The 72,089-nt window shown below is 37.3% G+C and overlaps 2 protein-coding genes, 1 long non-coding RNA gene and 1 pseudogene across 4 annotated transcripts in view; 2 read left to right on the top strand and 2 right to left on the bottom strand.

The window, feature by feature from the left end:
* The window catches only part of LOC145269123 (transmembrane protein 45B-like), a 32,118-nt gene extending 26,094 nt beyond the window's left edge, over positions 1–6,024 (top strand). The window contains exon 3 of one of the 2 annotated variants that reach the window (XM_080124720.1): positions 3,702–6,024. In XM_080124720.1, coding sequence (XP_079980846.1) covers positions 3,708–4,610 — 903 coding nt within the window. In that variant the 5' untranslated portion in view covers positions 3,702–3,707 and the 3' untranslated portion in view covers positions 4,611–6,024. The remainder of the gene's footprint in view (positions 1–3,701) is intronic. The other variant, XM_080124721.1, reaches the window with a different exon arrangement.
* An 18,822-nt stretch (positions 6,025–24,846) lies between these two features.
* LOC145269121 (protein furry-like) lies at positions 24,847–34,133 on the bottom strand. Its single transcript, XM_080124719.1, has one exon. It carries the CDS (start codon positions 34,038–34,040, stop codon positions 24,987–24,989), a length of 9,054 nt encoding a protein of 3,017 aa, XP_079980845.1. The 5' UTR covers positions 34,041–34,133; the 3' UTR covers positions 24,847–24,986.
* Positions 34,134–34,419: 286 nt separating this feature from the next.
* Positions 34,420–63,534, bottom strand: LOC145269122 (uncharacterized). Its single transcript, XR_013864960.1, has 2 exons — positions 62,926–63,534; positions 34,420–34,600 (listed from the first exon to the last, which is right to left on the bottom strand). It is a non-coding gene; the product is annotated as an uncharacterized LOC145269122 (long non-coding RNA).
* LOC145269969 (U2 spliceosomal RNA) lies at positions 37,620–37,792 on the top strand (annotated as a pseudogene).
* Positions 63,535–72,089: the final 8,555 nt, after the last annotated feature.

Below are 72,089 nucleotides of genomic sequence, written 5' to 3'. Positions count from 1 at the left end.
AATCATTCGTAATAAAAGATAAACAAAAAGGTAATTGCAACTTCTCTTCCAATTTTTGAATTTTTTAATGCATTTTATCTCCTTTTAATGGATTGATAGTTGCTATTTCTTCTGATGAGTTAAGGGCAAAATAGATTCACTGATTGATATAATAATAAAGTGATTGATTTTGTGCTACGAAACAGATATTGTCAAAAATTGTAAATGTTAACTGAATTAAAGGAATAAATTATAAGATCGTTAACATCATGAAATTTGGAATATGGACTTTTGTCATTTGTGTGTGTATATATATATATATATATACTCTTGTATAAAAGTCACTTTTTGTCATTTGTTATATGCTCTGTAATTACATTGAGCTTCATAAATTAAAGGCTTTGTATATAAAAAGGTGAAATATAATTGAACAAGTGAAGCATGCATGGTCCCCCGTGAGTGCACAGTGAACGAGACATAAAAAAATGACTAAGTTCAGTATTTGGCCACACCCTATTAAGCACCAAAAGTCCCGAGGGGATGTCAAATCCTGGTGAAAATGAACAAACGGTGCAGTTTTAGACCTTAACATATGTAAATTTGAGTTCTGCGCCATGCAAAAAAAGAAATGACTAAGTCCATCATGTGCTCTCCCCCCCCCCATGTAGCCCAAAAGTCCCCAAGGTCTTAACATATTTGTTTGGCACCATGCAAAACTGCTAAATAGACACACAGAGAAAAATTTGGACAAATATGGTAAAATAGTCCCAAAAATGGAGTGTTTTTATTAGCCCCAAAAGAGCCCCTGGGGCACACCCAAGAGTTATCGCGAAGTATAGACAAACAAAATTATTTAGAAATCAGTCAGTTACAATTTTTCAGAAAGTTTTATAAAAATCAAATTTTTTTTTTTTTTTAATAAACACGAAAGTGTCAAAATCTGTTACTTTTTTACTCATATCATGTTTAATGTTTGTGCAAAATTTCAAAAGATTCGAAGGCGTAGTTATTCAGAAGAATGCGGACGGACGAACGGACAAGGGTGAATTTACAGGTCCACCCTCCTTTTTGTTGGGGGACCAAAAAAACAACTAAATTAAGGTTAGCCTGGAATTAGGGGTTTTGTTTGGTTGAAAAGATTTTTTTATTCCATAATAAATAAAAAGTTAAAGCAGGACTCTACAAATTTATCTTTTGTTGACTTTTGACAACTAAATATTTTCATTTAGAAAAGTTACTCCCCAAACCAACGTGATTTTTGGAATAGGTAATCTTTGGTACATGACAATATTTTTTTTATTGTTAAATAGATGTAATTCTAAACATGTACCAAATTTTATGTTGAGACTTGAAGGTATAAACAATTGAAATATTTTGGAGGTTTATTTTAAACAGCTTTCGTTTAAAAAAAAATATATTGTTCTATTAAACCTTTTATTGTTTAAATATTTTTTACTTTTTCTTGTTTTATTAAAAAATAAAAATAAAAAAGATCGTAAAATATATTTTCATTCAGTAATGAAGATTGTCGGTAGGAATAAAAAAACAAACACAATTACCAAAAGATAGGTGTTATAGCTATCAAAAGAAAAGGGGAAATTATTTTAATAAAGGAAATAGGAGTTATCGCCCTTTTATAGATTCTAGAGAAAAATCTGGTTGGTTGTTTTTGTTTTACGGCATATCAACCCTTTTCAGGTTATTTAATGCCAAATCCAGTGATTTTGAAGAAAAAATTTTTTAATAGAATATATTTGTTGTTTTCAAGTCGGTTTCTATTTAACCCATAGTTTGGGCCCTAACAGGTACTACCACTCCGGGTCAGAGTGGACCTAGGAGCAATGGTAATTAAAGGGTGGCTCACTGGCTCAGGCTCCACACTCCCCAAAGCCTGCAAGCTGAGGCCTCACCATCGGATCTAGTTTAAGGCCATAGCCAGGAAAGCGTATTTTATAGTTTGTCACTGCGCAGAGGGAGACAACTCTCATTTACTAAAAGATTCGTTCATTTTTTCAATCTCATAATTTAGGACGCGATTTTTTTTTTTATTAAATCAAAACATAAAAAACAAACTGTGACGATTATTTATTTTATTTATTTATTTTTTATTTATTTTTTTTAGTTATTTTTTTTAGTTATTTTATTTATTTTTTTTATTTTTTTATTTATTTTTTTATTTTTTATTTTTTTATTTATTTTTATTTTTATTTTTTATTTATTTTTTTAATTTTTTTTTTAATTTATTTTAAAAAAAATTTTTTATTTATTTTTTTTATTTATTTTTTTAATTTATTTTTTTATTTTTTTATTTATTTATTTTTTTTTTTTTTAATGTAACAAAGTTGAAAACACTAAAAATACAAAATGTAATCGTTACGTGACTATTAAGTAGTTATATATATATATATATATATATATATATATAAAAGCTGTTTTTCAGTTTGTCACTGTGCAGAGGAAGACAATTCTTGTTTAAATTGTTTTAGATTCGTTCATTTTTTTTCATAATTTAGGACGCAATATTTTTTATTAAATCAAAGCAAAAAAAAAAAAAAAAAAAAAACTGCGACGATATTTTTTTTTTTTTTAATGTAAAAAAGTTGAAAACACTAAAAATACAAAATGTAATCGTTATGTATTAAGAGAATCGTTCATAATTTACGGCGCTAAAACCAACGAACAAACAATATTTTCATTAGATGAAAACATTTAAAAATAAAGCTGCGGCAATTTTTTTAATTTTTTTTATTTTTTTAAATTAAAAAGTTAATGTTATGGTAAGGTTTTAAAAAAAAAAGTCTTTAACCTTAAAAAATACAAAGGATGAAACTGTTAGTGATGCGGCAACTTTTTCTTTTTTTTTTTTTTTTTTTTTACTGTAACAACGAAAATGCAATCTATCTATATCTATAAAAGTGAACGTGTCTGTGTGTCCGTATACATTTCCCTATGCAATAACTCTGTCAATTTACAGTCTACAGACTCAAAATTTGATATACAGGGTACTGAGATTTGGGAAAATCTATGTGATCGGTTTTCGGCCAGAAATTTGGCTGTTAAGGGCTCAAAGTTCAACGATTTGACCTTTGAGAACTCTACCAAACTTAATCAAAACATTAAAGAAAAAAATCTGCAAGGAATTTATTTTTAATCTAACAAAGTTGATAAATTGTATAAAATGTAGTTTTTACGCGGCTTTTAATCGTTTTCTGTTTCTATATCATAATTTACGATGCTAAAACCAATGAACTAACAATATTTCCATTAGATGAAAACATTTAAAAAAGTCGTAGCAATTTTTTTTTTTTTTTTTTATTAAAAAATAGATGTTATGTTAAGGTTTTAAAAAATTAGTCTTCAACCTTAAAGGTTCTGGATATAACCTTAAACTATATCCAGTGGTGAGGCCCCAGCTTGCGGGCTTTGGGGAGTGTGGAGCCACCCTTTAATTGCCATTGCTCCCAGGTCCACTCTGACCCAGAGTGGTAGTACCTGTTAGAGCCCCAACTATGGGTTAAATAGAAACTGACTTGAAAACAACAAATATATTCTATTAAAAAAATTTTTCTTCCAAATCTTTGGATTCGGCATTAAATAACCTGAAAAGGGTTGATATGGCGTAAAACAAAAACAACCAACCAATCAACCACTCAACCTTAAAAAATACAAAGTACCAAAATATAAACCTTGTATTTATTTTTTCTTATTTTTATCATTTCCAGATTAAAATGCCCCAAAATGACAATCTTACAGCAGAGTACCAATCTTTCAAAACTGGCGAAGTCAACTGCAACTACCTTGACTTTGTCATCCCTGGTGTTATGTTCCTCCTCTATGGCCTATGGTGGGTGCTGCAGCTGACCCGCGTCTACTATCACACGCGCTGGAAACACCTCGACTTTCACTCATCGCTTGTCTACCCTTGCAGCAAACAGGGATGCAGGCAATCCGTCCAGAGTTGGATACAACTCATCCTCATCCTTTCTGCGCTTTCTGTCGTCATGACGAGCAGCCGGCATCCCGACAGCCAGGGCAAGACCAACATGCAGATGCTACGGACGTGCATAATACTGTCTGCGTTCGGGGTCTCCTGCCTTGTAAATATTAGTGCACAGTTTTTTGCAAACAGTGTCCCGCCGGGCCTAGACTACTGCTTCTTCCTGTTTGCGTTTGTCGTTGAGGGAATCCTGTTCGGCCATTACGTGTTTGACGATACAGAGTCGCTGACGTCGGCTGCTGAAAATCTAGTCACTTACTGCGCGATTCTAACGGTTATTGTTACGGTTTTAGAACTGCACTATCAGGGTCACGTCGTTTTTCCGTTCTTGCGGGCGTACATCACCGTAATACAAGGCACGTGGATTTGCCACATGGCGCACATCTTTTGTTCACCAAGCCGATGGGAAACGACTACGGACAACATCGAGGTTGTATCGATCTATTTTGTGGTTCACAGTATGATGGACTTTATTACGGTTTGTATAATTTGGTTGGTTGTTTATCGGTTGGCGCTCGATGACCGCTGCCGGTGCTTGCCTGTTAATCTGGAAAAATCTAACGAAGTCTTTCTTGAGAATAGAGTTAATTTCGATTACCATATTCTTGACAGGCTTGGCTCCGACGCAGACTAACGACGTTGATGCTTCTGTTTCTGTTATGATTTTAGAACTTTCTCATCATTTGTAAAAAAAAAAAAAAAAAAAAAAAAAAAAACAGGATTTCTGAGGATGTGTTCATTCAGTTTACGTCTTTAATAAAAAATATACTCAAGTGTGACAGATGGACAAGAGAAGTAGATTTTGGTCCAGAATCCGCGCCCCCCTCCCCTCGTATTAAAAAAATAAAAATAATTCTATGTAAAAAGAAAAAAAAAATTAAAAAAAAAACAGAACTTAACCATTTAATGACCTGAATTATGATGTAGATGATTAAAAAAAATCATTTGTTAATTTTAGTCCGTTTAACATTGTGATGACATTGGTAAGAGGTTTCTTCGAGCCAAGATCAAAGTGTAGTATCTGTCCGGCAGATACTACAATCAAAGACCATGACCATATGTGGGGCAGCCCCACGTATAAGTTATTGATCAATGTAGGGGCAACCCTTCATACCAATTGTCATTATTCAGCTCCCCTACTCCCCGGGGAGCTGGTCCCCATTTCCCCTTCACTCTCTACATTAAAAAATGGCCTTGTGCCTAATTTGCACAGTGGGGAAGCAAATAAATACACTGTTCTGATGCTACACTTCAATTTTTTATTCTCGGGTAATAGAGGAGAAATCCTTCACGACTAAGACAATTTTTAATTTTTGTTCCTTTCTCCACATAAAAAAAAAAAAACGACCTTTGTGTCTAACTCTGCTCTCGTGGTGAGGCAAAGTAAATAGGAACTTTGGGTTTGTTTTACTGTTCACATAGATTCGAAAACGTTGTCACAAAACAAATATATAACAAATAAATGTTATCAAATGCAAGATAAGTTATTTTTCTAACTAACTGGATATGCTTTTAGTGTTTATATTTAATGTAACATGTTTATTCAGCTCGAAAAACATAGTGTTTACCGATGTATTGGAAAATTCAAAATGGCGGGCAACTCTCTCTCGGAGATGGTAAGTTTGGGAAAAGGAGTTATAAATAAAAAAAAAACAATCAAAATGCTGTTAAAAACCAACCGAATATATGTCAGCCTATGTCACGGTAACATATATTGAGCGAGTTTCTAACAGTATTTTGTCTGTTTTTTTATTTATAACTAATTTTCCCAAACTTACCGCCTCAAAGACAGAGTCGGCTGCCATTTTAAATTTTCCAATATATCGGTAAACACTGTATGTTTTTCGAGCTGAATAAACATGTTACATTAAATATAAACACTAAAACATATCCAGTTAGTTAGAAAAATAACTTATCTTGCCTTTGATAACATTTATTTGTTTTGTGACAACTTTTTCGAATCTATGTGTACAGTAAAACAAACCCGGAATTTTTTATACAAATTTATAAAATAAAAGCATTCAGAAATGCAAAAAAAAAAGAAAAAATTACTAAGCAGACCAACCCTAGAGATTAATAGCATTTGGGAGCCTCTAAGTTTATTTAAATGCCTCCTAGGGTCGTTTTTTAATGTGGAGAAAATGAAAAAAAATAAAAAAAATTGTCTCGGTCGTGAAGGGTTTCTCCATTAAGAGAGAACAAGAAATAAAAGTGCAGCATGAACAGATACTACACTTTGATCTTAGCCTGAAGGCCAAAAAATCTCTTATAGTGCTTAGAGTCCCTATTTGCAATGCCTCTCCACGTGACAGTTAGACACCACATTCGTTTTTTTAACGTGTAAAAAAAAAAAAAAAAAAAAAAACAGATAAAAATAAAAATTGTCTCAGTCATGAAGGATTTCTCATCCACTGAGAGAGAACAAGAATTGTTGAAAAAAAAAAAAAATAAAAAAAAATGGTACACCCTTAAAATTTCGGCGATGAAAGGGAGATAATCCCATGTCGATCTTTAGTAATGGGTTGCCTCCCCTTTGTCAACCAATTTTTAATTTTTTTTTCATAAATACGAAACCATAATCATAAAATAGAAGTTGTGATTAGTTCAATCAGGTCATAAAGGGTTAAGTTTTGTTCATTCATCTTACACGTTTAATGACGAAGATGCTCAAGAGCGACAGATCCACAGAATCCCCATATCAATATGATGTACGTAGCCGTGATATAACGAAAATATCATATTCCAAAAATCAGCTACAAGTTGCCTTCAATAAATTTCCGAACTTCTTTCGTATCGACCCTTTTGTTAATAGTGCACACATGAAACTCTAGTCCCATTTGAAGTAATCTCCTCCGGCTGCAATGCACTTGCACCATTTCAATAACTTCTTGAAGACACCATGGAAATCCTCTTGTGTGAGCGTGTCAATGACCCTCGTCACAGCCTCTTACATTCACCAAATTGTCTCATAACGACAGCCTGTAAGGTTTTCCTTGAGCTTAGGGAATAACCAAAAGTCCCAGGGAGCAAGGTTTGGAGTATAGGGAGGGTGAGGAACTGTCTTGATGCTCATCTTCGTCAAATAATCTGTGATAAGGATGGAGCATCCTTGAGACAAACTTTGTGCAAATCTTCCGCATTTTCAGTTCCTCGGGAATAATTGTGTGTACAATTCCCACACTGACATCAAACTGTGCACTTATTGTCTCTATAGACACACGACGATACTTATCCATGAAATTCTTTATTTGGCCAATCAACTTTGGTGTTCAGACTTCCTTACTCCTCCCACACCACTCATCGTCCGTCATAGACACCCTGCCTTCCTTGAATCTCTTATGCCACTCAAAAACTGACGTTCGATTCATGCAAGATGGTCAAAAAGCAGTCTGAAGCATTCCATACGTTTCTGTGGCATTTTTTTTTTTTTTTTTCAAATTTAAAACAGAATTTTATTGCATATCGTTCTTCTAAAGTGTTTTCACATCCAGACTACATTTTTTGAAATTCACCAGCTGTGACAATCGGGCTTTAGTAGGGTGTATTCCAATTCCAGATGTAACTGTTCATTTGTACCCTGAAATCATAAAAATTGGCCGGTCATCTCATAAGATGTATAGCAATAACAAACTGAATTTTCAAGAGTCTATGACAATTTTAAATGCCTGTGCAAAAACAGTCTGGAAACTTATTGAAGGCACTCTGTAAATTAAATAATTTTATTTTTATCAAGAAAATCATTTTTAAGCAATTAATGGGAATTTGTCGGCATTACAGCATGAATCTTACAAGTGAATTATTTTCAGTTATCTCCTTTTTCGTTTTTTTTTTCAAAATGGCGGGCAAGACTCATAAAATTTTATTTTAAAAATAAAATTACTTGATCAATTCACATGGTTTTTGGAATATGACATTTTTATTTAATCATACATACCTGACACAGATTTTGTTGGAGGGAGGGGGTAATATAGAGAGAATTCTGAACAAGGATCCAAAAATACTATTTCAACTTAAGCATAACAGACCCACAAATAAAAGCCATTATTAATTAAAATGTAAAGAAATTGTTCTTTCCAACTGAAACCTGGGAAAGCGAAAAAAAAAACAAAAAAAAAAAACATTTTTTCCATCTTGAACCTGACTGATTCATAGACAAAATATCTTACGGAAATTATATGGTCGCATCTGAAAAAGAAAACAGAATTATTTAACAATCCAAAACCAAAAATATTTTTTTTTTTTAACAAAGAAAATGTTTTGTCTATTTTAATTGTTTAATTCTTAACTCCCACTTGTGTGCTCCCTAAAAAGTTCCATAACCTTTGACCTTCATTCCCACCCCTATTCAATTGTCCTGTTTGCATTGTTTTTAATTTTCACTCTCTCTCTCTCTCTCTCTTTTATTCTGCCTCCTTTTCTCTCTCTCTGTCGCCTTTTCCCTCTGTCTGTCTGTCGCATTTTCCGTCTCTCTCTCTCTTTCTCTCTCTCTCCTTTTCTCTCTTTGTCCTCTCTCTCCATATATATATGTATATATAGGGTGACTCCAAAAAAACGGTCCCCATTTCTTAGTGTTTTGTTGAATGAAATGAAATTTTGGTCATAACTAGTTTATTATATTTAAAACATCACATCAAAACACTAGGGTCTTTGGCCTTTTTTTCTCCGTTCTTCAGCATATGTTCTAGATGGCCTCCATTTAGCTTTTGTTTTTTTTTGTGTCACCCTGTATATATAAATTTAATATTAGTCATTTATTTGTGTTCATTTTTGTTTGCAATATATTTGAACAAATTTAATTATTTATACCAAAGAGCATTTGTACCTTAATGCAAGTCGGGAATAATTTTCCCTTCACTGATGTGACGCCCTCAGTTGGGGAGCGACATGTATATTTTAAAAATTTAATCATCCACAGACATGTGTTTCACTGTTTCTGAATCTAGCAAGATTAGAAAACGCCACCCTTGAGTCTGAAACCAGAAACTCGTGATAATGCTGGAATGTATCGTGTTTCTGTAGATGGCACTTATTTTTGTTTGCCATACATATATATATATATATATATATATGGCGATTAAGCTACACTGAATATTTGGCGTTTCATCCACTCTAGGACTCTTCAGGCTTATGCGCGAATTCTGTGGTTGTTTATCGTTTTTATATGCTCCTCTTCTATTGAGATTTTAGTTAGCCAATCAGCTTTCTAGTATCTACCGCGCCCTTCCATACTAGTCTAACCAAAAGCATAGTTTATCAGGCAACATTATTTGTGAAAGAAAACACGGATAACAAGAAATATTACGTAGGTATGACTTCCTTAGATTTCAAAACCTGATACTATGACCACAAAAGTACATTCAACAATAAAAAACACCGTATAAAAACAACACTAGCGAATAAATACTGGGAACTCAAAGAAAACGGACATTCGCCGATAGTCGAATGGAAAATAATAAGACAAGCTACCACGTGTAGGGATCTAGACGACCCATGTAGATTATGCCTTTATGAAAAATTTGCTATCCTGTACTTTAAAGAACCCCGACATCTATTAAACTGTAGAAGAGAAATAGCAAATAACTGTTCACAAAATAAAATTTACTCTAGGATAGCGATACAAAATAGTTTTAAAACTAACAAAAACAATAGAAAATAAAAAATAAATAAATTAAATAAACATGAATATACATAAACGATCACACGTATATATATATATATATGTGTGTATGTATGTACACATATATATATATTTATATATAAACTAACAATTAGAAAAAAAAACACTAACCTAGTTTTAAAACAGATCCTTTGTCCGATAAAATGCATACCCATTGACTGATAGGAAGGGTGCGGTGGATACTAGAAAGCTGATTGGCTAACTAAAATCTCAGTAGAAGAGGAGCATATAAAAACGATAAACAACCACAGAATTCGCGCATAAGCCTGAAGAATCCTAGAGTGGATGAAACGCGGAATATTCAGTGTAGCTTAATCGCCATATATATTTTATAAATTACTAACTAGCTCTACCTACGTATTGAGCACTTTTGAAGTAAATACTTAAAGTTTACGCATAAATCTATATTTCCGTATATTAATTTTATGTGAGTAAATTAAGTAGTTATATATATATATATATATATATATATATATACGTTTTATTTTTTATTACTGTATCTTTCTGTTAAGTTACATTATTGTTTCAGCTACCCGGCCGTTTTTTTGGCCGTCCGCAGCTTCCTCAGACTTTTACAGTTTAAGTTTAAAAATCTGAGGAAGCTACAGACGGCCAAGAAAACGGTCGGATAGCTGAAACAATAATGTAACTTAACAGAAAGATACGGTAATAAAAAATAAAACGCATATTTGCTCTACAACAGTATTGAGCACTTTCTTCAGTTTTTATTAATTATTATTTCTACTAAATATATATATATACAGCATCACTCAGTTTCGAGTGGCCACCCAGTACATTTTTATAAATTTTTCCCAAAGATGCTTATTTTTTAAATTTATTTTCTTTTGTTTTCTTTGGATTCCCATTGTATATATTATTAATATTACTTATCAAAATCAGCAAATCAATGTATAAAGGTTATAAAAAATTCCATGAGTTTAATCATGAAAAAAGAGGGGTGGACACTTTTTCATGGGCCCCCTCCCTTTTTTTCATCATTTTTTTAAAAATGTTTCTTTTATTTCTATTGAAATTTACCAAGAAAATTTTTAATACTATATAAAATCCAAGGATGGAGTACTGCTGCCACATCTAGGCAGGAGCTGCTAAAAACAGCCTATCCTGCCTTGACAGAGTACAAAATAGACTTTGTGGCTTAGTGGGGGATGCCCTTTTCTCTTCCCTGCAACGTTGCGAACCTGTCTTTGTTTTCTTTATTTCCATGGCAGGTGCTCGTCTGAGTTCCAATCCCTGGTCCCCCCCCCTCGCCAATCTTTCACGAAAAACACCCGTCTAGCTGAAACCACTGTCATTAATTTTCCCCACTCTTTATCTGTGCCAAAACCAAAATGTAGATTCCATGAACAAAGCTTCTTTCTTAGAAGTGGACGCCGGTGGGACTCTGTTCTGTTTGCCTGTTTCCCACCTGACTACAACTTTGATGTCTTCGAGTCCGACATAAACAAATTCCTGATGAACCGCCCCCCTTAAGTAAGACACTTTATCAAATCTCAAATACTAACATACTGTACATGCAATAACCCTCATCCCCGAATGGCTTCCGGGTCTTGATAAGTGGTGACCACCTTGTGTAAAAAAAAAAAATATATATATATATATATATAATATATATATATATTTATCTTTGATATAACTCTCACAATCCGAAAAAAGTTAAATAAATAAAATAAACCAAGAAAAAAAAAAAAACGTTCGGGGGGGGGGGAATTTATAAAAATGTACAAGGTGGCTACTCGAAACTGAGCGATGCTGTATATATAATAATGCTGTATATATATATATATATATATATATATATATATATATATATATATACAGCATTATTATATATACAGCGATGCTGTATATATAATAATTGTATCGCTGTAGTTTCATCAATGTAAACCGACTGAAACTCTTGCGTTTATCAAAAAGTGCTCAATGACAAGCAGAGTTATTATAGCATGTTCATTCATTTTTTACAAAACATCATTGGCTACATATGCGCATACATGTTTCTGCTGCAGAGTCTTTTAGAAATGATGCATCGTCAAAGGCTGGATTATTACAACGAATCCAGCAAAAATCTGGATTCATTGTAATGATCCAGCCTCTTGTAACATGGGGGGGGGGGTCTGTTTATATTGTGTGTTGATGTTTACTTTTACGACATTATCTCTTTATCTGTGCCTAAATCAAAACGTGGATTCCATGAACAAAGCTGCTTTCTTAGAACTGCACGCCTGTGAAACTCTGTTCCATCTGCCTGCTTCCCACCTGACTACAACTTGGATGTCTTCAAGTCCAACGTTAACAAATTCCTAATGAACCGCCCCCTTAAGTAAACACTTCATCAAATCTCCACACTAACGTAATGTACTTGCAATAACCACCCTTATCCCTGAGTGGCTTCCAGGCCTTGATAAGTGGTGACCACTGTGTAAAAAGAGACATATCAGCCCTTTTTAGGGGTTTATAAAACGAAGTAGAATGTACCTTTTATATGCTCTTTGCATCTCTTTGCTGTGTCCTTGAGTGGTTTGTGTCCCCAATATCGGCTCACCTGGAACAAAAACTTTCTCATGCATAACAACAGACGCAAGTCTTATTTCTCTGGACAAGTGGAACTTCATCGAGTTTCACGGTCAAGTCCAATTTCTACTGTACACTCTTTAACCCTTATCCTCGAATGGCCTCTTGGCCTTGATAAGTGGTGGTGCCTATGTAAAAAAAAAAAAAGAAAGTCACATCTCTGGTCTTTGCGTCATCCTTAGAAGGAGGGTGGGAATTTTGCCATCCACCCCGCCTATCTCTTGCCGATTCCAGCAGAAGTCTTCCATCTTCTCGGAATCGTGCCAGACTGACTGACTGCAATCTCTTGTAGACTGTCAAACTGACTAGAAAACTTATGTGCATCCCTATTTTAAGGTATATGTAGGGGTGGTAACACCCCGTTAACCAGCCTGCACTCAAAATGTACTCACCTGCCTCATGACCCCTTGCTAGCATGCAGGTGCACGCGATGTCAGTGGAAGTCAATGGGTTTGAAGCTGGTTAGCGTTAACCTCTCGACCTCTTTGCATCTAACTTGACATAAGCAATTGGTTCAAGCCAGTTAACTGCATTATTGACTGATGATGATGCATTTCTAAAGAATTTGTAGCTAGAACATGTATCCATAATAAAAAATAATTTTAAGAGTTAATAAATAAACATACTAATAATATTAAAAAATATATATGTTTTCATATTTATTATAAAGATTAATAATTGTAAATTATAAATCTGTTTGAAAAAGATGAACAAACAAAATCAAATTTGTATCGGAATCGAGGAAAAAATATTGGAATCGTCTCATCACATATATATATATATATATATATATATATATATATCTTTTAAATTGTGATATTTGTATTTCATTTTTTTTTTTTTAATGAATAATTCTAGTCTTCGCACTTATGATCCCCCCCCCCAAAAAAAATATGGGATGGTCGTGTTTGCTTTATGATACCCCCCTCCTCAAAAAAAAAAATATGGGATGGTCGTGTTTGCTAAACATTTCAACAAATAATAAAAAAAATATGAGACAGAATGTCTTTCCACTCCCCACCGATCTTCCGAAAGAGAAAAAAAAATGAAAAGCTGAACTATAACTTTTTTTTTTTTTTTTTTTTTCATTTCAATGACGTAAAGTGGAGAGGGGGGGGGCTGTAGTCGACGTGTTGGGAGGCCCTCTCCTCGACTGCCATTTGTTGTTCATCTATTGTAAACAAAAAAATGAGATCCTTTTTACTCTCTACACCAATCGTTCTTAACATTTAATTTTTTTTTGCAATCACTTCCCCATGAATTCGAGTTAGATACAACAGCCACCTTTTTCAAGAAAGTCAGGGAAAATCCTTTGTGAACAATAAAGAAAAAAAAACATTTTTTAAAAGTTGTTTTTGTCATTTTATTGAAGAAAGAATTCAAATTATTTTTTTTTATTTTTATGTTTTTACTATTATTATTTACTAAATATAAATATTAATACTATTATAATGCATTAAAAAAATAGAATTTGATGAAAGTGATTGTAAGACACAGGAGAGTTCAAAATGGAGTTAATTTTCTGTTTCGATTTAAACAAGATGGCCACAATTTTTTTACCTGCTAACACGATTAAACTTGTTTTTTCTTTTTAATAATTCAATAATATTCAGGTAATTTTGACTGCATAATTTGGAAGCTAACATTGCAACTTATTAGAATTGACAAAAAAATCAGTTGAAACCATTTTTTTTTTTATCTGAAAACTCCATTTATCAACTACAAAATCTCGTCCCAATAGTGTAGAAGCGCTATTATTACTAACTACTATTATTTTTACTATTATTACTGTTACTATTATAAGCCAGGCTAAAATGAAAGGCGCGAGTAAGTATGTTTTGACGAAGTCTCTTTTTAAAAATCTACCAAAAATCAAGTAATTATTCAAGCAATACAAAATTTTCACTGATTAAGTGAAAAATGAACTTTATAATAGTGTACTTCTTTTTTTTTTTATAATCGATATTCATATTTATATTTCTACAAAACCCCTTGTTAATTTGTGGTAACAAATATGCTTAAAATAATCAGCCGAAACTGGAAAATGATATTGTATTATGGGGAGGGTGAGGATTGTAGATAAAACAGACGAAAAAAGAAAAACAACTGCGCACGTATCAGATTTTAAGGTTGAAAATCCGAATTTTGAATGTTTTATCTTTTTTGTTTTGAAGTGTGAAATTCATTGAATATGTTAATAATAATCTTTCAGATTAGCAAAAAAAATAATTTTCTTTTAGTGAGCCCAATATATCATTAAATAGGAAATGTTTCGAAGAACCGATACCAAAAAAAAAAAAAATAATTGCGTATCTTGCTAAACATACAATAATTTCTTTCGACAATTTGTTGTTGTTACATGATATTACTTCATATACAGAAGACCATACGGTCTAATTACAAACAGTTATTGGGAAAAAAAGTTTTATATGGTTTATGGGGAGGGTGAGGATTGTAGATAATTTAAAAAAAAAAAAACTGCGCACATATCAGATTTTAAGGTTGAAAATCCGAATTTTCAATGTGTTTTATTTTTCCTCTTGTGTTTTGAAATGTGAAATTCGTTGAATATGTTAATAATTATCTTTTAGATTAGCAAAAAGAAAAAAAAAAATTTTACATAGTGTTTTCTTTTTTTTTGTAAAAAAAAAATAAAAATATTAAATCTTCAAAACAAAAACAAAAAAATTAATTTTCTTTTAATCAACCCAATATTGCTAATATATCATTAAATAGGAAATGCTTTGAAGAGAAAGAAAAGATAAATAATTGCGCATTTTGCTAAAAATACGATAATTTCTTTCGACAATGTTGTTACATGATATTACTTCATATACGGAAGACCATACGACCTAATTACAAACAGTTGTTACCTCCCTCTTTTCCAAAATTATGTTCAAGTCTGCCACAATTTTAATGAAAATATTTTTCACAAATTATGCAATAAAAAAAAAAATTGGGGAAAAAAAGTTTTATATGGGGAGGGTGAGGATTGTAGATAAAGAAAAAAAAACTGCACAGGTATCAGATTGTTTGGAAATCTGAATTTTGAATGTGTTCTATTTTTTATCTTTTGTGTTTGGAAGTGTGAAATTTGTTGAATATGTTATTAATAATTCTTTCAGATCAACAAAAAGAAAAAAAAAAATTTACATTTTTATTTTTTTTTATACAAAAAAGCACTATTAAATCTTAAAAAAAAAAAAAATATATATATATATATATATATATATTTTCTTTAAGTGAACCTAATATACCATTAAATATGAAATAATTTAAAGAATCGATACCAAAGATTAAAATCGATAAATAACTGCACATTTCACTAAAAATGTTTCTTTCAGCAATTTGTGATATCACATCCTGAACAGAAGCATGCATTCTATCCCAACCATCATCAATGGATCTGAGGTCATCTCGTTAGGACCAGACAAGGCCAAAACTATTTGCCAAGAACTTTGCAGCTAATTCTACCCTATGCCAAGAAGGCCATCAACTTCCCATATTTCCTCCTGCAACACACTATGCAATATACAAATATTTGTGCGTGAGGTCGCCAAGCTAATCAAGAACCTTGATTCTAATAAAGCAACTGGCCCTGATGGAATTCCAATTATAGTGCTGAAAAAGCTTCAACCAGAACTTGTCCCAATACTTACAAAACTGTTTAAGCGTTGCCTTAAGAAGCAGTGCTTCCCAACACCCTGGAAAACCTCATCAGTATGCCCTATATTTAAGAATTCAGATGATAAGTCATCACCCTCTCAGTACAGACCAAGAAGTCTCCTGTGTGTCGTAAGTTGCTGGAATCCATATTAAATAGAGAGGTAGTCAACCACCTCAGCAGAAATAACCTTCTTAGTGACATGCAATATGGTTTCCGTTCTGCAAGATCTACAGCAGATGTGCTAACGATTATATCTCATAGGATTAGTGAATTTCGACAAATGCTTCCTTTCTAGGGCAATTGCTCTTGACATATCAAAGGCCTTTGATAAGGTATGGCATAAGGGCCTACTTCACAAGATTTCCAGCTACGGTATAACTGGAAATATTTTCTCAATCATTAAATCATTTCTCTCTGATAGGTTCATAAGAGTAGTGGTTGATGGACAAAAATTAGAGGCCTGCAGTATTAATGCTGGAGTCCCTCAGGGGTCCATCCTTGGCCCAACTCTCTTCCTGATCTACATCAATGATCTCCCTAAACACATACTTAAATCATTCGTTGACATCTATGCTGATGACACGACCATCTATGGCAACACATCAAAGGCCGTAAATGACAAAGTTCTCTCTGATTCTCTCTCCTCTGATCTTATGCGCGTGGTACAGTGGGGGAAGAAGTGGTTGGTTAGTTTTAATGTATCTAAAACCAAGCTCCTATCTTTACATCATCAACACTCTGATCCCCATCTGGCATCAATTGAAATGGATGGCTCTCATCTAGGGGAAGCTCCATGTTTTGATAAGCTTCTGGGCTTGACCTTTACTCCTGACCTGAAGTGGAACACGTACATCAAATATGTTGCTAAGGTCGCTGGAAAAATGGTAGGATCCTTCTACCGCTCCAGAAGATATCTCACTACTGATGCAATTCTCTATCTATATAAAAGCCAAGTACGTTCAAGGATGGAGTACTGCTGCCATATCTGGGCAGGAGCTGCTAAAAACAGCCTATCGTGCCTTGACAGAGTACAAAATAGGCTTTGTGGCTTAGTGGGGGATGCCCTTTTCTCTTCCCTGCAACCTCTCTCCCACAGAAGAGACGTTGCGAGCCTGTCTTTGTTTTATCGTTACTTCCATGGTAAGTGCTCGTCTGAGCTCCAATCTCTGCCCCCCCCCCGCCAATCTTTCACGAGAAACCCCCGTCTAGCTGAAACCACTGTGGAACTCTCTTCCGTTTGCCTGTTTCCCACCTGACTACAACTTGGATGTCTTCAAATCCAACATAACAAAATTCCTGATGAACCGCCCCCTTAAGTAAGACACTCCAAAAGTAAGAAATCTCCAATACTAACGATTACTGTACATGTAATAACCCTTATCAAGGCCCGGAAGCCACTCGGAGATAAGTGGTGACTGACTACCTTGTTAAAAAAAATAAATAAATAAAATAAAAAAAATTTACAAACAGTTGTTACCTCCCCTTTTCCAAAATTATGTCGATGCCACAATTTTAATGAAAGTCTTTTTCACAAATTATGCGATTTAAAAAAAAAAAAAAAATTGAGGGAAAAACAGTTTAGTTTTATATGGTTTATGGAACAAGTCACAGGTTAGAAATGGTTGGTTGTTTTACGGCATATCAACCCTTCTCAGGTTATTTAATGCCGAATCCGGTGATTTTGAAGAACGATTTTTTAATATAGTATATTTGTTTTTTAAGTCGTATTCTATTTAACCCATAGTTGGGACCCTAACAGGTGCTACCACTCCGGGTCAGAGTGGACCTGTGAGCAATGGCAATTAAAGGGTGGCTCCATACTCCCCCGAGCCCTGCAAGCTGTCGCCTCACCATCGGATATAGTTTAAGGTCATATTCAGGACCAGGTTAGAAATGGGAAAATGATTGTAATCATGAAATTAAAAATACATTCAAATTTAAAATTTATGGTTGATTTAAAATAATATCAGGAAAAAAAGCAGTTTTATTTTTATTTACAGGTATTTATTAGGAAAAAATAAAACTTCGTAGAAATTAATGGGAAGAAAAAAATGTAAAGTGAAAATAATATTGAAAATATTTCACCATAAACAGCGTTTGAAATTATAATTTTAATTCAATTATATATATATAAAAAAAAAAAAGAAGAAAAAAAAAAAAAACAAGGATATTTGTTTGGTTACATTAAAAAAATATTTTAAGGTTAGGAGTGACCACAAAAAGGGGGTTATGCCATCCATCATTGTCAATGAAGACCACAAATATCACTGGTTTTGGGACTAAGATCAAAGTGTATTATCTGTTTTGATGCTCCACTTGACCTACCCTTTCCTCATTCGATGAAGAAATCTTTCTAGACTGGGGCAATTTTTATGCTTCGTTCTTATCCAGAGTGCCCCCATTTTTAGGAGCCTGATTCCCCCCCCATTAAAAACTGATCTTGTCTAACTCTGCCCTCCTGGGGAGGCAAGTAAATAGTTGGCAAACCAGCGATGTTCCTATCTGATTATGGCGTGACTTGTGCTTGACTCCGTTTAAAGTGTGGGGACTTGTATCTACCACACTTTGCCGTCCAGAAGCACTTGGTCCTGACGGCAAGACGACCAAGCGTGATACTAGATGCTGGTGTTGTCTCCAACACACATGGTGTCTATCATTCCCAAAATGGTTACCCATCTGGTACTGGCCAGCCTCATTTTTGCTTAACTTTGGGGGTTATATAAGCAACAAATGTATATATATATATATATATATATATATATATATATATATATATATATATATATATATATATATGTATGGATAAAATATTAATACGAAAAATATAGAAATGTTTTTTTCTTTAAACTTCATACTTATTGTCTTGGCACCTGCATAGATTAAATGGTACTTGTACAGTTTAATCAAGACATTAAAAAATAAAAATATCGAAAAAAGCTTAAATTGTATGTATTCGTTATGGAACGAAGTTCTCTGAAAAAACATTTCACTTAATTTCATCAAGTAGTTTTTGTTTTACAGTGAAAAAACAATTTGTTATGATACTGAGCAAAAGGTTTGATTTTTAGGAAGAAAAGCTAGTATTAAAGATGGGGAGGGAGTGTCGGCGCTTTACATGGAGTTATCTTCAGTGTCGTTTCTAAAATTCAAACAAAAATGAAAAAAAAAAAACAAAAAAACAAGATGTCTGCCTTCAACACGCTCTCATAAAAACGTTTTTATGCTGTATAAAAAAAAAAACTACTCGATCAAATTAAGTGAAATTTTTTTTTTCGGAGATCTTCATGTGAAAAGGGATACGTACAATATAACTTTTTTTTTTTTTTTGATATTTTCATTTTTTAATGACTTGATTGAACTGTACAAGTATCAATTAAATTGTTTAGGTCTGTAATTGTATCTGTTGGTATGCATGGGAGGAGTTTGTTCACCTTTTCTATTTCGGTTTTTAGTTTCTTCCACTCTTGATTTCTTAAGGATGGAAGCTTTGATTTTTTTTTTTTTCCTCGTTCATAACTTGATGTTTTCTACTTCAGCAAATTCAGTTTTGTTAGGTTCTGTTGTTTCATAGATCTCGGTCTCCATGTTTCTTGAATACAAGATTTGCAGGTCTTCTGCCTCTGGAGTCCCTATGTTTGGGGCTTCCTTGAGGGGCGTTTCTTTGTCTGTTCTATCATTTACGTTGTTGCATTTCATTCAATTCTGGCTTTGAAAGACAACCTCTCTTTAAGTCTGAAGTTTCGGTCCGTTTGCAATTCTTTGTTCTGATGTATGGTAGTAAGTGGACAGGTCCCATAACTCTTTCATCCGTTTGCGATATCATCGGTCTTTGGGTGGGATGACTTCTGTAATAGCATTCTATTACCAGTCTATTTTTTTATTATTTATTTTTTTTTTTGGTTCATTTCTTCCTTCGGTTTTTGAGTCTGTATTAATTACTTTGTTTCTCCTGTTTTGGTACCTGAAATTAGAGGGGATACTTATGTGTTCTGTGTCGATCTTATTGTTTCTAAAATTAGAAGAGAAGCCAACATTCACAGGATGACGGCCAAGTCCCCTATATTATTATTTTTTTCATAGGAGTCACCACTTATCAAGGCTCAGAGGCCACTCGAGGATAAGGGTTAATAAGTGTACAGTAGTCAATGGGACAACATCGTAGTAATCGTTGGTAGTGGAAATTTGGTAAATTGGATTACTTAAATTCTTCATGAACTGTCTCCTTGTGTTGGGCTCGAAGACATCCAAGTTATAGTCAGGTGGAAAACAGGCGTGCAGTTCTAAGAAAGAAACTTTGTTCATGGAACCTATGTTTTGGTTTAGGCACAGATAAAGAGTGGGGAAAGTTATTGACAGTGGTTTCAGCTAGACGAGTGTTTTTCGTGAAAGTCTGGCGAGGATGGGGACCATAGATTGGGGGTCAAATGAGCACTTGCCATGAAATTAATATAGCAGAGACAGGCTCGCAACGTCTCTTCTGTGGGAAAGAGGTAAGGAAGAGAAAAGGACATCTCCCACTAGGTTACAAAGTTTATTTTGAACTCTGTCAAGGCAGGAAAAGGTCTTTCTAGCAGCTCCTGCCCAGATGTGGCAAGAGTACCCCATCCTTGGACGTCCTTGGCTTGCCTTATTTCTATTACCATGAAAATATGGAAAATTTCTTGAAAATGTTTTTGAAAATTGTATTCTTTATGTCCAGTAAAAAAATTGTGTCAAAATATTAAAATACAATCAAAATAAATACTATTAAATTATTTTTAATAAAAATACCATTAAAATATTTTTTTAATATTGAAAATAAAATTGAAAGTGTTTTGAAATTGCATAGTATTGTGGATACAAGAGTTACATTACATATCTAAATATTAAAAAAATGTATTCTTTGTGTCCAGTAAAATTTGTGTCAAAATATGGAAAATAAAATCGAAATAAATACAAATTATTTTTTAAGTATTAATAAAAAATACTGCTGAAATATTTTTAAAATATTAAAATATTTTTAAAATATTGAAAACTAGCGGGGGTACCCGGCGTTGCCCGAGTGTTTGTTTCCGGGACGGGGGGGGGGGAGTTTTAAAAAATGTTATGGTAGGTAAGTAGGAAGGATCAAACCCGGAGTCATGAGTAAAAGTAGGAAAATAAAGTGTGAAAAAAAAAAAAAAAAAAAAAAAAAAAACCATCTGCAACGTTAACAGTTCGGCCACCAAGAAAAGTCCATTCCAGTTGTTTAGGAAAAAAAAAAAAAAAAAAAAAAAACACTATGGTAGGTCGGCGTGAACGTGAAAATATAATGTGAATTGTCCAGCACCCTAACCACTACGCCACAGAGCACTGCAGCTTAGTTTAGTGATTTTAAATAACTTAACATGATAGGACTACGAAGCCAAACCGGTGTTCTCTTCTCAACTGTTCCTTGTGAACGATCTCCAAACGGTGTTAAGTGGTGGCAGGGGGAGGAGGAATTTTTAAGAGAGAAAATATTTTACCACTTCCATTGATCTTAACCGATTTTGGCCGTGACTTCTCAGCAGAAAAAGTATAGAAATCTAAGATTATCGAGGAATTTGAGAACTAATAAGCCTATAACACACCTCAGATATTGTTCTGCCGTTTGTGCATAATGTATTTGCATGAAATATCTTGATTTTTAATCCTATTAAGGTCAAAATCCTACGGGGAAAAAATGAGTTCATTTTATTTATATAGATAGAAGATAAAATCCAAATACATCGTTTTGAAATTGCATAGTATGTAACCCTACATCCTCTGGGCTGCATCTGTTGCAAGCCTAGTCCACGAGACCATATTTGTGATATACCCCTAGCCATGTTTGTCGATCTCGGCTCACATGACCATAGATGCAATCCAGCAGGGCTAGACTCTTAACTCTGTCTAGTGGTGGACCCTTCAAGGGTGACCAGACTCTCACTGGTCACTGGAAAATACTGCTCTGATGCTCTGGGCACACAAAACGTGCACGACCCTAAGTCTATGTGGCAACACCTATCTTCAGTTGGCTGCTCGTCGTCAGATACTGCGGTTGAGTTTTATCCTTCATAGGTGATATGCTGCTCTTTTCAGTTGCAACTTGGCTGGTTGAGGCGTCGGTTCTGTAATAAACCGTTTCAAGTCAACAATTCAAAAATAACTGGAGATCATTTCTTAAAAACAAAAATTATTTAAAAGATTTTTATGGTAAACTTCATACAAGGAAAGCTCAGTCCTTTGGATTCTCAACGGCTTTCTGACGCAGGTTGTTATAATTAGGGTTCATCTAGGAGCAATGCCTTCTCTTCAACACGAGTCAGCCAAATCCCTTCTTTCTAAAAACGTTTTTTTTTTCTTTTTTTAAATTATTTGGACTATTATTCTCATCTTCTAGTTATTGTTTTCACAACGTTTCGTCCAATTATTCCTCTGGCCTTCGTCAGGTTAACTGTGGCGGGATAGGAATGTCTCAGAGAGCCAGAAGGCCTTATTTTTTCATATATATCTTTTGTAAAATAACCTTTTTTGTAGAGGTATAAAATGCGTTTCTGGATTTTGATTTCATTTTTATAAGTGCTATCGTGAATACGGCAGAACCAACAAAGAAATTTATCAAGATCATTTAAAATAATTGACATTTTCTGGACAGAGTCCGCTTGGTCCAAGATAACCACACCAGTACCTTTGTCAGGTCTACAAATAATAAGATAAATTCCTTTGTATCGGTCCTGCCGATATTCACGATAGCACCTTATAAGGTCTTTTGAAAATTTGAAAAACTTTTCAAAACAAGATTTTTTATTATTGAATTAGATTGGAATTATTTTGGAGATGAGTGAATTGTATATATTTTTTTAATTTAATTATTCGAACTTTTATTCTTGTCTTCTAGTCGTTGATTTTCACGACGTTTCGTATAATTATTCTTCTGGCCTTCGTCAGGTTAACCGCGGCGGGATAGGAATGTCAAATCCTCCAACTACACCCACACCAATTGCTGTCTTCAATAGTTGTTGTCATTTTTTTTTTTTTTTTTTTTTTTTACTTAGGTGTCACCACTTATCAAGGCCGATATCTACTGGATCGATAGAAGTCATCTCACCACGGTTTTGTAAACTAATCCTCTGATCGGCTTTGGGTGGGATCGAAACCGTTACCTCAATGCTCACCTGGAATCGTAGATATTGCATTTCTATCCCCTGCACCACGGTTTCGGTTCCACCCAAAGCCCTGTCAGAGGATTAGTTGACCAAACCATGGTGAGATGACAACAGCTATTGAAGACAGCAATTGCTGTGGATGTAATTGGAGGATTTAACATTCCTATGCCGTCGCGGTTAACCTGATGAAAGTCAGAGGAATAATTGGACGAAAGATAATAGTCCAAATAATAATAAAAAAAAAATTATACAATTTACTCAACTCCAAAATAATTCCAAATTCAAAAATACATAAATAAAAAATAAATCTAAAAAAAAAGCTACAGATCACTTCCCACAAGAATGTTTTTATTTTTACGTCTAGAAAAATATATGCACAATTAACACGTTTTCACAGTATTTGGGCAAAAATAATTTTATAGTTAAATATTTAGAGATTTATACAGAATCGGAATCGGTATTTGTATCGGGATCAGGAAAAATATTTGAATTGTCCCATTACGAGCGTTACATTAATTGTAGAAGTTCCCGGAATGTGCTCCATCAGCCCATAATTCTTGCAACCACATAAACACCCCTGTGCTTCGATGGTATTTACTCAGATAATAAAATCTTCAACATAAGTGATATAAAAATGGCTTCCAATACTCGTACAAACAAATTAAAATACAAAATAAAAGAATGCATAAAAAGGTATGGGTACATATAGTTTATACTTATATATTTATTTGTACATGTGTATTGATTCATATAATATTTAAAATATATATATACTTGTTTTTTTTTTTTTTACCTGGCCTTATATTCTAGACTTAAAAAAAAAACAAAAAACTTTTATTGAATATTTAAGAACAGGGAGAAATAAATAGGAGTTAGAAGAAGCAGAAAATAATTTGGTCAAAATTCTTTCAACAATGGTATATTTGGTACACACACACACACACACGCGTGTATTTTATTTATTTCTTTTTTTCTTTCAGCCAAAAAGTCTATCTGAAACTTAGTACAAAACGGTTTGAATTATTGGAAAAAAATAGTCAGAATATAAGGCAGGGTAAATATATGACCAGTTAAAACCCAAGAATACAAAATAAAATAATACTGTTATGAGGATTTTTTTTTTTAAAGAAAACCTCATAGTATGAAAACCATTATTTAAGCATTTTACTCAATATAAAGAAAATTAAAAACAAAATAAATAAATAAATAAACGAAAATAGGCAAAAAAAAAAAATGAACAAAACGAAAAGAAACAAAAAATTTGGACAAAAAAAAAACAAAAAAAATTGGACAAAAGAAACAAAAAAAAATTGGACAAATAAAAACAAAAAAAAATTGGACAAAAAGAAACAAAAAAAAAATTGGACAAAAAGAAACAAAAAAAATTGGACAAAAAGAAACAAAAAAATTGGACAAAAAGAAACAAAAAAAATTGGACAAAAAGAAACAAAAAAAAATTGGACAAAAAGAAACAAAAAATTTGGACAAAAAGAAACAAAAAATTTGGACAAAAAGAAACAAAAAATTTGGACAAAAAGAAACAAAAAATTTGGACAAAAAGAAACAATTGGGCACTAAAAAAATTTGTGATAAAAATAATTTCCATTTCATACTGTAAACGTCGAAAAAAAATGTATGCAAATGTGAAAAGAAAAAAAAATTGAAATGATGTCGTGAGGTTTTCAGTTTTTACAAGTGTTTATATACACAAATACATCAGCAAGTGTGGAAAGTTATGTAAGGAGAAGAGGTAGGAACTAGACATAAATAAAATTTTTAAAAAGTGTCAATAAAAAAAAAAAAAAAAAAATTGCAGCTTCTAAGAAAAGTGTATTTACATTTAAAATAATAAACATTAAAAAAAAAAAAGAAAATCAAAAAAAAAAAAAAAAAAAACCGAAAAAATTTGAAAACAAAAAAAGGTCTTCAGAAGGTGCTGGAATCCGACGGTTTTATGTTGACTTCGCTCCGGTGAATATGACAGACAAGATGCGGCCATTGTGACGATAAAAGTCTGTTCACATCCATTAGCAAGCTGTAAACTTGTCCGAAATCCAAGTCAGGCCGCACAAGGACAAAGATGCCCGTGGTCTGAGAGACGCAGCTGCAGTAAATATTCATGAGAGCCAACACGTCATCCTCTTCAGATGAGCCAAAAACGTCATCTGGCCACTGGTAGCGAAAGTGACGGAGAAGTTGCAATGTACTGACATGCTGTTTGCCTTGCAAGTATTCCAGAAGGAACGCCATGGCGTCTTGCTTGGAGTCGACCTGCGTGTCAAAGTATAATGGAGATACGTCACCAGTCCGGAGTTCCGACAGGCTGCTGGTCAGTTCTTGCCTCATGACCACCAGCTGGCCGGACATGTCCAGCGCTTGACCTCTGAGATTCAGATTCTGGAAGATATCGACAACTTTTGTGAAACTCTCGAAAAGTAGGACAAGCTGGAAAAGAAGTTTGTACAGTTGCCGACACATTTCCCCTTTCTGATCATCAAGAGCATTATCACCCATCATCGCAGTGGCACCGGAGACTTCGTTCAGCGGTCCGAGAGCAGAAAGAGATTTTGTCATGTCCAAACATTGTTCGGCTTGGTTTAAACGCATGCTCAGCATGTCTAAACATTCTTGTATCTCCAGTACGCAGAACTTGTGACGATCAATAATACCGTTGTCGATGAGAGTGTCCGGCTTGGCAAAGATGTAAGGGCACTCCATCTGTGCGAAGAGCGTGTCCAGAATGTGCAGAAACTTATTGGTCAGTTTATCTAAGTTCTCGCCCTCTCCGATATATGTGCACGCCTCACGAGTTAGATGAGCTACAAATCTGCGTTGTTCGTTGTAGAGCCTCGGAAAGATGAGGCAGGTCACTGTGGTCAAAGAAACGTTGGAATTGGTCAGTACGTGGTGTAGATGTGTCTGCCACGCTTCGTCAGGTGGAATGGTAAAATAAGTAGCACCTAAACGAGCGACGCTAAGCGCCTGAGAAGTACTAGAACTGAGGACCATTAAATCGATCTCGTTGGAACTCGACGGGCCGACAACCAGGACAGGACTCGAGGTGTCTCTTTCTAGACAGATATCATTTGGAACCATTGTGCTCGAACTGCTTGAAGGAAGATCTCTAGGCATCCCGTCATCGTCAGCACCTGGAGTTTGAGATTCCTCATCCGACGTTGAAACCTCAAGAAGACAGCTACTGTCCGTAGAAGTAATTTCTTTCAAGTCTTCAATGCTATCTTGGAGTTTGAGCTCGGAAGAGCTTCCAAAGGCCGCTTTGTTGGAGGAATCCGAAGTGTGTAGATTGAACGCCTGACAGCGATCACCCAAAGAGAAATAATCGTCGTTCTGTTCGTCCTTTTCCAACTCGTTATCCAGAAAGTCAAATCGTTTGAACGTCATTATGAGATCGCTACTATTGGTGTCGCTGAGCAGAGCATCATTGGACGGCGTTTCGGGAATAGAGGTCTCCTCACCACTAGAGGTGACGCTATGCTGCTGGTCACTAGACTGGCTGAAAATGACGGAGGGGCTCTTTGGTAGACCAATGCGTTGACCAAAATAAGTCAACAGACTTATCAGCCTCTCACGGATACGAGTTTGGGACAATTGCGGCTTCTTCCACGACGACTCCCAATCTTGATTGGCCGAGTGTTTCCGCGAAATCGAAATTAGACTAACATTCCGACTCTCCTCTTTGGGATAAAGGTCGATGCCAAGATATTTGTGTCCAATAAGGGCCCGATTGGACAAATCCACTGTGAATTCAAGGGTTAACCCCGGAAGCTCTTTCTTGCGGAAGATTCCGACATCAGCGACAAATGACGAGCGATTTCCGGGCATCCCACCAGCATCAGAACTAGGGAAAGCTGCAGCTAAGGTGGACGAACGGGTTACAGCCAATTTGAGGATTTTTAGGGCCTCCTTCCAGTGGACGCCTTTCGTGTGTCGGGCGACGGGGCAGAAGAGTTGCTGATTTAGTACTTTCTTGCAAGTGGTGTTGAAGTCAACATAATGGACAATGCAGTGGAGAATCTGTAAGATGTCTGGTTGGTAATTGGTCGGTCCCCTCTCAAGGACCTCGACCAAAAATGTAATCATGCTTAGACTCGTGCAGGCGTACACGTCCAGCAGGTATTTTACAACGCATTTCGTCCACTGGGAACTGTCTTTATTGAACGTGCCTCGGCTATAAAGAGTTATCACAGTGGCCAGATTGTGAAGTTTTTCGGACTGCTGCCCACACATCTGGCTGATGCGGTCAGCCGCTTCACGGCACTCTGGGCTCGGATTTTCATAGTGGTGAACAAGATAGGGTAACAATGCGACAACGTTGATAGGAAAGCCGAGAGCTCCTGTCGGGTCCATGATAGGAGCATTGATGCAGAGCGTAAGCTGAGACAAGAGTAACCAAGTGGGCTCCGCAAGGCTGTGGGATGTGCAGCCCTTTAGCAGCAGAATCTGCACTCCGGGGAAATTGTGCCATTTGATCTGCTGGAGGATTTTGTCTAATTTTTCACGACATTCGGGCCTCTCCGGCTGAAGATGTTTGAGGATCTTGTCCAAGAGTTTGATAGCGAGAATGAACTCGTAATCGTAGTCCGACTCCAGCATAGAGATGGCCATCCAGAACATCTGAGTGACGATGGTCAGTTTGTCTTCGGCAGTTGCTTCGTCGAAGCTCTTCAGGGATTGAGCACTATGAGATTTCGCGAGATTTGACCGGTGCAAGTCCAAAGGTGAACGGATACGTGATCCACCGGCAGCGATACAAGATGTACGAGAGGTTAACACCGACACAGTGTAGCTTGTGCTTCGCGTATGGGCCGGGGCTGCGTTCGAAGCAACAGATCCTTTCAATGGATCACCAAGGCATTCTTTCGCCAGATTAGGGGTTGATAAGAAGAGCTCGCGCATCATATCTGTCGGGCGGAGCTCCAAATCGAGGTTGTCAACAGATGCGATCAACGTGAGCATGATCTCCGTCACATAACCCTGCATGTCGTCGCCTTGTTCGGCCACAGTTTCAACAAGCCTTGACAAAATGTCAGAAAGCATCTGCGTGGAGGGTCGCACCTGCAGGGCACGAAGGACTTGGAAAGATCGTCCTGCATAATGCCGGGACGAACACGATAGCGCCATCTGCAGAGCTATCTGTGACCAACGCTGTTCTACAAGAGCGACTGGTACTAATTCTTCAAATACTCTCACAACTAATTTCAAGAAATATGCCAATGCCGACGAACTGGCCGTGGCTAACGTTTTTGGTGTTATGTCTTCGTAGTTCCACAGAGGTTTGCCAGAGTTCCTTACCAAAAAGTTCAGCAGGTTCTCTACGGCAGTTTCAACAGTTTCGAACTGAGTAGAATCCTTTGTGTTCCGTGCATCAGAGGCGGAGGTTAGACCTGGCTCTTTCATAGTGCCCATAAAAGTTGTATCCGCTTCGTGCGGTGGTCTATCGGCAGTGAACACACCCCGCGTGTCGCTCAGGAGGTTCAGCTGCGGCATCCGTGAGATCAGGATCCGGGCTACGGACTGGTGTTCGGGTGCAGCAGCGCCGAGGAGGAGCAGATTGAGGAAGAGCTTCTTGCAGTGCTCGTAGACAAGAGACCGCATGTGGTCGAGCCCGAGGAAAACGATGTGGAGGATGAGGGGTAGATGAGGTGTCCAGTCAATATCCAAGCCGTCCAGAACGAGGTCCGATAGAAACATCACCCCCAGGTAGCTACGGTGCAATCCAACCGTGGGGGCAAAGGTGTCGGGAAGAAGTTCAGACATCGGTGCGAAATACCCTCCGTAAGCTGGCATCGGGAGGGGATATGGTATAGGCGAGTTTGAGGGACTAGCACAGACTTCTTCTGTCTGGTCATGGGTGCTGCTTGCAGACGAGGAACTTGAGACACTGGAAATACTGTAAAGGAAAGTCGTGGAATCGGTGCATGGTGTGCCTTCAGCTGTGATCTCGTCACACGTGCTGTGTCGCTTCGTGTGAAGGACTCCTTTCTCGAGTAGGTCATCAGCAGCCTGACTACTCCCGAGCTTTTCATCATCCGTCGTATTCAAATTCATGGTGGTCTTCTTCAGCGATGATAGCCGATAAAATGGCGGAGTTTGCGTTCGCTCGATGGTTTGGTTTAGGGTTTCGACAGTTTGCAACTCCGCCATCAATTCGTCGACGAGTTTTTCAGGCTTGGCTCGTCCGAGGTAGCTGATGACCCTTTTAGCATAAGGGAGGAGCACAGTCGGAGACATATTAGTGACGATAACCAAATAGCGAACAACGACTCTGAGGTTATTGGCCCAGCAGTTGACCAATGCTGCCCATAAAATTTCGATTTCGGACGGGTGGCAGTCGCCAAACTTGACAGTGATATATAGCAAATTGTTTAGCACCATTTCTGTCGCCTGCGCAGAACCCCAGCCTTCTCCTTCCAGGTAAGACCTTGGACCTTTTTCCACCTGACTGTCCTGGATGCTGGTTAGGAAAGTTGACATGGCGTTCGCAGCGGGAATAGATGGATCGACCAGTTCGATATTGTGCAACCAGGGGAGGAGACATTTAAGCAGAACCTGTCTCAGGGCGGGTCGAGCAGTTTGGAAACGGTGGGTGATTTCAGAGAACATCGGCATTGTTAGGTCGGGGTGAAGCTTGACTAATTGGTCCGAGAGGATGGCTTGAGACTGAGCGTAGGAAACGGACAGCAGGATATCGTTTAAGGTGGTCGGTGGTTGAATCGTGTCTGGCGTGGATTCTTCAAACACGGGTTTATCCTGGAAGAAATATGTGTCGAGTAATCTAAGCAGTTGTAGGGCTTTCTCATTCGTGCGAATACGAGAGCTCCCGACGTTTAAGACGACTAAGTTCAACATGGCAATCAAATCGCACGAGTATTCTTTCGTTTCAAAGACAGCAGTGAGGGAGTTGAGGCATCGGTCAGCCACCTCTATGGGAGCAGTGTAACAATGGTCAATAACCCAGTCCAGCATACTCTGGACATCAGGGTTAAAATCCAGCAGCAGGATAACAGTCTCTTCGGCCAGGCTCAGAATCGCGTCTTTAATGTCAGCATCTTGGCAGGTCAAAAGCGAGTCGAGCCAGGCATAAATATATCCGTCTTCATTCAAACCGATCGGGTCAAAGATCGGCCCGCAGCATAACACTGCAGACATTGCGCGTATTGTTGCTAATTCTAACACGGTACTGACTTCGTCTTTCGATAGTTTCCGCTCAGCATGAGGGGAGGACAGATAAAATCTGCCGCTCCAGTTGGCCAAAAGATGAAACAAACCATGCCGAGTTTCCTTTGTGAGGAGAGTGTTCCTTTGCTTGAGGGGTGTGTTGTGGATGAGCAGCTGCAGGAAACTACTAAAGTGTAGGCGGACTTCGTGCAAGCTTGTAAAATCGCGCTCATTCTCACTCAGATACAAGCGGGCTCCGTCGATATAATCAAGAAGTAACGTGTTAACACAGTTCTTGTCCGGATCGATAACGCCAATGTTATTTGGGCCGAAGGTGCCATTCTCGGCCATCAGCTTAAAAAGGCGGGTCATCTGGGCGCGGAGATTGTTACGGCGCCGTCTCTGTTTGATATTATCGATTTTCTTGTCGTTGGTCTCCTTGAGGTAAGGGATCAATTCCTCTTGGAGATCTTTCAAGACCGCCGGGTTACTGTAACCAAGCCCATTGACGACGCAATCTCGCAGGTCAGAATTATCGCACTTTATCAACGGCACAAGCAGGCGAAAGAGATTTCCACTTTGGGCATTCTGTTTGCTCTCTGTCTTGTCAGAGGTGGATGCAGTAACTAAATTCTCTGGGCTGGCTCCCAGTTCGGGGGACGCGCACCGCCTATGCGGTAACACAGCTTCTAGCTGCGCCAGGCAACAGGCAAGGATCACATAATTGTGCCACAAGTGCATGTACACGTCGCAATCACTGGTCACCTTCTTGCTACCGGATCTTAATATCGAAGATCTGTATTCGTTCGTCTGTGCAGTTGGATCCACGAGAGGAAACAACGTCTGCAGACGTGTGTAGATGATTGTCCAAGCGGAGTTGATGGCATGAACGCATTGTTTAGAGGATTCGTCGGAAGCAACCAGTGCAACAAGGCACCGGATCCATGGATCTGGCTGGCTGAATGTCGACGTGACCATCAATTGCTGGATCCCCTGGTTTTCCTGACTGCCTGCCATCACCCAGACGTTCGCCGCCCGGTCCAACACCCACTGAAGATCGATGACTGAGCCAGCAATGAGGGCAGCCTTTTCATCGGCCGGGAGATACTGCAACATGTTGGACATAACAACGGGACACATTTTATCCATGACATCAATCAGGCAGGTTTTATTCGACTGTTTCTTCTGCGATGGTGGTTGTTGTTGCTGGAGATGTGTATTGTAAAGATGATAGCTATGCTGCGAGACACTGCTGCAGTTTGGACAGGTGGTCGAAGAGTTATGCAGGCAACTGGAAAAGATACTACGGACTTCTTTTAAGAGGAGTAGAGCAAGTTTTCGCGTTACAAGTCGGATGCTGCAAAGCATCACAAGGGCTAAACCTTCAACTTCGTGCAAAACGGATAGTTCAGCAACGTCTCGAGAAACAGTGTTGCCAGCTGCACCTTCTACTTTATTAGCGGACTGTCCTGCTATTGGGGCAAGGTTTTGTGGGGGTGGTTGCGGGGTAGTGGGATTGCTCTTCCACTGGACGAGTAATTGCACCAACATTCTTAGTACGCCATCAAGAAGTTGCGGCGTCGTGTCGCTGACATCACGTTGAATAAACTGCACAAAACCGTGGATTACTTGCTCCTTGAATAAGAGAGACTCGTGCATCAGATTTTGCAATGCCTGGAAGGCAAGACCCTTCAGTTCGTCATCAATGTGTACTGTTAGACGGGTAAGAAGATCCACGAGGTCGAGGCTGCTCATATTTTCTGGAATCAACCGAGGAATGGCGGCGATACACGTACGGAACAGATCGATTTTCGGTTTGCGGTCACTAGTGATAATTTCGTCGACTTCTTTACCCGTGTTTTCAGAATTTGTGTGGAGGAGTGTACGGCCAACTTGAGCATCAAGTGCACGTAGGATCGCATCGAATGTCTTCAGAATATGCGGATAATAACACGCAAGCCCGATATCTTTAGCCGTCTCTTCGCTGAGTAATTTATTTAAAAAGGTTCTCTTTATACGGACAGTGCTGCCAGAGGGTAATGCTGCGACTGACTGCGGCATGGGTGGATCGCCGTCTTTTTGCTGTAGGCTATCCGCAATGACTAGAAATGCTCGGAGTCCAATGCTCATGCGCTCAGGGGTGAGAAATTTGAATGGGCGTCCGACACAGAGGAGATCAAAAATAATCTCCTTCATGGCAAAGTCGAGCCGCTCCTTGGCAATAAATTGGATGATTTTCACAAAAATGTTCAGAGGCGTGTCCCGTGGCGTCACCATCTTCGATCCCTTGGGGAATAGGCTGTTCACGATGCTCTGCAGGCGACTCCTGGTTGCAGTATTACTTTCGCATTTAACTCGCACCATGTAGACCCAAAGGAGACGGTAGAGGGACTCAAGAGCCACGCGGGACATCTTCGCCTCTTTGTCCTTGTTCTTCAATTGCGATAAACACATCGTAAGGAAGTAGGGCCAGTTACTGAGAAAAAACTGTTTCTGGCTGACGCACAGAAGGCAGGTAACTAGCGGAAATAAATGCAAGGTGTGTTTCTTTTTCGTTGTCATGTCGATGGTGGTCGAGTAAAGCATTTCAACAAAGTTCTTCAAGACGGGTACGTTGACTTCGTTCTTAGCCTGAGCTGCCACTGGAAGAAGGATTTCGACCAGGAGCATCGCTAAGGCGTGTTTAATATCACGGTCTTTCACTTCCAAAAAGTATTGTCCGAGTTCGTGAAGGAATTGTACGCACATCTCAAAATCTTCCATCGGGTGCATTTTAACTCGAAAAAATTTGAGCCCCATAAGTAAGCTGATGACACTTTGTGCCGTGAAAGGTGTCTGGTCGCGGAGTTTCAGCTCTCGTAATTCATTGAGAAACGTTTTGCGTATTGGTGGGAAGCGAGACTGAGCAAGAACCCCGATGACCTCCGCGTACAGACTAGAAATCAGCTTGATGTTACCAGAGTTGGGGTTCGCCTGCAATCCATCTTTATATTTGAAATGTCGGAAGCTCTGGTTGATGATGCAAGCGACCAGATCGTCGTGGCCTGGATGATAGGAGAGTTTAGGCAAGATTTCAAGGAGTACAAGGCAATATACGTAGTCTACGGCCAGCTCTCGGCGTTCGCAGAGAAAGTTTTTCTCCCCCTTGCTTCGGATCCTGTACCGATCAAGCAGATGACCATCATCTACCAGCGACTGCTTCTCGTACCATTTAATAAACGAGTGCAGTAGGGAAGGAAGTCCCTGTTCGGCCACGCATCCAAGCGAGGTAAGAAGCTGGTCAAATTGAGTGTCCTCGTTTCTCAGGAGGGATTTGGAAAAATGATTCTTGAGGGGTTCCGCAAGGACCTGCTCGATCTTGCGTTCGGTGATGCTGCAGAATTCCATGAAGAGGGTCAACAGGACGTACTCGCCTGGCTTTACGTTTTGGTCCAGGCCGTGATAGCAGTTGGTTGAATGGTCCCGGCTCCATGGAAACGTGATGATGTGGTCACCCTTTAATGAGGTAGATGGTGGTGATGTAGGTATCTGTACTTGTTGTGGTGACTGCTGCTGCTGCTGTTGTTGTTGATGATGGGGTGACTGCTGCTGCTGTTGATGATGATGGGGTGGTTGCTGTTGTGACTGTAGCGGTGGCTGTTGTGACTGTAGCGGTTGCAACTGTTGTTGCTGCTGATGATGAGGAGGAAGAAGTTGATGATGAGGGGGTGATGGAGGTTGTGTGGGCTGCGGTTGTTGCAGTGGTAAACTTCCCAGCGGCATTTGAGACGCAGATCCTTTTTTGTCATCTGTTTCCTGCATGTCTCTTGTTTTAAGTTATCTTAAATATATATATATATATATATATATATATATATATATATATATATATATATATATATAGATAGATAGATAGATAGATAAAGAGAGATGTACAACTTAAACTTGAAAGAATCTTTTAGCTAATTCTCTTTTTTTGTTGCACTTCATTTAAAAAGTCATGACGCGAAGAAATCATTAAATGATATCCATCTAACTTGTATTCATTCAGGGGAATTAACTCTAAATTTATAAAAACTGGATTCTGGCTTGATTGGTAAGATTTTTTTTTTTTTTTTTTTTTAAATCGATTTGTTATATTCCGGAGTTTATAAACATCACTGTCTCAAAGCCAATGACGCTCATTGGTGATCTTAAACAGTTTTAATTTTTTTTTTTAATAGATTAAGGGACACAAGAGAACAAAATCAAATGTGCCTTACAATCATCCTTTCGCCAATGTGCAATAGAAAAATTAGAGTTCATCTGGTTCAAGTCCGCCATCAACGATTCAGCAGCAAAAAACGACTTGCCAGTTGCATCTTGGTCCAATTAAAGATTTTCTGTGGAAGAAAAAAAAAAAAAAAGAAAACCTTTTATTAATTAAAACTGGGAAAAAAATCTTTTTCAATTAAAAATCAAAAAATATTTTTAAAACTTTTAATTAAAAAATTTTATAATTAAAAATGAAAAATATAAAAGGTAAAAAATAAAATTATGAATTTTGTATTTTGATCAGTTTTATTTTTAAATAAAATTGTTTTTTGAATAAGGTTCGTTTTTTTGAATAAGGTTTGTGACGGGGGAAAAAAATGAATTTGATGCAAAAACGTTAAAACTTCTTAAAAAAATCTGAAAAAACAGTGAACGCGAAAAATGGCATAAATAATCCTGTTTTAATTGGCAGAGGGGGGGGGGAGATGGAAACTAAAATAATCCTGTTTGAATATCAAAAAAAAAAAAAAAAAAAGAACGAAAAAAAAAACAGCAAAAAAAGTTTTGTTTAGATAGGATTGAACCTGAATCCTTGAAGTTAATAGTCTGACGACATAGCATTACGCCACGAAGCCAGGGACTTTAAAAAAGAGCCGAAAATAAGGATTTAAAAATGAAGGTGGTTTTCTAGGTCAAATATCACGCAGGAGCAAAGAAAATGAATTCACAGTGCGAATTCTGTTGTAAGATGAAAGTGGCCGAAATAAAAAATTTACGATGCTGTTTATGATAGCAGCAGTAGCAGCAGCAAATGAATTCACAGTGTGAATTATCTATATATAAAAAAACGAAAATGTATGTATGTATGTATGCTTTTCCTCGATGTCCATAAAAGGCTTCTTTCAGAGAAGCGCTTGCTTGCTTCACAACTTCTTAAAACATTTTTATATCATCTATAAATTGTAATATCTCAGAGTTACCAACGGAGCTCCCCTGTCTATTTAATTTCATTGACTTTCAAACGTTAATTATTCAACATTTCCCGCATCGGCACGCGTTACATTCGGTTTTCGGTATAAAAAAAAGCGAAATTTGACTCTAATCACAGGCCGAAAGCCAGTTGTCTCAAGAGAGCTAAGTAACGTTTGTTCAATGTCGACTTCGTCATATCAGACTGTAGCTTTCATTTCGCTCCTAATAAACAGGGAGCGGGTTTTTAAAAACAAACAAACCGATTTATTCACCTCATTCAAAACTGTCCCGCACAAAATGCTAACTGCTGAATACCTATCGCCGTCACGTCAATCAAAAACGCACACCTGTTTTTTTTTTAACACTTTACTATTTTCCAACTGCGCGTCGTGAAGGCTTCGGTTTTTTCTCACGGGCACCCGTTTTTTTTCCATTTTCGGGTTTTTTTCACATACCCCGAAAAACACCCGGGCAACGCCGGGTACCCCTCGCTAGTCTATGTATATAAAAGCGAAAATGTGTGTATGCATGTTCGCTTTTTGTGTATGTCCAAGAAAAGCTTTTTTCAGAGAAACAGTCGGTCAGCTCACAACTTCTTAAAACTTTTTATATCACAAAGAAATCATAATATCTCCGAGTTAACAACGGAGCTCGCCTGTCTATTTAATTTGCTCGACTTCGGGAAGATAAATATTCAACATTTATCGCTCGCCGCATGTGTATTAGTCTTTTTCCTTTAATAAAAGCGACACTAATTCCGGCAGTATTTTCCGTCTATCGGCGGAAATGTCTGAAAGCAATCAGATTTGATCAATGGGGAAATATTTTCCTTATATCAAACAATTGCTATTCAATCTATTCATGGGATCCACGTTTTGATTTAGGCACAGATAAAGAGTGGGGGAAATTTTTCAATTTTTCACGGTGGATTCAGCTAGACGGGTGTTTTTTGTGAAAGATTGGAGAGGGGGGGAGCAGAGATTGGAGTTCAGACGAGCACCTGCCATGGAAATAACGATAAAACAAGGATAGGCTCGCAACGTCTCTTCTGTGGGAGAGAGGTTGCAGGGTAGAGAAGAGGGCATCCCCCACTAAGCCACAAAGTCTATTTTGTACTCTGTCAAGGCAGGATAGGCTGTTTTTAGCAGCTCCTGCCCAGATATGGCAGCAGTATTCCATCCTTGGACGTACTTGGCTTTTATATAGATAGAGAATTGCATCAGTAGTGAGATATCTTCTGGAGTGGTAGAAGGATCCCCACCATCTTTCCAGCGACCTTGGCAACAGACTTGATGTACGTGTTCCATTTCAGATCAGGAGTAAAGGACAAACCCAGAAGCTTGTCAAAACACGGGGCTTCTTCTAGACGAGAGCCATCCATTTCAATTGATGCCAGATGGGGATCAGAGCGTTGATGATGTAAAGATAGGAGTTTGGTTTTAGATGCATTAAAGGTAACCAGCCACGTCTTCCCCCGCTGAACCACGCGCTCAAGATCAGAGAGAACTTCGTCATTTACAACCTTTGATGTGTTGCCGTAGATGGTCGTGTCATCAGCATAGATGTCAACGAATGATTTAAGTATGAGTTTAGGGAGGTCATTGATGTAGATCAGGAAGAGAGTTGGGCCCAGGATTGACCCTTGAGGGACTCCAGCATTAATACTGCAGGCCTCTGATTTTTGTCCATCAACCACTACTCTTATGAGCCTATCAGAGAGAAATGATTTAATGATAGAGAGAATATTTCCAGTTATACCGTAGCTGGAGATCTTGTGAAGTAGGCCTTTATGCCATACCTTGTCGAAGGCCTTCGATATGTCAAGCGCAATTTCCCTAGAAAGGAAGCCTTTGTCAAGAGATTCACTAATCCTGTGAGATATAACCGTTAGCACATCTGCGGTAGATCTTGCAGAATGGAAACCATATTGTGTGTCACTAAGAAGATTGTTTCTGCTGAGGTGGTTTACTATTTCTCTATTTAATATGGATTCCAGCAACTTACTCATGATACACAGGAGACTTATTGGTCTGTACTGAGAGGGAGATGACTTATCACCTGAATTCTTAAATACAGGGCATACTGATGAGGTTTTCCAGGGAGTCGGAATCTATTCAGAAAAAAGTCCTAGTGACGCAGCTAAGATCACTATAGATTTCAGTTACAATTATAGTAACAGTTTCTTGGCTTTCAGGCCAAGATCAAAGTGTAGTATCTGTTCTTCAGATGCTGCAAGCTATTACTAGCTGTGATTAGCTATGACTAGCAAAGACCAGATGTGGGGGCAACCCCACATGCCTGACCTTTAACCAGCTCCCATTTCCCACCTCTCGGGAGCTGGTCCCCTTTTTCCCTTCCCCCTCCCTTCACTCCTCACATTAAAAATCGGCCTTGTGCCTAATTTGCTTGGTGGGGGAGCAAATAAATACCATCTGTTCTTCAGATGCTGCACTTCATTTTCTTGTTCTCTTTCGGTGGAGGAGAAGTCCTTCACGACTGAGACAATTTTTATTTTTGTACCTTTTCTCCACGTTAAAAAACGACCCTGGTGTCTAACTCTGTCCCGTGGGGAGGCATAGTAAATAGGTACAATTATAGTAACAGTTAATTATAAGCTATATCCAGTGGTTTGGTAGAGATATCAGCGAGGCCTCTTTCTTAATACAAGCGAGCATATGGTAATTGTAGATATTAAGTATATTACTTGAATAAAGTTCTTCTGACTTCTACGGTAGAAAAAATAAATCCACGTTTGTGTTAATTTCGGAAAATTTATCCTGCCTAAGCTATTTTATCTCTAGCCTTAGTACAGAGCTTTCAAAAGTAATAAAAAAATTTTTAAAAAAGTATTTAATTGCCATCAGCTAGAATCGAAACTGAAACCAAAACCATAGCATTCAAAGCTGGTGACGTTACCACTGTACCAAAGTCACACGCATATGAACTGATTAAAAATTAAAAATAAACTAAGATGAATGCATAAAATGTATAACGATTTTTTTTTTCAATTTTGACCCTTTTTGACCCCCTAAAAACTATTTTAACTGGCTAAAGACTCATAAAAAAATGGTCCATAAAAAATCCAATCATTTGAGGCCCCTAGCACTGCTCTGCGACTTCTAGTTTCAGAAGAGATAGAGTTTGAAAATATGGAGACAGGTAGACATAGTGAATTTATGGTAAAAATAAATTAACTTAGCGTAAAACTAGCTGACCATCCGGTGTTGCCGGGTCATACAATACGCTTAAACATGATATTTTAATTTATGTAGATTGTATATGTATTATTATAGAATCATTCCTCTATTTATTATTATATATTACGAGGAACTAAGAGAAATAATTGGCAAAAAATAAATAAAATAAAATAATGATATCCATCAAATTCCATCTGCGTTTGTATACAATATCAACCAAGGTTACACCGGTGTAATGTGAAATATTCCCCTGTAAAAATTCCTTTTTATCTATAAACTAGCAGGGCTACCCGGCGTTGCTCGGGACCGTATAAACAATGAAAAAACAAAAGCAGATATTGAACATATGTTTTATTCTTAGGGGAGAGGAATCTTTCATCTCAAGTTTTAGCGTTACAAACAAACATTTGTCTTCTATATATATAAAAGCCAAACGTCTGTGTGTATGTATGTATGTTTGTTTGTAACGCTAAAACTTTTGAAAGACGGAACCAAACTTGACAAATTTGGTATCATATCGAAGCCCCATCACCCGGATGACAAATATCGAAATTTCACGTCAAACGGACCACTAGAAGTTGGTCAACTGATCAGTTATCTTCGAGGGGGGCCCCCAAAAAACCTGTCATTATTTATATATATAAAAGACAAATGTTTGTTTGTAACGCTAAAACTTGAGATGAAAGATTCCTCTCCCCTAAGAATAAAACATATGTTCAATATCTGCTTTTGTTTTTTCATTGTTTATACGGTCCCGAGCAACGCCGGGTAGCCCTGCTAGTTTATATATATAGATAATGACAGGTTTTTTGGGGGCCCCCCCTCGAAGATAACTGATCAGTTGACCAACTTCTAGTGGTCCGTTTGACGTGAAATTTCGATATTTGTCATCCGGGTGATGGGGCTTCGATATGATACCAAATTTGTCAAGTTTGGTTCCGTCTTTCAAAAGTTTTAGCGTTACAAACAAACATACATACACACAGACGTTTGGCTTTTATATATATAGAAGAAGAAGAAAAAGACTATTTTTAAATAAAGTTTGTTTTTTTTGTTTTTAAATCATTTAGTTGGTTGGCATAAGCTCCGTGTTTGTTTATAAGAATGGACATCCTCACGTACAAAAAAAAAAAAAAAAAAAAAAAAAAAAAAAAAAATTTTTTTTTGCTGATGAGGAGACTTTGTTTAAATATAAAAAAATCTTTTTATAAAATTATTGTTCAAGACATACTGTCTATTTCAATAAAACATCGTTTCCGAAACGATCATACAAAACTATTGATTTTTTTTTTTTTTTTTTTCCCTTTTGAAATTGATTTTCAATTAAAAAATTATGAATCATTTTACTCAATAGTGAAATAGCTGATTGAGATTGTCGGACTGACTTCCTCATCTTGGTTGTTATAGTCACAACGTTTCGGCCGTTTTGCCCTCCGGCCTTCGTCAGGTGTTTTATATCGAACTGGGGAACCGTTTGTTAGGAGTCTCGAACCCAACCCTTTATTATTTATTGAATAACAACATAGGTTTAACACTAACAAAAAAACAACTAAGAATTGTCCTAGTGACATATGGCCCGAGTGGTCCTAGACGTTGTATCAAAGTTTACAGTTACCCAAAGGTGCTTAGTTCAATCCTGAACGAAGGCAGTGAAAAAGTAGCATTCAAAACAGAGAATCAGCAACTATGCCCCAGAGCCTAGTTGGAGTCCGAACACGGTACCCCCGTAATAATAATAAAGGGTTGGGTTCGAGACTCCTAACAAACGGTTCCCCAGTTCAATACAAAACACCTGACGAAGGCCGGAGGGCAAAACGGCCGAAACGTTGTGACAATAACAACCAAGATGAGGAAGTCAGTCCGACAATCTCAATCAATGAAAACACCTCATCTCAAAAATACAGACAATTACTAGTGAAATAGCTCTAGGATATCCATATCTATCGAGCTTATTAGATATCTACATTACAACGAGCACTGTTTTCTTTTAATAGTATTAGTACATTTACTAATACATTAAAATAAATTCTGCTCTTTAGACTCCAGGTCTAATTCCCCCAAAATTAATATATTATTTTCGTTTAAAAAGTCAACAAAATCTACACAAATATATAAACGGTAAAAACTTAACAGTAAATTGTCTTTCGCATCATAGCGTGATGCATGAAGACGCTGGACTGAAATATATAAGGTCCGGGGTTCGATTCCTAATAACAGTCGAGATATGCTGAAGAGGGGTAGGGCCCTCGAAACATGCATATATATATATATATATATATATATATAGATTACTGTTTTTTAAAAATAATAAAATATTTGTTTACGTCCAAATAAAAAATGGGCGATCTCAAAAAAAAAAAAAAAAAAAAAAAAAAACACCTGATCTCCAAGGTGGAGACGCTTACCTTAATTATTGTTTAAAAAAACAAAATGTATGTGTGTGTGTGTATATATATAATATAAAGCTGAATGTCTGTGTGTGTGTCTGGTCACGAATAGGCCCCTATATGATTGACTATTTTAAAAAAACTGATTACATATAATGATAGAAGATGTATCGAGACACAGGAATGGGTATGTTTGATCTGGCAGAACAGTGGTTCATCAAAATTGTGGGGTCTACGTACGCGCCTGGTCCACAAAGTATGGAAATAAATTTAAAAAAAAAAAAAACGTTTACAAGTGTTTTAGATATAGATGTACATAAGAATACTTTGATAAGTATGTTTTAACTTAAATAGGGATGGTATAATAAAATTGTGGGGTCTGCGTTCGCGCCTGCCCTCCATAGAATGAAAATCGGCACAAACTTTAATAAAGACTCCTTCATATCTATCTGCGTAAGTATACTTTGATAATTATGTTTCAGCTTGAAGAAATATGGTATAATAAAATTATGGGGGTGTTCGTTCTCGCCTGACCTCCATAGAATGGAAATATGTCACAAAGTTTAACAAGGTTTTTTTAATATAGATCCACAGAATATTGTGATAAGTGTCTCTTTTTACTTTCATCATATTTTGCTTTGGTTTTGATACCCCTAAATTCGAAGCTATCTCTTTACAACCCTTCCTTTTCATAACCTATCATACTTTCATAAATCAGGGAGGGAGGGAGGGAGGGACAGACAGACAGATAGATAGATAGATAGATAGATAGGCAACAATGGAATTTCCATTAGGTCTTGCTTTTACAGTTTATTACCGGTGGAAGGTTTGACGGCTGACTTTTTTTTTTTTATAAGGGTGAGGGGTTTCTAGGTGACAAGGAGGTGTGGATCGTTATCTTTAAAAGTCTGCCACTTGAAGTATTTCTTATCTGTAAAGTATCTGAAATGTGTACTCTAAAGATTACAATAAAACTGATTAAAAAAAAAAAAAAAATTGTCACTTTCTTGCTAAATAAAATAACCCTAACGTGTATCAAGAGGTGTTCATTTGATCCACAAGCCTTAGATATATCGAGAGCTACCGCTCTACCCTCCCCTGCTTTGTCCAGTGAATGGTATATACATTCAGAGATTACAATTAGGATGTCTGCTGTGGAACGGGCTTGTCTGAATCCATATTGTTCGTCAGTCAGAAGTTTAACATCTGTAAGCTGATGGACTAGAGCTTGGTTAATTATGGACTCAAATATTTAAGCGAAAAGTGGGAGGGGGCTAATGGGGCGATACTTTGATAGGCCAGTTCTTTCACCAGAATTCTTGAAAACTACTACCACAGAACCAGTTTTCCAGCAGTCCGGAAAGCAAGATTCATTAAGGCATTTGTTGTAGAGTTTGTAAAGAACTAGAGCTACTTCGGCGAAGCATTTTTTAATAGCACAGCCGGAATGAGATCAGGTCCACATGCTTTTGAAGTGTCAAGATTTTTATGATAGCATGTACCTGAGCAGAGGTGATTTTCAGACTGTCTAGCGTAGCGTCTGTCCGCAAAGGAAAGTCAGGGAGGGGGAGGTTAGAAGATCCAGTGTGGAGTTTGAGGCAAACCGATTGGCAAGCATGTTAACCTTCTCGGTTGAGTAGTTAAGTTATTCAAATTAATCTTGTGGAAACAATTAAGGCATTATGACTGGACACGAGTTGAATTTACACATTATGTCTACTATTATAGAAAAGTTACTGTGTGCGTAAAAATAAAAAAATATATATACTAGCAGAGCCTGTTAACCGGCGTTGCCCAGTGTAAGCCTGCCCCCAACCCTCACAAAAGTAAACTACGGTTGTTGATGGCCACTGCCATCCCGGAACAATTGTGGCTGTGGTTGAAATGAAATAATCTGGCTTTCACTGGCGATTAGTGCTGTATTGGGGCGATAACATAAAGGTACTATTATTATATTATCCCCGACTCTTTTGTCACCAGTTATTTTCATTCAGCTAATTTTAGACATCAATTAACAAGTCTAAGGTTTCATTGACGGAAACAAAAAAAAAAAAAAAAAAAAAAAAAAAACTCAAGATGAGAACAGTAGTCCAAAGAAACAATCAATCCACATCTCAAAAATTGAAAAACAAAATAAACTATTTATACTTTTTCATCTAGAAGAGAGAAAAAACTATTTGTTTCACTTTTCGATACTTATCGGATGAATTTCTGTACAAAATATATCTAAGAACACTCTTTATCTGTCCCTAAATCAAAACGTGGATTCCATGAACAAAGCTTCTTTCTTAGAACTGCACGCCTGTGGAACTCTGTTCCATCTGCCTGCTTCCCACCTGACTACAACTTGGATGTCGTAAAGTCCAGCATTAACAAATTCCTAATGAACCGCCCCCTTAAGTACACACTTCATCAAATCTCCACACTAACGTAATGTACTTGCAATAACCCTTATCCCTGAGTGGCTTCCGGGCCTTGATAAGTGGTGACCACTGTGTAAAAAAAAAAAAAGATATATAAATTTGCTTTGTGTGAAATTTGCTAAAGATAAGCTTAGCTGTTTCGGAACCTATGAGAAAAGAATTCACACTCAAAGTGAACTTTTATATAATAAAAATGTTTGTTTGTTTGTTTGTTTGTTTTTTTAAAGAAAAAATTTGCTAAAATGCTGGTGTAATGCAAAATATGCCCACGTAAAAATTATTCTTTTTCATCTATAAAATATTTTATATATCTTCAAGTCCAATGTAAACAAATTCTTAACTACTGTACACTCTTTCACGCTTATATGGTGACTCCTATAAGAAAAGATTATTTTTTAAAATTGGATTTTTATTTTCGATACTTATCGGATGAAAACATACAAAACATATCTAAGAACACTACCAGACATGTAAATTAGCTTTGTGTGAAATTTGCTAAAGATAAGCTTAGCTGTTTCAGAACCTGAGAATTGGTTGGTTGGTTGGTTGTTTTTGTTTTACGGCATATCAACCCTTTCCGGGTTATTTAATGCCGAATCCAAAGATTTTGAAGAAACATTTTTTAATAGAATATATTTGTTGTTTTCACGTTGGTTTCTATTTAACCCATAGTTGGGACCCTAACAGGTACTACCACTCCGGGTCAGAGTGGACCTGGGAGCAATGGTAATTAAAGGGTGGCTCCACACTCCCCAAAGCCCACAAGCTGGGGCCTCACCACTGGATATAGTTTAAGGTCATATCCAGGACCCCCATTGAGGGACTTTTACCCTCTGCAGGGGGGCAGTCGGAATATTTTAATGCCCCACCGACAGGGCCAGAACCTGAGGAAGAAACTAACACACACACAGACTTTTATAGAAAAGTAATAAATTTTTTTTTTTTTTTTCAAGAAGAAATGATTTGCTGAAATTTTATGGCCTCCCTTGTCAGTGTAACGTAAAACATTCCCCTTTAAAAATTATTCTTTTTTTTTTTTTATAAGAGAGAAAATCTATTTTTAAGATCGGATTTTTTTTTTTTTTTGATTTTCAATACTTATCGAATGAATTTCTGTACAAAACATTTCTAAGAACACTGTCAGACATAAATTAGGTTTGTGTGAAATTTGAAAAAGATAAGCTCAGCCGTTTCAGAACTTATGAGGAAGAAACACATTTGGAATGTAAAAAAAAAAAAAAAAGAAAAAAAAAGATCGGTGGAACATAAAGTTGTTTGTGTAAACTACAATTCCAAGACTTCCCCCCCCCCCATTTTTTTTTTTTTAACAAGGTGGTCACCACTTATCAAGGCCCGGAACCCACTCAGAGATAAGGGTTATTGTAAGTACAGTACGTTAGTGTGGAGATTTAATAAAATGTCTACTTAAGGGGGCGGTTCATCAGGAATTTGTTTATGTTGGACTTGAAGACATCCAAGTTGTAGTCAGGTGGGAAGCAGGCAGACGGAACAGAATTCCGATACAAATGCAAATCCTGTTCTAATTTTCTCAATTCCAATACAACTACCATTTATGGTAGCACATCTAAGACAGTAAACGACCAAGTTCTCTCCAATTCTCTCTCCTCTGATCTTGAGCATGTAGTACAATGGGGAAAGGAGTGGCAGGTTACTTTTAATGCATCTAAAACCAAGCTTCTCTCTTTACATCATCAACATTCTGATCCACATCTGGAATCAATTGAAATGAATGGCTCTCGTCTTCAGGAGGCCTCAAGTTTTGACAAGCTTCTGGGCTTGACCATTACTCCTGATCTTAAATGGAACATGTACATCAAATCTGTTGCCAAGGCTGCTGGAAAAATGGTGGGATCTTTCTATCGATCCAGTAGATATCTCACTGCTGATGCAATTCTCTATCTATATAAGAGCCAGGTATGTCCAAGGATGGAATACTGTTGCCACATCTGGGCAGGAGCTGCTAGAAAGGACTTGTCCTGCCTTGATAGAGTTCAAAATAGACTTCGTAGCCTCGTAGGAGATGTCCTTTTCTCTTCCTTGCAACCTTTATCTCACAGAAGAGATGTTGCGAGTTTGTCTCTGATGTATCGTTATTTTCATGGAAAGTGTTCGACTGAGCTTCAATCTATGGTGCCCCCTCGTCAAACTTTCACAAGAAACACTCGTCTAGCTGTAAACACTATCAATAATTCTCCCCACTCTTTATCTGTGCCTAAACCTAAACGTAGATTCCATGAACAAAGCTTTTTTATTAGAACTGCACGCCTGTGGAATTGTCTTCCGTTTTCCTGCTTTCCGGCTGACTACAATATGGTTGTCTTCAAGTCTAACGTAAATAAGTTCTTGATGAGCCGTTCCATATAAGTTATCAAATTTAACAAATTTTCATTACTAATGATTATTATATTGTACAATTTCTACTGTACACTCTTTAACCCTTATCCTTGAGTGGCCTCTTGGCCTTGATAATGAGTTGATACCTATGAAAAAAAAAAAAAAAAAAAAAAAAGTCCAATGTGAACAAGTTCTAATTGAATTGTCCCCCTAAGTAATCCAAGTTACAAAATTCCCACTGTTTACTATGCTAAAATCACAATGACTAATGTATACCTATTAACCCTTATCCTCGAGTGGCCTCTGGGCCTTGATAAGTGGTGACACCCTTGTAAAAAAAAAAAAAAAAAAAAAAAAAAACTACGGATTCCAATTATTTAAAAATTTCTAAATATTTAGTTATAGAGTTGCTGTTATTTATTTTTTTTTATTTATTATTTTACTTTTTTATTTTTAAATATTTTATTTATTTATTTATTTTTATTTTTATTTTCAGGATTGTGGTTAAATCCCATTTAATATGCGAATATATTTTTGCAAACGTAATACCGAGTGGTGGTAATATGTACAGCTATTAAAAATTAAATGCTTAGAAAAGGGGGTGGGTGTCGATTGGGTACATCAAATTATTTTTAGAAGTGGAGGGGGGAGCATAATAAAAATGGACACTAGCATTACATAACAACCGGTTAAGAACTATTTTGAAAATAAATTATTTATATTATCGAAAGACATAAATTATCATACCGGTTATGTCAGTGATTGTTAAAGACTCATCGTTCTTTTATGAGCTTCTAAATTAAAAATATCAGTTCCGTTCCCATGGCTCCAACATCTCCATATAGTAAAAAAAAAGTTTGAAGTACTTGGTTTTGATGGTTTTGTTTTACGGCATATCAACTCCTTTTCAGGTTATTTAATGCCAAATCCAGTAATTTTGAAAAGATTTTAGGTTTCAAGTTCTTTATTTTTTATTTATTTATTTATTTATTTATTTTTTTATTACATTTTCACCCCAAACAAGGCACATTGCCACTTTGGTGTACTATCAAGGGCAACAACTACTGGGGTACTATGTAGGGATTTGGGCAGCAAGATGTCGGTTCACGTTGCACTTGAACTTCTGCACGTCAGTACAGTTGGGGAAGCAGGGACCTGGAATGGAATTCCAGAGTCTAGCGGTTCTGGGGAAGAAACTACTGGAGTAGAAAGATCTTTTACATCTAGGGATCTCTACAGTGTGGGGGTGGGGTTTTGCAGCCTGTCGGGTCTGTCGAGGGTGTTCACGTCGTGGGGGCACAAGTGTTTGCAGTTCGTCAGAGCATTCGCCATTAAAATACTTGTAGAACAGGCAGAGGAATGCAACGTTCCGTCGATGGGGCAGAGGCTGGAGCTTAGATGCCAGTTCAGGGCCTATCAGATTTGTGACTCTCTTTTGAACCCTGTCAAGGAGCGAGACACTAGTAGTCGATGCATAAGCCCAAATGTGACAGCAATACTCCATACATGGGCGAATGGTGGCCTTATAGAGGTACAGGATACTTTCGGGTGTTAGTAGTTTTCTAGCACGGTAAAGAGAGCCCACCTTCCTTGCAGCAGCCCTGGCAATGCCTTCGATGTAATTGTTCCAACTCATGTTTCCTGTGAACGTTAGGCCAAGGAGCTTGAAAGACGTACTCTCAGATAAAGAGTCGTTAGCCATTGCTATAGGTGGTAGAGAAGGTTTCTTGTAATTATTGAATGAAACTAGTTTAGTCTTAGCGGCATGACCATCCATTTTTGTCCCCATTCCCCTACAGATTGGAGGTCATCCTCTAGTGTTTCTGCCATTTCTTTAGATATATGTTCATTTGTTTTCCTGTCGTGCCGGTTATAGAGTGTGGTGTCATCAGCATATATACCCATCTCAGAGGCAATTTTGTCAGGGAGGTCATTTATCTTCAAATATTTATTCATGAAGTTAGGTTTGGTCAAGCGGATTAGTTGTTTTTGTTTTACAGCATATCAACCTTTTTCAGGTCATTTTATGCTGAATCCAGTTATTTTGAAGAAAAAGTTTTTTTTAATAGAATACATTTTTTTTTTCAAGTCCATTTCTATTTAACCCATAGTTGGCACCCTAAAAGGTACTACCACTCTGGGTCAGAGTGGACCTGGGAGCAATGGCAATTAAAGGGTAGCTCCACACTTTCCAAAGTCCGCAAGCTGGGGCCTCACCATCGGATATAGTTTAAGGTCATATCCAGGACCTTGGCCAAGTGGAAGATGAAATCAAAACTCGTATTGATCCGACTTGTCTGTCTCCAAAAACGACTTTGGTCTCGTCAGGAGATAAGGTGATCCACAAAGTTTCAAATCTATAAAGCCACAGTTGGATCAATTTCTTCTCTATGAACGCAAAACCTGGCCATTGCAAAAGGAGGATCTTCAACTGAGATCTTCAGTCACTACTGTCTCTGCCATATCCTGCGCCTCTTCAACCAGATCCCCCACTAAACCATCCATGCTAAATGTAACATTCCTGACCTAGACGAAACTGTTCAAAAGAAGACTTTGGTAGTTCGACCACATGTTGCATCAGCAGGATGAGGAAGCACCCAATGCACCTACTTGTTGGAAGAAGCGACAAGGTGGCCAACTCAAGGCATGGATCGCGACGGTAAAGGCAGACATGAAACTCTCATCCAGTCCTCGTGCTTTTGGTCTCCAACACTGGAATCGCGAATGGCTAGATCATACCACTAACTAAGCTGCTGATCGTCGAGAGTGGGTTGCATTGACGCATGATAGGGTTAATTCCATCGGAGTGGTTAACGCCACTACAAGTTTGGCTATTTTATTTTACAGCATATCAACCCTTTTCAGGTTATTTCACTCTTTATGATCTGAATTATGTAGAGCATTAAAAAACTATTTGTTGATTTTAGTTACTGTAAACTATTTGTTGATTTTAGTTACTGTAAACTATTTGTTGATTTTAGTTACTGTAAACTATTTGTTGATTTTAGTTACTGTAAACTATTTGTTGATTTTAGTTACTGTAAACTATTTGTTGATTTTAGTTACTGTAAACTATTTGTTGATTTTAGTTACTGTAAACTATTTGTTGATTTTAGTTACTGTAAACTATTTGTTGATTTTAGTTACTGTAAACTATTTGTTGATTTTAGTTACTGTAAACTATTTGTTAATTTTAGTTACTGTAAACTATTTGTTAATTTTAGTTACTGTAAACTATTTGTTAATTTTAGTTACTGTAAACTATTTGTTAATTTTAGTTACTGTAAACTATTTGTTAATTTTAGTTACTGTAAACTATTTGTTAATTTTAGTTACTGTAAACTATTTGTTAATTTTAGTTACTGTAAACTATTTGTTAATTTTAGTTACTGTAAACTATTTGTTAATTTTAGTTACTGTAAACTATTTGCTAATTTTAGTTACTTTAAACTATTTGCTAATTTTAGTTACTTTAAACTATTTGTTAATTTTAGTTACTTTAAACGATACTATTTATTCCTTTCCTCAAATAACCATTTTTAAATGTTATAGTATATCTTTGTGTTCTTTTTTTTTTTTGGTCTTACTAGATTCCAGGACAAGAATTCATCTAGTCTGGTGGAGTATCTAGCTTTGTGCTATTACTTGAGGTTACATCATTTGGAGGTGTGTCATTCCTCGTAAAAGCTAGTGTAGGTTAGCCATAGTGAGATCTTATTTGGGCTGCGAATACTATGTGATTTTAAATATTTAGCCAGAGTTTGTTTTCAGGAAAAAGTATCCTCCTGCCAGATTGTCCCGATAAACCCCTGTACATAGAGGCCTTAGACACTCGAGGATAGTGTATAGTAGGCATTGTGGATTAAAGAATGTGTTCAGAAAAATTCCAAAGTTCAAAAAGAAACATTTGACACAGGTCAGAGGTCAAATTGGCAAAAACATTGTAAAAATATCAGCCAAGATGAAGATAATAGTTCATACAATACAAATTTGTTGGGGGGGGGGGGAATATTCTCCAAGGCATTACCCCCTTCTTTCTGAAGCAGCAAAAAGGTTTGGCTTTCTTTTTCTTTTAAAAAGAGAATGTTTTTCTTTGTCTGTCAGCCAAAACTCACACACTTATTTAAAATACTAGTGGTGGTGGTGGGCAGGCTTTGCCTGGTCGTAAAATGTGTTTAAATATGATATTTTGGGTTTGTGTTACTGTACACATAGATTCGAAAAAGTTGTCAAAAAACAAATATATAACAAATAAATTTTATCAAAGGCAAGATAAGTTACTTTTCTACCAAACTGGATATATTTTTCGTGTTTTTATTCAATGTAACATGTTTATTCAGCTCGAAAAACATGCAGTGTTTACTGATGTATTGGAAAATTAAAAATGGCGCCCGACTGTCTCTTTAACACGGTAAGTTTGGGAAAAGGTATTATAAATAATAAACTAGACAAAATACTATTAAAAAACAACCGAATATATGTCAACTTATGTCACGGTAACATATATTGAGCGAATTTCTAACAGTATTTTGTCTAGTTTATTATTTATAATACCTTTTCCCAAACTTACCCTCTCCGAGAAAGAGTCGGCCGCCATTTTGAATTTTCCAATACATCGGTAAACACTGCATGTTTTTCGAGCTGAATAAACATGTTACACTGAATAAAAACACAAAAAATATATCCAGTTAGGTAGAAAAGTTACTTATCTTGCCTTTGATAACATTTATTTGTTATATATTTGTTTTTTGACAACTTTTTCCAATCTATGTGTACAGTAATACAAACCCGATTTTTTTTAATTTATCCAGATTTTGTATATATTATTAGTTGTGATTTCAGATGTAAAAATATATTTGGGTGCCATAAGCTAGAATCGAAACCAAAATTCAAAGCTGGTGACGTTACCACTGTATTAATGTAACACGCATATGAACTGATTAAAAATAAACTAAGATGAACGTACAAAATGTATAACGATTTCTTTTTCAAGTTTGACCTTTTGACCCCTTAAAAACTATTTTAACCAGCTAAAGACCCATAAAAGAACGGTCCATAAAAAATCCAATCATTTGCGGCCCCTAGCGCCACTCTGCGAGTTTTAGTTTCAGCAGAGTTTGAAAATATGGAGGCAGACAGACATGATGAGTTTTATAAATTAGATTAGGAACATTTAGAAACACAAACGAATACGAAGTTTGAGCACTGTTGGAAGGTGCAACTTAAAAAACTTTCTTGCCTCTATAGAATACAAAATCAACTTTGCAATTTAGTAAGGGTTTATCTTTTCTCCACATTGCTAGTCTTTCTCTACTCTATCATTATTTTCATGGAAAGTACTCGACTGAACTTCAATCTCCAGTTCAATCTCATGCCACACATTCCATTTATTAACCTAACATTGTATAACCTACTGATTATCAAGTTAAATCTTGTTGCATTGTAACCTCTACTTCAGATCAATTATAGATAATCACGAATTGTACTTCGTTTTCAAAGGGTTGAAAGCACCAACGTATTCTTGCCGTAAAGTTATTCACAAAATTGTATTAAAAGAAAAAAAAGAAAAAAAAAACATCAGCACATATGGTTGGCTTTTATTAAGCTCAAAAATATTAGAGGGTCTGGAAAGTTTTGACCAATTTAGAGTACAAAATCGTCTCTAATATAACAGGACTATTTCTGTAAAGAAGCATTGCTAGTTATAATCTACAAGGTGGAATGATAAAATTGTCGCTTTAGAAAAGACAGGATTCCATTTCCGTTCGATTTTTTTTTTTGATTTCCGTTTTTTTTTTTTTTTTTTTTTTTTTAGACCATCTAATAATGTGACATGCGGCCATAGCAGAGATTGAACTCACTACACAAGTTTGTAGTGTAATTCAAATCTTGCCCGTAGCTTAATACTTGATGCTTCGCCAGGGCTATCAAGAGTGGTTTTTATTGTGACGTCATCACTAGCTGGGTTGCCTACCACGGCTTAAGGGAGGCCCATCTGCCCTCAAGAGAAGGATAGACAACGCCAGTTTCCCAAACCCGGTATTTTACCTTGCAGTACATACAGCGCCTCGCCTTCCCAAATGGTCAACCATTTTTTTTTTTTTTTTTTTTTTTTTTACATGGTGGTCACCACTTATCAAGGCCCAGAAGCCACTCAGGGATAAGGGTTATTGCAAGTACAGTACGTTAGTGTGGAGATTTGATGAAGTGTTTACTTAAGAGGGTGGTTCATTAGGAATTTGTTAACATTGGACTTGAACACATCCAGGTTGTAGTCAGGTGGGAAGCAGGCAGATGGAACAGAGTTCCACAGGCGTGCAGTTCTAAGAAAGAAGCTTTGTTCATGGAATCCACGTTTTGATTTAGGCACAGATAAAGAGTGGGGGAAATTTTTCACAGTGGATTCAGCTAGACTGGTGTTTTTTGTGAAAGATAGTACTGGTACTGGCCAGGCTCAACGATGCTTAACTTGGATGATGTGGCGAGAACCGGTGTGTCAATGTGATTGTGTCATCTACTAGTTGGACAGTTGTGTACAAATCCCAAGGGCAACAGGAGCTTTCTATCATGTCTGAAAACGACACAATGTTCAACGAGCAAGATCAGAGATGTACAACTCGTGTTCTCTATCGATCCAAGTTATGAATTCTTTATAAATCTCTAAATATTTAACAACAGAGTTGTTATTTCCCCCCCCCCCCGATTACCGTAAAGACACATGTTAAGTGTGCAGATCTTTTCTCAAACATAAAACACACTTGTGGGAACTTGTGTGATCGTTAGACTTTAGTTTTACTGGAATATTTTTTTGCAGTAATGTCAACATTACTACCAGCATCAAAAGATTTTGTTCTAAACAAAATCAGATGAAAAAGATAAAGGATTCGTTTTTGGCATCGGAAAAAAGACAAAATTTTTTCCAATTCTGATACCAATACCTTGAAAAGTTCCGATTCCTCGTCCCAGCACATAGATGTTAAGGCTGTATAGATTGGTTCCCTAGACGTAAATACAATGAGACCGGCATGATTATCAAAGAGTGCTCAATAGAGGAGAGAGCTGGTATATAGTCTGTTTATGTAACCAATAATGTTTGTATAATATGTGCATACAGGTTTCAGTGGAGTCCCAATTCAAAGAGACCAATTCATTAGTCTGCGCGAGTCTTTTCTAGTCTCACACAAAAACACGCGTTCACATCTCAAGCTATATTACTTGTCATATACATACGCGCACACGTCCACACACGTACATATATTCACGTTCGCGTATATACACTCACATTCACGTGTATACACACACACACACGCTAACATACACACATGTACTCACATACGCGCACACACGGACAACGCCACTTTCCCTTTCAAAGGAAATCCACACATGCGCAAAAGATCACCGGAAACAACTACAAAAGCAAGAGCAATAAGCTGCTTCCTCCTTTTCGGACCAGCTCTCGAGGTGAGAGATTCAACGAACCAGCCACCTCCCTTTCGGGAGGCGCGCGCCCGCGCTCGTCACGTCCCCTTCTACTGTATGTGGGGCAAAAAGCTAACAGACAGTACGAGAAAGAATATTGAATAATTCTACCCCCTGTCTTTCCAAGCTTATAACTACTCGAAAAATGTAATTCGAACCCTAATTTTTTTTCAATTAAAAGGAGCAAGGACCAAGGTTTCATTAAAAAAAAGAAAAAAAAAACGTTTAAAAAAAAAAAAGGTTTTAAACTTCGGACTTTACAGATAAATTTCTAAAAAAACACTATTTTAAATTTGAATATATTATTTATTGATCTTTTATTTTCAATTTGTGATATATAAAACTTTGGTGAGTAAATTATTTATTTACTTTTTAATAGATATTTCGAAATGGAGGGTGGGCGTAAATTAAAAAAAAAAACGCTTGTCTAAAATATTATATTCGGTTTATTGATTTATTAAGAGCATAAAATTTCATATTGACCCTGAAAATATTGTAAAAATTGAATCAATAGAAAAATTTTGATAGATTTTTAAAGTTTAAAAATTGAAAAATATTTCAATTGATTTTATTACGTAAAAAAAGTTTTAAAAATAAAACAAACAAAAAAAAAATTTCTATTACCTTTTATACAACTTTAATAGTTAATTTTGGAAGTGTAATCCATAAAGAAAATAAACAACCCACTTTTAAAAGAGAAATTACAAGTTTTTTTATATTTTATTCGAAGTTTCGTGTTAGGGGGTGTCAAAAATTCCCCCAAAATTCTGATACACCTAAGGCAACCCGAGAATAACGTCGTCAATGGTGTGAGTTCATATAGAAACGTTTATTTAATTTGAATAAAATATGCATCAAGTGCGCTTGAAAGCCAAATCACAACGTATACACTATTTATTCCACACTAGGTTTACCTAGCAGACCATTGCCATCTAACACATGCGTCGTTTCCTTGAAACATTACACTCCCCATCATTTCTCTTTGTCTATGTGCTTCAAAGCCAAATCACGTGATATATATATTTTTTTTTTTTACATAGGCATCACCACATTATCAAGGCCAAGAGGCCACTCAAGGATAAGGGTTAAAGAGTGTACAGTAGAAATTGGACAATATAGTAATCATTAGTAATGAAAATTTGGTAAATTTGTTAACTTATATGGAACGGTTCATCAAGAACTTATTTACGTTAGACTTGAAGACAACCATATTGTAGTCAGCCGGAAAGCAGGAAAACGGAAGACAATTCCACAGGCGTACAGTTCTAAGAAAGAAGCTTTGTTCATGGAATCTACGTTTAGGTTTAGGAACAGATAAAGAGTGGGGGGAATTATTGATAGTGTTTACAGCTAGACGAGTGTTTCTTGTGAAAGTTTGGCGAGGGGGCACCATAGATTGAAGCTCAGTTGAACACTTTCCATGAAAATAACGATACATCAGAGACAAACTCGCAACATCTCTTCTGTGAGATAGAGGTTGCAAGGAGGAGAAAAGGACATCTCCTACGAGGCTACGAAGACTATTTTGAACTCTATCAAAGCAGGCCAAGTCCTTTCTAGCAGCTCCTGCCCAGATGTGGCAACAGTATTCCATCCTTGGACGTACCTGGCTCTTATATAGATAGAGAATAGCATCAGCAGTGAGATATCTACTGGATCGATAGAAAGATCCCACCATTTTTCCAGCGGCCTTGGCAACAGATTTGATGTACGTGTTCCATTTAAGATCAGGAGTAATGGTCAAGCCAAGAAGCTTGTCAAAACTTGAGGCCTCCTGAAGACGAGAGCCATTCATTTCAATTGATGCCAGATGTGGATCAGAATGTTGATATTAGGAAAAATTTTAATATTACGTTGTGATTTGGCTATCAAGAGGATATCTCACTACTGATGCAATTCTCTATCTATATAAAAGCCAAGTACGTCCAAGGATGGAATACTGCTGCCATATCTGGGCAGGAGCTGCTAAAAACAGCCTATCCTGCCTCGACAGAGTACAAAATAGACTTCGTGGCTTAGTGGGGGATGCCCTTTTCTCTACCCTGCAACCTCTCTCCAACAGAAGAGACGTTGCGAGCCTATCCTTGTTTTATCGTTATTCCCATGGCAGGTGCTCGTCTGAACTCCAATCTCTGCCCCCCCCCTCGCCAATCTTTCACGAAAAACACCCGTCTAGCTGAATCCACTGTGAAAAATTTCCCCCACTCTTTATCTGTGTTTAAATCAAAACGTGGATTCCATGAACAAAGCTTCTTTCTTAGAACTGCACACCTATGGAACTCTGTTCCGTCTGCCTGCATCCCACCTGACTACAACTTGAATGTCTTCAAGTCCAACGTTAACAAATTCCTCATGAACCGCCCCCTTAAGTAAACACTTCATCAAATCTCCACACTAACGTACTGTACTTGCAATAACCCTTATCCCCGAGTGGCTTCCGGGCCTTGATAAGTGGTGACCATCGTGTAAAAAAAAAAAAAAAAAAAAAAAAAAGCGCACTTGATGCATATTTTAATTTATAATTTGTTATATATTTGTTTTTGGACAACTTTTTCGAATCTATGTGTATTATAATAAAAACCCTGTATTTTTTGTACATAATTTTTTTTTAATAACCATAATATTTATAAATGGTACAAAAGTTATATTAACTTAATATAACTTTTGTACCATTTATAAATATTATTAACTTATATCACGTTACATATGAGAGGGGGGTAATTTTGTGGTGCGCTTTGGACATACCTATGGTATTTGTACATGGACCAAACCAAACCAAACAGACTTTCGCAAAAATAAATTTGTTAGGATTAAAGTAAATATACAAACTTAATCAAAACAAACAGTTCAATTTCTGTAGCATACGATTTTATTTTTCAGGATGAAAAATAAATAAATAGATAGATAAATAAATAAATAAATAGATAGATAAATAAATAGATAGATAAATAAATAAATAAATCGTCAAATAAATAAATAAATAAATAGATTTAATCCCTACCATTGTCCTGGTCTTTCTGTTTTTGTTTTTTTTTGTTGTTTTGTTTTTTTCAATAGGATTTCAAATATTGAACTTTATTATAGGCGGACATAAAGAATCTGCTCATCCTTTTTTATTGTATGGAAACTAGTCTACGAGATTATCAAATAAAATGAAAAAAATGTCAATATTTAAATATCTGTAAGGGGTGCTCAATTTCTAATGCAACATTCTAGTAAATCGATCACCCATTTTAGAACCACTCGACTTTTAGGCAAATTTCGCGAATTCAGCATTTTTTTTAAGCCGTTTAAGCCTTTTTTGAGATTTTTAAAAGCGAAAAAAAAAAAAAAAAAAAAAAAAAAATGAAAAAAGGCTAAATTCACGAAATTTGGCCTAAAAACATCCATTGTTGTGTTTCTAAAATGGGTGATCGATTTATTAGGACATTGGATTAGAAACTGAGCACCCCACCTACGAATATTTAAATATTGACTTTTCATTTTTTTTTTTAATAATCTGACCTTTCTAACTGATAGTCCATTCGATAATAATTGGGTGGAAAAAAAAAAATTGAAAAATAATTGTTTTTTTTTTTACAAGGTGGTCACCACTTATCAAGGCCCGGAAGCCACTCAAGGATAAGGGTTATTGCATGTACAGTACGTTAGTGTGCAGATTTAATAAAAGTGTCTACTTAAGGGGGCGGTTTATCAGGAACATGTTTATGTTGGACTTGAAGACATCCAGGTTGTAGTCAGGTGGGAAGCAGGCAGACGGAACAGAGTTCCACAGGTGTGCAGTTCTAAGAAAGAAGCTTTGTTCATGGAATCTACGTTTTGATTTAGGCACAGATAAAGAGTGGGGAAAATTTTTGACAGTGGTTTCAGCTAGACGGGTTTTTTTCGTGAAAGATTGGCGAGGGGGGGGCCAAAGATTGAAGCTCAGACGAGCACCGGGAAATAACGAAATAACGATAAAACAAAGATAAGCTCGCAACATCTCTTCTGTGGGAGAGAGGTTGCAGGGTAGAAAAAAGGGCATCCCCCACTAAGCCACGAAGTCTATTTTGTACTCTGTCAAGGCAGGATAGGCTGTTTTTAGCTCCTGCCCAGATGTGGCAGCAGTACTCCATCCTTGGACGTACTTGGCTTTTATACAGATAGAGAATTGCATCAGGGGTGAGATATCTTCTGGAGCAGTAGAAGGTTCCAGCAACCTTGGCAACAAACTTGATGTACGTGTTCCATTTCAGATCAGGAGTAAAGGTCAAGCCCAGAAACTTGTCAAAACATGGGGCTTCTCCTAGATGAGAGCCATCCATTTCAATTGATGCCAGATTGATGATGTAAGGATAGGAGTTTGGTTTTAGATGCATTAAAGGTAACAAGCCACTTCTTCCTCCACTGAAACATGCGCTAGAGATCAGAGGAGAGAGAATCAGAGAGAACTTTGTCAATTACAGCCTTTGATGTGTTGCCGTAGATGGTCATGTCATCAGCATAGATGTCAACGAATGATTTAAGTATGTGTTTAGGGAGGTCATTGATGTAGATTAGGAAGAGAGTTGGGCCCAGGATGGACCCTTGAGGGACTCCAGCATTAATACTGTGGGCCTCTGATTTTTGTCCATCGACAACTACTCTTATGAGTCTATCAGAGAGAAATGATTTAATGAAAGAGAAAACATTTCCAGTCATACCGTAGCTGGAAATCTTGTGAAGTAGGCCTTTATGCCATACCTTGTCGAATGCCTTTGATATGTCAAGAGCAATTGCCCTAGAAAGGAAGCCTTTGTCAAGATTCACTAATCCTATGAGATATACCTGCACATCTGCGGTAGATCTTGCAGAATGGAAACCATATTGCGTGTCACTAAGGTTATTTCTGGTGAGGTGGTTGACTATTTCTCTATTTAATATGGATTCCACTAACTTACTTATGACACACAGGAGACTTATTGGTCTGTACTGAGAAGGAGATGACTTATCACCTAATTCTTAAATACAGGGCACACTGATGAGGTTTTCCCAGCACTTCTCCTTAAAGCAATGCTTAAACAGTTTCGTAAGTATGGGAGCAAGTTCTGGTTGAAGCTTTTCTAACACTATAATTGGGATGCCATCAGGGCCAGTTGCTTTACTGGAATCAAGGTTCTTGATTAGCTTGGCGATCTCATGCACAGGTATTTGTATTTTACCTAGCGTGTTCTGTGTTATAGGAGGAAATATGGGGAGTTGATGACCTTCGTCACATAGGGTAGAATTGACTGCGAAGTTCTTTGCAAATAGTTTGGCCTTGTCTGATGCTGACAAGATGACCTCAGGTCCATTGATAATGGTTGGGATAGAACGCACACTGCTGTTCAGGATCCTATTTGTTATTTGCCAAAACTGGTGGGAACCAAGCCGTTGATCTGCTACTTTGGATTTAACGGACTGAGCATATAGCTCTCTTGCATTTTTTATTACTCTATTACAGTGGTTGCTGGCGTTCCTGAAAGCAGCTTTAGTCTCAGTGCATCTATTGCGTTGGTAGCTATGGAAAAAGTGATTTCTGTGCGCGATGGCAGCAGCACATTCTGGGGAGAACCATGGCTGGCTGTTAGGTTTTTGTTGGAATTTTTATGCCTTACAATGAAAATAAAAATAATGGGGGGGGGGGGCGACAAGATTCTTCAGGTTCGCCCAACTTTCGTTACCCGACATTTACAAAGGTCTTGTCTGGAATAGTTGTCTTTTTTTGTTTTGTTTTTTAACCTAACTGGATAATTCGATTCGAAAAAAAAAAAGAAAAAAAATATTGAACAAGACCAAAAAACAAGGGGAAAAAAATGTCCGCAAAGTCTCTTTACACCTTTAAAGTCTCGATAACCACTTCAAAATAAGAAATAATACAAAATGGTGGTAGAAACTCACCCGATAAATGTTACCGTAACATTTATCGGGTGAGGTTTTTATTTTTTTATTTTTATTTTTTTTTTTTACACAGTGGTCACCACTTATCAAGGCCCGGAAGCCATTTTGTTTTATTTCTTATTTTGAAGTGATTATCGAGACGTCAAAGACATTGCGGCCATTTTGCCTTGTTCTTCGTAGCGCTCAATATTACTCGTTTTTCGAACCGAATAAACATTTTACATTGAATAAAAACACTATAAACTTATCCAGTTAGGTAGAAAAGTAACTTATCTTCCCTTTGGTAACATTTATTTGTTATATATTTGTTTTTTTTTGACAACTTTTTCGTACGTCTGTGGATTGTAAAATAAACCCATATAAGTTAATTTTAAAAAAATTAAACATGTATTTTTTTAATTCTTTGGCATAAATGCAATTTAGCAAAACTTTAGCATCTCACAAGCAAATTAATCGCTTTTTATTTTAGGAGAGTTCTGTCGGGTTAACAAAAGCGCCCCCTTTTTTTTTTAAACTTTCCTTGGGAATGTTAAACTGCACAAGTGCCAATTCTTTGTTTTAATATTTTAGAAAGATTAAAGTATTTTTTTTACAACCTGCCCCAGCGTACCCCATGTTATAAACGGCTTTCGATGTGTGTGTGTGTGTGTGGGGGGGGGGGGTTATTCCGAAAGCCGTTCTTAACATGTGGAGGTTGGGCTGTTTATAATACGCTGGGGCACGTTGTAAAAATTTACCGGGTACTAGTGCACTTACTGATCCGTGCTGAAATAACAAGGTTATTATTTAGAAAGCCATCCTTAACATAGGGAGGGTAGGGTGTTTTGTACATATTCTGTACTTTAACCATACAATTTAATAAAAACATAAAAATTTAATTAAACTTGAAAATACTATTTAAAATAGCGCGGATCAATAAGTGCATCAGCACCAATTTACCAAGATGAAAATGAAAATAAGTTATTACTTTTTTGTGGAAGCAAAAAGATAATGCTTCTACAGAATTTGAACCCGAACAGATTTTTTCCCCCAAAGGTAAACTTAAATCTAGCTTACGGGTAAAATAAATAAAATAGTTCCGTTCAATTCTTTCAATGCATTGCTTCAGGTTCTTTTTTTTTTTTTTTTTTACACAGTGGTCACCACTTATCAAGGCCCGGAAGCCACTCAGGGATAAGGGTTATTGCAAGTACATTACGTTAGTGTGGAGATTTGATGAAGTGTTTACTTAAGGGGGCGGTTCATTAGGAATTTGTTAACGTCGGACTTGAAGACATCCAAGTTGTAGTCCGGTGGGAAGCAGACAGACGGAACAGAGTTCCACAGGCGTGCAGTTGTTCTAAGAAAGAAGCTTTGTTCATGGAATCCACGTTTTGATTTAGGCACAGATATAGAGTGGGGGAAATTTTTCACAGTGGATTCAGCTAGACGAGTGTTTTTCGTGAAAGATTGGCGAGGGGGGACCAGAGATTGAAGTTCAGACGAGCACCTGCCATGGAAATAACGATAAAACAAGGATAGGCTCGCAACGTCTCTTCTGTGGGAGAGAGGTTGCAGGGAAGAGAAAAGGGCATCCCCCACTAAGCCACAAAGTCTATTTTGTACTCTGTCAAGGCACAATAGGCTGTTTTTAGCAGCTCCTGCCCAGATATGGCAGCAGTATTCCATCCTTGGGCGTACTTGGCTTTTATATAGATAGAGAATTGCATCAGTAGTGAGATATCTTCTGGAGCGGTAGAAGGATCCCACCATCTTTCTAGCGACCTTGGCAACAGACTTGATGTACGTGTTCCATTTCAGATTAGGAGTAATGGTCAAACCCAGGTATTTTAACAATTAATAATAATAAAAAGTACTTCAACCCCCATGGCTTGCAATATTTATTCGGTAACAATTTGTACCTGGTTTCCGCCTTAACATTTTCCTTTTAAATGGCAACTAAAGGTTTTCATGTATGCTGAAAACGAATATCACATTTGAAATTTCGGTGCTAGGGCAGAGAGAGTGATCATCCGCGCTATTTTTTTTTTTTAAATCCTATTTTCAAGTTTGATTAAAGTTTTATGATATGTTTTTTTGGGTTTGTATTACTGTACACATAGATTCGAAAAAGTTGTCAAAAAAAAACAAATATATAACAAATAAATATTATCAAAGGCAAGGTAAGTTACTTTTCTACCTAACTGGATATATTTTTCGTATTTTTATTCAATGTAACATGTTTATTCAGCTCGAAAAGCAGACTGTTTACCGATGTATTGGAAAATTCAAAATGGCGCCCGACACTCTCTTTAACACGGTAAGTTCAGGAAAAGATGTTATAAATAATAAACTAGACAAAATAATGTTAGAAATTCGCTCATTATATGTTACCGTGACATAAGTTGACATATATTCGGTGTTTTTTAAATAGTATTTTATCTAGTTTATTATTTATAACACCTTTTCCCAAACTTACCATGTTAAAGAGAGTGTCGGGCGCCATTTTGAATTTTCCAATACATCGGTAAACACTGCATGTTTTTCGAGCTAAATAAACATGTTACATTGAATAAAAACAAAAAATGTATCTAGTTAGGTAGAAAAATAACTTATCTTGCCTTTGATAACATTTATTTGTTATATTTGTTTTTTGACAACTTTTTCGAATCTATGTGTACAGTAATACAAACCAGTTTTTTTTTATTCAACTGTAAGGTTGAAGTATAGAATAGGTACAAAACACCCTCCCCTCCCCATGTTAAGAATGGCTTTTTAAATAATAACGTTATTATTTACGTCCGGATCACTATCTGTACTAGTACCGAAATTTCTGCAAATAAGTAGTTTTCCGGACATTAAGCAATGTGATTTCGTCGTATGTTATTGCTGGTGGCCATCTTGGTACGCACGAACAAATACAACCCAGGAACTACGCGCAAGCGCACCAAGATGGCCGCCAACAATAACATAAGAAATGACGATCAATGTGCATTATTGGTTGTCCAACCTCTAAAGGGTGTTTATTCCGAAAGACATTTTTTTTTCAACCTCCCGTAATCAACTTAAAAGGTAAATCTTCAGGTGGTTCCCCCCCCCCCACTCCCCCAGTGAGAGTGTACTTTCACCAAAATAGCATTGCTTAATATCCGGAAAACTACTGGTTTGCGGAAGTTTAAAATGCGATATTCGTTTCCAGCATACCCGAAAACCTCCATAAGTCGTCATTTTAAAGGATGATGGGTAGTTGTGGAAACCAGATATATTTATTTATTTTTTTTTTTTTACTAAATCCGGTAATAAATAACAGTATTTTTAACGACCTGAGTGTAAACAACCCCAACCTAACCTCCCCATGTTAAGAACGACTTTCGAGGTTGAGGGGGGGGGGGTGTTTATTCCGAAAGCCCTTCTTAACAGGAGGTTGGAGGTGTTTATACTACGCTAGAGCAGTGGGGGCACGTCGTAAAAAAAAATAAAAAATAAAAATAAAAAATAAACCTAAATAACAACAACCAAACAATGTTATCACTTTTTTCTTTTTTTTTTTTTTTGCTTTTCCCGTTTCATGAACCCGGGTTTCGTTTTGTGTAGTCGCCTTTTGGTTTGTTTTAACTCGTTACTGGATTTTTATAATCGGCCATGGGGGCAGATCTATACAAACAAGCACCAAAAATAGAGTATTAATTTTTTTTTTTTTGCTTTTACATACATGCACGTAAATAAATAAATAATAATAATAATAATAATAATATATACTTACAAATGTCCAAATTGTGATTTTTGGAGTAAAAAAAGCATAAAATAATCCCAAATTATGAGATAAAAAAAAGTTTAAAGTTTTTGTTTTGCAAATAAAAACAAATTTCGCGGAGTTGTTTCAGCTTATTAGCAAATTAAACTTGATTTTGTTTTGTTATGTTTTTCTTCTTTTTTTTTTTTTTAACGAATACTGATTTCTTTTAAAAATAGCTTCGACTAAATAAATAACTAAATCACTTTCTTATTTCTAAAAAAAATATGGATTGAAAAACAAAAAAGGGAGGAATTTTAAACCCCAATTCTTTGCGGCAATTCCAGTCTTCCATAGAAGAGGCAGAAATAGAAATTAAAAAAAAAAAAAAAGCCTACAACAAGAATAAAATATTAAAAAAAAAAACGGAAGAGGGGAGACTAAACTATGCTTAAATGAAATATTAAAAACATCACGCCATTATTTATACCGGTGGCTCTAATAAACTAAATGCAGCCGCGCATTTAAAAATAAACATCGACAACAATGAAGCGGACGGAGACGACGAAACATTATAAACACTAAACGCGTCTCGGGTCGCCATGTATTTAAGTCGCGAATTATCTGCCCTTGAATTTTGAACGGTTCCGATCCGAACGCAAGATGGCGCTACTATACTATTACAAAAAGAAAAAACAAAAAAAACAAAAACGTGGGTGGGGGTATTTAGTTCTTTCCCACTGCAAGAACTGTGACAGTGTGACACCAGAATCGGAAAGGGTTTTTTTTGAGAAGTATTCACCCCCCCCACCTCAGTTGCAGCACTCTAACCTGCAAAAAAAAAAAAAAAAAAAAAAAAACGTGGATGGGGGTATTTAGTTCTTTCCCACTGCAAGAACTGTGACAGTGTGACACCAGAATCGAAAAGGGGGGGGGGATTGAGAAGTATTCACCTCCCACCTCAGTTGCAGCACTCTAACCTGCAAAAAAAAAAAAAAAGAAAAGAAAGGGCACCTCAGGTGATTAACAATAAAACTAACCCCTTTCTCAAACAGAGAAGGTAAAACCTGGGAGGGTAGACTTCTTCCCAGAACTGCACCGAACCCAATATTACATCGCAATCAACAGTGACTAGGTCATTACAGAAAACAAAACAAAAAGGTGGGGGCTATTTAGTTTGTTCTTTTTTTAAATTGCATTTTCATCCCAAACAAGGCACAGTGTCACTTTGATCTAGAGGGCTACTATCTGGGACATAATTTCATAATTTGTAGGGATACTATGTAGGGAGTTGAGCAGCAAGATGTCTGTTTATATTACACTTGAACTTCTGCATGTCAGTACAGTCGGGGAAGCAGGAACCCGGAAGGGAATTCCAAAATCTAGCAGTCTGCGGAACGAAACTATTAAAGTAGAAATCTTTCTTACATCTAGGGATCTCTACTGTGTAGGGGTGGGATTTTGCTGCTTGTCAGGTTTGTCAGAGGTATTTACGTCGAGGGAGGTGCTAGGGCTTGTAGTTCATTGGAGCACAACCATTAAAATACTTGTAAAACAGGCAGAGGGATGATACATTTTGTCAATGGGACAGCGGTTGAAGCCTTACTGACAGTGCTCTCTCCTGCTGCAGGAACTGTGACACTAGGATCAGAAAGTTGGATTGTAAGTTAGCACTTTTCCCTGCCCTCCCAAAGAGGGGCACTTTGACCCGCTAAAGAAGTGCCTGGGCAACACCATCAGCATTCCCTGGTAAGGGAACCTAAGTCAATTAGCAATAAACTACTCAAAGAGAGAAGATAAAGCCTGGGAAGGTGGACCTCCTCCTAGAACTGCACAGAAGCAGTATTACATTGCAGTCAACAGGGATCAGGTCATTACAGGTATGGTCTAATCTCTGTTGATTTTCGGGGCCGAAGATAAAAATAGGTGGGGGGAGGTCAATTTGAATTTAATTTTGGCAACCTTGCAACTCTAATTGACAGTTATTTGGTAGGAAAATGTATACACACACACACACACACACATACACACACACACATACACACACGCACACATACACACACATACACATACACACACACACACTTGTTTGGAGGTATATGCTGAGCAAAAAAAAAAAAAAGGTAAATTTTTTTTAACTTTGACCCCTATTATGACCCCTTAACATTTATTGTTTTGGGCCCAAATCAAGTTATTAAGTTAGATCCATGTCCAAAGAACCTATATCTAAAGTTTCAAATGTTTAGACCCAAAATTGTCAGAGGAGTTTGGTAGAGTTCTCAAAGGTCAAATCGTTGAACTTTGACCCCTTAACAGCAAAATTTCTGGCCGAAAACGAATTACAAAGATTTTCCCAAATCTCAGTACCCTGTATATCAAATTTCGAGTCTGTAGACTTAAAATTAAGAGAGTTATTGCGTAGGGAAATGTACATACACAGACACACAGATACACACAGACAGACACTTTCACTTTTATATATAGATTCAATAGAGGATTGACTCACGAGTACAAAATAGACCTGTCTTTGTTTTATCGTTATTTCCATGGCAAGTGCTCGTCTGAGCTCCAATTTCTGGTCCCCCCTCGCCAATCTTTCACGAAAAGCACCTGTCTAGCTGAAACTAGTCATTAATTTTCCCCACTCTTTATCTGTGCCTAAATCAAAATGCAGATTCCATGAGCAGAGCTTCCTTCTTAGAAGTGCACGCCTGTGGAACTCTCTTCCATATGCCTGTTTCCCACCTGACTACAACTTGGATGTCTTCAAGTCCAACATTAACAAATTCCTGATAAACCGCCCCCTTAAGTAAGACACTTTATCAAACCTCCATTACAGACGATTACTACGATACTATCCCATTGATTACTGTACACACAATAACCCTTATCCCCGAGTGGATTCCGGGCCTTGGTAAGTGTTGACCTCCATGTAAAAAAAAAAAACAACAAAAAAAACCCACAATCTGCATGAATTAAAATATTGTGTTTAAGTATCTTGTATGACCAGGCACCGCTGGGTGACCAGCTAGTTTTACATAATATTAGACTTTTGGATTTTATGCACATTTTCAAGGGTTTTTTTTTTACAAACATCACACACATATGCAGAGACATCGAGTTTCATATTAAGAAATGTGTTTACTTTTTATTTCACCACTTATCAAGGCCCGGAAGCCACTCAGGGATGAAATATCTCCATAATAAAAACTCGAATAAACCTAGAACCCCATCTTCCAACGTAGACCCCTACTACCAGGTCTCCTTCTCCAACATCAGGGGTCTACGTTCCAACCTTCCAGAGGTTGAAACCCAATTACAGGAGACGAAACCGAACATATTATTTTTAAGTGAAACTGGAATAGGGCCGACCACTTCCATAGATGAGTTCATAATTAACAGCTAAATCTGACCCCCAAGATCGCCATGGGCATGGAATATGTGCCTACATTAAGGATGGCTTCCCGTGTGGCAGGGATATCTCTAGAGAAGATCCTAATTTACCCTATATGTGCTTCAGGGTTGCACTTGCTAACACCACTGCATTTATATTTGCCCTCTATAGGCCCCACAACAGCGGAGTTACTATCTTTAAGAGCATATCTGAGAAAATAGACCACATACTGTCTGCACATCCATCGGCTAACATCCACATCTGTGGTGACTTCAACGTCCATAACGTGGAATGGCTGACCCATTCAAATAAGACAGATGATGAGGGGAGGTTTGTAATGATTTTGCCATTGCTTATGACCTCACTCAGATTGTTTGCGAACCAACCCGTGTGCCCGATACACCCGGTCAATATGCAAGCCTCTTAGACCTTTTTCTCTCAACTTTCCCTGAGCTATGTTCATGTTCCGTTCATTCTCCTCTAGGATCCTCCGACCACTCCGTCGTATCAGTTAAGATAAAAACGAAATGTAAGAAGTCCCCAGACGTACCCCTCCACCGTACTGTATACCGATACTTTATGGCTGACTGGGATAGCTTCCGTACATTCATATCTGATTTACCTCTGCACTCCATGTTTAAAAAGGAAATGTCCTCTATAGTATCAGATCTGACCGAATGGTTAATTGTAGGCATAGACCAATTCATACCATCTAAAAAATTCCAACAAAAACCTAACAGCCAGCCATGGTTCTCCCCAGAATGTGCTGCTGCTATCGCGCACAGAAATCACTTTTTCCATAGCTACCAACGTAATAGATGCACTGAGACTAAAGCTGCTTTCAGGACTGCCAGCAACCACTGTAAAAGAGTAATAAAAAATGCAAGAGAGCTATATGCTCAGTCTGTTAAATCCAAGGTAGCTGATCAGCGGCTTGGTTCCCACCAGTTTTGGCAAATAACAAATAGCATCCTGAACAGAAGTGTGCATTCTATCCCAACCATTATCAATGGACCAGAGGTCATCTCGTCAGCGTCAGACAAGGCCAAACTATTTGCAAAGAACTTTGCAGCCAATTCTACCCTATGCGACGAAGGCCATCAACTCCCCATATTTCCTCCTATAACACAGAACAAGCTAGGTAACATACAAATATCCGTGCATGAGGTCGCTAAGCTAATCAAGAACCTTGATTCCAGTAAAGCAACTGGCCCTGATGGCATCCCAATTATAGTGTTAAAAAAGCTTCAACCAGAACTCGCTCCCATACTTACAAAACTATTTAAGTGCTGCCTTAAGGAGAAGTGCTTTCCGACCCCCTGGAAGACCTCATCAGTTTGCCCTGTATTTAAGAATTCAGGTGATAAGTCATCTCCCTCTCAGTACAGACCAATAAGTCTCCTGTGTGTTATGAGTAAGTTGGTGGAATCCATATTAAATAGAGAAATAGTCAACCACCTCAGCAGGAACAACCTTCTTAGTGACACACAATATGGTTTCCGCTCTGCAAGATCTACCGCAGATGTGGTGACGGTTATATCCCACAGGATTAGTGAATCTCTTGACAAAGGCTTCCTTTCTAGGGCAATTGCTCTTGACATATCAAAGGTCTTCGACAAGGTATGGCATAAGGGTCTACTTCACAAGATTTCCAGCTACGGTATAACTGGAAATGTTTTCTCAATCATTAAATCATTTCTCTCCGATAGGCTCATAAGAGTAGTGGTAGATGGACAAAAATCGGAGGCCTGCAATATAAATGCTGGAGTCCCTCAGGGGTCAATCCTGGGCCCAACTCTCTTCCTGATCTACATCAATGACCTCCCTAAACACATACTTAAATGATTCGTTGACATCTATGCTGATGACACGACCATCTATAGCAAAACGTCAAAGGCTGTAAATGACAAAGTTCTCTCTGATTCTCTCTCCTCTGATTTCGAGCGCGTGGTTCAGTGGGGGAAGATGTGGCTGGTTACCTTTAATGCATCCAAAACCAAACTCCTATCCTTATATCATCAACGCTCTGATCCCCATCTGGCATCAATTGTGATGGATGGCTCTTGTCTGGGTGAGGCCCCGTGTTTTGACAAGCTTCTGGGTTTGACCTTTACTCCTGATCTGAAATGGAACACGTACATCAAGTTTGTTGCCAAGGTCGCTGGAAAGATGGTGGCATCCTTCTACCGCTCCAGAAGATATCTCACTACTGATGCAATTCTCTATCTATATAAAAGCTAAGTATGTCCAAGGATGGAATACTGTTGCCATATCTGGGCAGGAGCTGCTAAAAACAGCCTATCCTGCCTTGACAGAGTACAAAATAGACTTTGTGGCTTAGTGGGGGATGCCCTTTTCTCTACTCTGCAACCTCTCTCCTACAGAAGAGACGTTGCGAGCCTATCCTTGTTTTATCATTATTTCCATGGCAGGTGCTCGTCTGAACTCCAATCTCTGATCCCCCCTCGCCAATCTTTCACGAAAAACACCCGTCTAGCTGAAACCACTGTGAAAAATTTCCCCCACTCTATATCTGTGCCTAAATCAAAACGTGGATTCCATGAACAAAGCTTCTTTCTTAGAACTGCACGCCTGTGGAACTCTGTTCCGTCTGCCTGCTTCCCACCGGACTACAACTTGGATGTGTTCAAGTCCAACGTTAACAAATTCCTAATGAACTGCCCCCTTAAGTAAACACTTCATCAAATCTCCACACTAACGTAATGTACTTGCAATAAACCTTATCCCTGAGTGGCTTTTGGGCCTTGATAAGTGGTGATCACTGTGTAAAAAAAAAAAAATGGATTATTGCGTGTATAGTAATCAATGGGATAATATCGTAGTAATCATTAGTAATGGAGATCTGATAAAGTGTCTTACTTAAGGGAGCGGTTTATCAGGAATTTGTTTATGTTGGACTTGAAGACATCCAAGTTGTAGTCAGGTGGGAAATAGGCAAACGGAAGAGAGTTCCACAGGCGTGCACTTCTAAGAAAGAAGCTTTATTCATGGCATCTACGTTTTGATTTAGGCACAGATATAGAATGGGGAAAATTATTGACAGTGGTTTCAGCTAGACAGGTGTATTTTGTGAAAGATTGGCGAGGGGGGGGGCAAAAATTGGAGCTCAGACGAGCACCTGCCATAGAAGTACCGATAAAACAAAGATAGGCTCGGAACGGCTCTTCTGTGGGAGAGAAGTTGCAGGGAAGAGAAAAGAGCATCCCCACTAAGCCACAAAGTCTATTTTGTACTCTGTCAAGGCAGTATAGGCTGTTTTTAGCAGCTCTTGCCCAGATGTGGCAGCAGTACTCCATCCTTGGATGTACTTGGCTTTTATATAGATAGAGTATTGCATCAGTAGTGAGGTATCTTCTGGAACAGTAGAAGGATCCTACCATTTTTCCAGCAACCTTGGCAACAAACTTTATGTATGTATTCCATTTCAGGTCAGGAGTAAAGGTTAATCCCAGAAGCTTATCAAAACATGGAGCCTTCCCAAGAGGAGAGCCATCCATTTCAATTGATGTCAGATGGGGATCAGAGCGTTGATGTAAAGATAGGAGCTTGGTTTTAGATGCATTAAAAGTAACCAGCCACTTCTTCCCCCACTGTATCACGCGCTCAAGATCAGAGGAGAGAGAATCAGAGAACTTGGTCATTTACAGCCTTTGATGTGTTGCCATAGATGGTTGTGTCATCAGCATAGATGTCAACTAATGATTTAAGTATGTGTTTTGGGAGATCATTGAATGCAGATCAGGAAGAGAGTTGGGCCCAGGATGGACCACTGAGGGACTCCAGCATTAATACTGTTGGCCTCTGATTTCTGCCCATCAACCACTACTCTTATGAACCTATCAAAGAGAAATGATTTAATGATTGAGAAAACATTTCCAGTTATACCATAGCCGGAAATCTTGTGAAGTAGGCACTTATCCCATACCTTATCGATATGTCAAGAGCAATTGCCCTAGAAAGAAGCCTTTGTCAAGAGATTCACTAATCCTATGAGATATAACCATTAGCACATCTGCTGTAGATCTGGCAGAATGGAAATCATATTGCATGTCACTAAGAAAGTTATTTCTGTTGAGGTGGTTGACTTCTTTATTTGATATGCATTCCAGCAACTTACTTGTGACACACAGGAGACTTATTGGTCTGTACTGAGAGGGAGATGACTTATCACCTGAATTCTTAAGTACAGGGCACACTGATGAGGTTTTCCAGGGTGTTGGGAAGCACTTCTCCTTAAAGCAACACTTAAACAGTTTTGTAAGTATGGGAGCAAGTTCTGGTCGAAGCTTTTTCAACACTATAATTGGAATGCCGTCAGGGCCAGTTGCTTTACTGGAATCAAGGTTCTTGATTAGCTTGACGACATCACACACAGATATTTGTATGTTGCATAGCGTGCTGTCTGTTATAGGAGGAAATACGAGGGGCTTTATGGCATTCGTCCCATAGGGTAGAATTAGCTGCAAAGTTCTTTGCAAATAGTTTGGCCTTATCTGATGCTGACGAGATGACCTCAGGTTCATTGATGATGGTTGGGATAAAACACACACTTCTGTTCAGGATCCTGTTTGCTATTTGCCAAAACTGGTGGGAACCAAGCCACTGATCAGCTACCTTGGATTTAACAGACTGGGCATATAGCTCTCTTGCATTTTTTATTACTCTTTTACAGTGGTTGCTGGCAGTCCTGAAAGAAGCTTTAGTCTCAGTGCATCTATTACGTTGGTAGCTATGGAAAAAGTGATTTCTGTGCGCGATAGCAGCAACATATTTTGGGGAGATCCATGGCTGGCTGTTAGGTTTTTGTTGGAATTTTTTGGATGGTATGAATCAGCCTATGCCTACAATTAACCATTCGGTCAGGTCTAATACTATAGAGGACACATTTTTTTTAAACATGGAATGCAGAGGTGGATCAGATATAAATGTATGGAAACTATCCCAGTCAGCCATAGAGTATCGATATACAGTACGGTGGAGAGGTACATCTGAAGACTTATTACATTTCATTTTTATCTTAACTGATACAACCGAGTGGTCGAAAGGTCCCAGGGGAGATAGAACGGAACTTGAACATAGCTCAGGGGAAGTTGTGAGAAAGTATCGCGCATACGGGTGGGTTTGTAAACAATCTGGGTGAGGTCATAGGTAATGGCGAAATTATGACAGAAGCTCCCTCATCATCTGTCTTGTTCGAGTGGGTCAGCCATTCCACATTGTGGACATTGAAATCACCGCAAATGTGAATGTTAGCCGAAGGATGAGCAGACAGAATGTGGTCAATTTTCTCAGATATACTTTTTTTTTTTATCCAAATCATTTATTCATTAACTGTGATCAAATCAGTTTTTAAAGTTTGCAAAAAGAAAACTGTTTAAAAAAGTTCATTTTATAAAATCACTAGCAGGACAGCCCAGCTTTGCTACTGTTGATAACTTTATATGCATATGTTTATGTATGATAAAAGTCTGTACTCATGTCCAGATAACCTACATCTAAAATTTCAAAAGTTTAGACCCGAAATTGGCGGAGGAGTTTGGTAGAGTTTTCAAAAATCAAATCGGTGAACTTTGACCCCTTAACAGCCAAATTTCTTGCCGAAAACCAATTAAAAAGCTTTTCCCAAATCTCAATACCCCTAATGTCAAATTTCGAGTCTGTAGACTAAAAATTGACAGAGTAGTTTGCTAGGGGAATGTACACACACACACACACACACACACACACACACACACACAGACAATTTCACTTTTATAAATAACTAGCAGGGGGGGTACCT

This window comes from Euprymna scolopes, chromosome 45 (assembly GCF_053919585.1).
Source record: "Euprymna scolopes isolate OS-2025 chromosome 45, ASM5391958v1, whole genome shotgun sequence".
Classification (NCBI taxonomy): Eukaryota; Metazoa; Mollusca; class Cephalopoda; order Sepiida; family Sepiolidae; genus Euprymna; species Euprymna scolopes.
This window is presented reverse-complemented; position numbering and strand designations above follow the sequence as displayed.

Excerpts from the sequence above, each read along its gene's own strand:
- LOC145269121 (XM_080124719.1), bottom strand. The coding sequence starts at position 34,040 with ATGCAGGAAACAGATGACAAAAAAGGATCTGCGTCTCAAATGCCGCTG.